At 44.3% G+C, this 72,089-nt stretch overlaps 8 non-coding genes across 8 annotated transcripts; 5 read left to right on the forward strand and 3 right to left on the reverse strand.

Annotated features, from left to right (window-relative positions):
- Positions 1–7,313: 7,313 nt before the first annotated feature.
- trnay-gua (transfer RNA tyrosine (anticodon GUA)) lies at positions 7,314–7,401 on the reverse strand. Its single transcript is given in 2 exon segments — positions 7,314–7,349; positions 7,365–7,401. It is a non-coding gene; the product is annotated as a tRNA-Tyr (tRNA).
- Positions 7,402–7,529: 128 nt separating this feature from the next.
- On the reverse strand, positions 7,530–7,617 carry trnay-gua (transfer RNA tyrosine (anticodon GUA)). Its single transcript is given in 2 exon segments — positions 7,530–7,565; positions 7,581–7,617. It is a non-coding gene; the product is annotated as a tRNA-Tyr (tRNA).
- Positions 7,618–8,499: 882 nt separating this feature from the next.
- Positions 8,500–8,587, reverse strand: trnay-gua (transfer RNA tyrosine (anticodon GUA)). The gene is given in 2 exon segments: positions 8,500–8,535; positions 8,551–8,587. It is a non-coding gene; the product is annotated as a tRNA-Tyr (tRNA).
- A 5,548-nt stretch (positions 8,588–14,135) lies between these two features.
- Positions 14,136–14,223, forward strand: trnay-gua (transfer RNA tyrosine (anticodon GUA)). The gene is given in 2 exon segments: positions 14,136–14,172; positions 14,188–14,223. It is a non-coding gene; the product is annotated as a tRNA-Tyr (tRNA).
- Positions 14,224–14,445: 222 nt separating this feature from the next.
- Positions 14,446–14,533, forward strand: trnay-gua (transfer RNA tyrosine (anticodon GUA)). Its single transcript is given in 2 exon segments — positions 14,446–14,482; positions 14,498–14,533. It is a non-coding gene; the product is annotated as a tRNA-Tyr (tRNA).
- A 4,373-nt stretch (positions 14,534–18,906) lies between these two features.
- Positions 18,907–18,988, forward strand: trnas-uga (transfer RNA serine (anticodon UGA)). Its single transcript has one exon. It is a non-coding gene; the product is annotated as a tRNA-Ser (tRNA).
- Positions 18,989–19,179: 191 nt separating this feature from the next.
- Positions 19,180–19,267, forward strand: trnay-gua (transfer RNA tyrosine (anticodon GUA)). Its single transcript is given in 2 exon segments — positions 19,180–19,216; positions 19,232–19,267. It is a non-coding gene; the product is annotated as a tRNA-Tyr (tRNA).
- An 857-nt stretch (positions 19,268–20,124) lies between these two features.
- trnay-gua (transfer RNA tyrosine (anticodon GUA)) lies at positions 20,125–20,212 on the forward strand. The gene is given in 2 exon segments: positions 20,125–20,161; positions 20,177–20,212. It is a non-coding gene; the product is annotated as a tRNA-Tyr (tRNA).
- The last annotated feature ends 51,877 nt before the right edge of the window (positions 20,213–72,089 follow it).

Raw genomic sequence — 72,089 nt, forward strand, 5'->3', positions numbered from 1 at the left:
AGAAGGGAACTGGACGTTGCGTAGAGGTGATAAAAGGGGGTGCGTGTGAAGAAGAAGGAGGAGTTAAACGACAGTGACGGACAGGTGGAGTCGTGACCCGTGATTGCAATCCGAGAAAAGAAGGTGGGAGGAGTAACTGCATCTTACTCTGAAAAGGCAGGAAGAGAAACACTCAGCAAACTTTATGTTTGAAATGAACAACTAACACTGCAGTTATCAAATCCATCCAATACATCCATCCGAAGTTGTAGTTTGAGGACATTTTTGTTTCGCCTGAAAATCAGTTCTCTCTTTGACTTCTGCTCCACATTTGGACGGCTATGTACGCAACTCACTGGACCAAAAAATGGCACCGGACTCATCGAGGTTCTTCAGTTGTTTATTTTTTAAAATTTCATTGTTACATAGTTTTCTTGTCTGTTGATTTGTTGTATGAATGAAAAATGTAACTGAATAACAGAGTGCAGGTCCTTTATTTGTATTTCAGCTCACAGGATGTTGATGTCATGAGGCAGCTCTACATCTCCCGAATGGCATTCCTGAAGGTGGGAGTGCAGGCCGCTGTCCAAACTCCAGGTATGTCACTTCGAGATGATAAAGCACACACGCCAGAGCGCAATTAGGCATATCTCACCTCAAATGAGTCGGACAAACGGGGCGCTTTCAGCACAGCAGGCCACGAGGATTGCAGCAGCGAGGGCCAGTCTCCAGATAGCGCCGTCAAAGGTTAACCAACCCGAGGCGAGATGGCCGCCATAAAAATGTCAGCTGACGAACGGATTTCAGTTAGCCGGTAATTCTGCCTGATTGCGGTCGCTTTAAACGATTTCTCATTTTACAGTTGTTTGTCGACCGATGATGATAAATTTGAGTTTTAGAATTGAACGATAGTAATGTAAATAATGTCACGTCAATAAAACGTAATTTCATCATCACGCCCTTTAAAGTATTATGATCACTGCTATCATTTCATTATGTTTTAATCGTATAAACACAAATTTAACGTTAGAAAAACTTCTGTCATGATGGTTGTTGCAGCGTAAGCGACGGGGAATCCTGATGTTGTTTTCTGCTTCTTTTTTTTTTTTTTTCGGACGACATGTTTTTCTGGCAGCGCGAAGCGAAGAGCAGTTTGGCCCCTGAAAGGTCGCGGGCGTTGACACAGCGAGACACTCCTTTCCTTTCTGTCAAAGAGCCCTCAGCACTTATAGCGCAGACGCTCCAAATGTAGAGACACAGCCCTAAATACATAAAGGCTTTAATGCCGTGCAGCGCACAAACCGTTCCTTCTGCCCAGACAACAACGCACTAATCTGGGCAGCTTGGCTCGCTGGTGAGGACCTGGGGATCTAAATGAACATGCAACTCCACGCGTTCTTGGTCCTTCTGGAAGGTCGACTGGCCCAAAACCCCCCAAAGCACAAGGCCGTTTTTTCACCCGCTCCAGCCTCTGTCCCCTGAAGACTTTTACGATAACGCCTCTGTGTCTTTTTGTGTGTTCGCCAGAAACACTGTGGGCTTTAACTCTCCAGAGTCGAAGTTAAACAAACTATTTGTCTCTGGGGATTCCACCTCACTTTTTAAAAACTTTTCTTAGCAGCCCTGAGTTTTATTTCTTCACCTGCTGGATGAATGACACTACAGAGTCGGCATGTGAAGGTCTGTTGTCGTGATGTGTTATGAAGAATATGTTGGGCACTGCTGACTGAAGCTAAAGGTGATAATTACTTAAACATAATGCTCCGTCTGTAGTTGAAAATTTAAAGATGTTATAATGTTTGAAATCAGAAAATATCTTGTTCAGTAATTGGGGGAAAAAAAAAACAGACAAAACAAACAAGCAAAAAAAAAAACAACAACATCCAAACACAGGATTGTGTTTTATCAACTGAACAACAAGACGTCTCCAGTTTTTTTTTTTTGGAGAACATTTTAAATGAAGCCGTCTTGCAGGTGAGAGGAGCTCCGGGTGATGTCTGTAATTCAACTTGGCAAAAACAGTACGAAACAAGATTATCCTGACTGAGTCCTGCAGAAATGAAACTTCAGCAGCTTAACCCAAAGTGCCATCTCGTCGGTGTAACGTAGTAATCATAACGTGAAAATGGCATTTTGCGCTTTAATCTGCTAGACTGTTTCTCGGCGCAGCTCAGTTCTTTTCATTTCAGCTCTGCTCACCCTTTTTCTTGGGAAAGGCCGTTAATTTTTTTCCATAGAGAATCTGGAATGCACAGCAAATAGTTGTGACGCAGATTTGCATGCACTCTCGGGGCATCATTGTGACGGTGTAGTGAATGCGCCGACTTTTCAGCGTCTTTGCAGTAATCCCCGCCGGCTAGCCGCCGTGGATCTGAGAACGCGGGGTTGGGTTTCGCCAGCGGGGTTCTTTTGACCGGGCTCACAGGGGATGAGTGGAGATCCTGAGCGCTACAGGGGCACTTATGAAGGACGCACATTGTTGCCAGCCCTGGGGAGAAAACTGAGCAGTCTGGCAACACAGGCGGAATTTCCTACTGTGATGTTATCTCACACAAGACATTTAGTTTCAGCCAATGAAGGAGAGGGAGAGAAAGAGGCCGGGGGTAGAGGGAAAGATGGCTGGAGGAGGGAGAGAGGTGAGGATGAGAGAGAGAAAGAGGAAATTAAAGTGCCATCGTGTGAATGCGGTACCTGTCTTCTTCTTCTGTTGTGCGCAACACGCTCATGTTGCGGCAGCATCAGACGGCCTCATGTTGAAAAGAAACGGTTAGAGGACCCGTTTATTACGTTGAGCTGAGCAGAAATTCTCACTTTTAGGAATTTGAGAGAGTGGCCAAGACTAAAATTTGTAAGGAGGCATCGCTTCAATCATTTGATCTGTTTCACTTATGAGAACAATATTGTTGTTCTGTTTTGGCAGTGATATGAAAGTCTGTGTGTGTGGTGTGAACCTCAGATCGGAGACAGAATTGAAGTCTACCGTCCAAATGGAACAAACATAATTTGTTTCTTTGTCTCATTTGAGATTTGAAACCGAAGTAAAACAAAATACGCCTTGTGGCTCGCTCAGGTTGTCCGTGACTTGACAACTTTCACCGCGTTTTGTGAAAAGCGGAGCAGCCAAAGCTCTGAGTCAACAGGGAGGGCTGCAGCAGCGTCCGCCAAGGCATCGAACACCGCCTGTCAAAGGGCGCCTTGAATGGACCTTTGAACCGGTATTAAAGAGAAAACAATGCAACACTCTGGTGACCTTTGTACGCAACGATTTCATCAGGCGAGCCCATTGGCTGAGAGCACAGTTTGAATCTCGCACACAGTTGAGTGTGTTTGTGGGTTTTTGTTCGATTTTCATTCAATCGCCGTAAAAAACAAAACAAAACAAAAACAAAAACAAACTGCAGTCATATTCGTACATTAGCAGCCGCGGGCAGCGTTAATATAACGCAACACTCAACGACTTGAGACCAACAACAATGAAACAATGAAATATTAGCAGGCATCAGCACATTTTAGAAGCAGTAAACTCCAATGAAACCACGTTTATGAGGCTGTAATTGCTTTAAAGACTTTTACTATCATCGAAAGTGTGAACTGTTTTTGTCAGCTAAGAAGTCAGGTGACCTCTAGTCCTCATGAAAATATATTCTTAATGTAACATTCATATAATTTTTTAATCTTTCCAGGCATTTGTGCAGAACAGCTCGTATTTCAGCAACTTTTTAAGCCCCACACGAGGAGATTCTGTGTCTTTGGATGCATAGAATTTAAAGATAGAGTGGAAAATCCTCATAAAAGACTTCATAAAAATTCCAGAGCAATCGAGCATTCTCTGTCTTATCTGTCTGATTGAGCCGTGACAGGACTTAATAATAAATTTGCTGGATTGCTTGGACCACTTGGCAGACGAGTAAATGTTTGACAGGGGCTGTGCAGGCAGTGCTCTCAGTGAAGCTAATGGCTGATCTGCAGACCGAGATTTAAAGATTTATAACGGTGGATAATGATTACTAGAAGGCAATTCGTCCTGAATGACTTCACACCTTCACTGCAGCTTCAAATTAGGCGAGGTGCCGTTTTTTTTTTTTTTTTTTTTTTTTTAATTATTCTTCTGAAATGGGAGAAAATCAGCATTCAACATTTCCAACTTGCAGAGAATCTAATCTTTAGCATTTTTGAGAAAACAGACAAACATTGATTCGTTGCTGAACCTCCCCCCACCCCCCCATAAGAGTTGGTGTCAATCATACTTTTCAGCATCGTTTCAACATCAAAGTTTGAAAAGAAAACTATTTCACAAAGTGTTTGCTGTGCTGCTGTTGTGAGGAGACTCCTGGAGCCAAAGCGACACAGAGTGACATGTGAGTGACAGTAACATTTTTTGTCATGTGGAGGCCGACTGCTTCTGTCGTTTAGAGGACATCGCCTTCAGTCACAGTGAAACTTGATCCTATGAGTGGCTTCGGGCCCCACTTTTTTTTTTTTATATATATATATATCTGATTTCATTTCTTCCTTGCTGTAACGTCGTCATAAAACTGATTTTTGAAAAGTTTTTCCACCCATCGCCACAATTCAACTTAGAAGTCATTACATGGAATAAAAAAAATAACGTTCTCCCGGCTCCTTCCCCGCTGCAGAAGGACACTCAGCAGTAGTACTCTGGATAATGATTACCAACCGGCAATCATTTATCACGCAGACGTTGTTAATGTTTTCTCACCGTGTTTACTACACCACTCTGTGACGACTATACAGCAAGGTGACAATCATTAGACAGAGCGCTTTGGAAAACTACAACCTTTGGATGACACAGACATAAGTGTAAAATAGGAAATTATTCACTGCGTTCACTTTAAATGAAGGGAAATGTTTCAGGATGGGAAAAGGAAACAATCCAACACGAACCTTAATGATTGCCTTATTTCATTTAGGTGATCCACTTCCTGTTTGCTGCTCATTCTGACACCTGTCCGACTCTGCTGGAATTCAAAATTGTTGCTTCAGTGCTGCACTTTCCTTCGAGCTGGCAGCTTTGGGAAAAAAGTGTACACATATATATATATATATATAGAGAGAGACTTGATTAATATCTCTTCCAGAGCCAGAGAAGCTGTTACATCTGTAAACAACACTATAAGCACTGATGTCATGCCGTAGTTAGTTAAAGTTAGTTAAAGTTCAGATCATACCAAATGCATGAATACAAAATAGTCTGTCTAAGAATAGCTTAAAGCTAAAACATACATGTACCATAATGTTTTGACTTTCTTTTGAAATATTCTCTGCAGAACCGTGCTGTTCCCGTATCTCAGGGTGTAGAGCTGAACGAGAGGGCATGAGGGATTAGCGAACTTTTACCGGCTAAATAAGAAACGAGTTTAAAAGCCGCTTTGTGAAACATCCACGTCTGACATATGACCTGTCAATCTAAGTCACAGTTGGACCTGATTAAGCTGATGAAACCAACAGACAGCCACTTGAAACTGACAAAGACACATTCCGCTTTGTTTGTCAGAGGTTGTTGTTCCAGCAGCAACAGGGTGTCAGTCATATGAAGGCAGACGTTAAAGGAAGCTCCAAAAATAATCCATCTTTGAGTATCAAAGATTCTCGCTCTTTAAAAGAAATCGTACTGTAAAACAAGTTCAGAGTTTTAATACAACTAGTTCACTTATTTCCAGTGCAGATGAACTTGAAAACACTGTGTTGCATCGATTCGATGACATTCATTCGCCGTGTTCCTTTGTCATGGATTACGTGAAGCAGCAATACAGGCCATATGTCACAATTTAATGGCTTCAAAAACATCAAACAGAAACACTGTGGGTGAGGTCAGGTTAGTTAAACTGCTTTATGTTGGATTTTAAAAAGGTTGTCAACGTGGAGGCGACCTGATAATTTGTGTTACCACGAGCAGGCCTGTTTGATTCCTGGCAAATTATTTACCTGCATGTCATTTCCATTTCCTGCCTCTTCACTCCTGTCCTATTTGAAAATGAAGGAGTTACAAAGCAAAAAAAAAAAAAAAAAAAACTAACAAAAAACAAACAAACATTTGTGTGATTTGGGATTGGTTAAATCTCTGAACTCAACTGGAGTTGATTCTTCCAAATTTCCTCATTTGGTGTTGATGTTGAAGCTGCTGTCCGAATCAGAAGATTACATAATTTTCATACCCATCAGAACGCTCAGTGACCCCCACGGATTTCTCCTCATTTCTCAGGTTTTTCCAATTATCTTTCTTGTCCTGTTAAAACGTAGAATCTGTGATCAAAGTTGGATCCAAGTCACATTTAGTTCTCTTGAATGATGCAGCTGTCCGACCTGAGAATCCACACCTTTGATTACTCGGTGCTTCTAAATTAAACTGTCAGAAAACTGTGAAAATCGCCGCCGTAATTACCACTGTGGCCTCAGCCTGAGGCCGTTAGCTGGACCGTGGAAATATAACGAACATCAGCTCGCTGAGGCATCTTAGTCCAGACGGCGGAGCTCCGCAGCGATAACGACCGATGAGTTTATTAGCTGCACAAAATACTGCTAGCAAAGCATGCATTTGAATTTATTCTCCGTTGCTTTCCCCACGTGAGTCAAATCTCTGTTTTAAAGGTGCAAAAGAAGAAATAATGATCCTAATTCAAACCAAAACAGCGGAGGGGATGTCGCGTCACGTAAGCAGCTAACTGGAAGAACTGGAAGCTTTTTTTATTTCGAATCGGCGGCTTTGATGTTATGAAATAAGCAAGCAGGTGAATTGTCTGAACGCATCTTTTACTGAGGTGAATATGGGTGATCGCTGTATTTTAGACCAACCCCGCCGCAGCATTCACTGTGATGTGAATGGATACTTGCTGCCGTGTGTTTGAGTGAAGAGGCCCCCGGTCCTTGTCGACTTAGCCATGTGACACGCGATAGGGTCCAAATCCAAAGTGGAATGGCTGCAGGCTTCAACCTGCGCTTAAGAGGGTCACCGCCGAACAAAGGGGGTTCAGTCACGGGCTGAGAGGCTGCACTCAGTGAAAGGAACGTGGGGCCAGAGTGGTGTGTGAGTGTGCGCGTGTGTGTGTGTGTGTTGCAGATTGGATTGTCAATTCAACAAACGATTCTGAGAGAAAAATGTGTCTCATGTCGCTGAGCTTGCCTCCTCATTCAGACTAACGCTGAACCTGCAGTAAAAACAGCAGAAAACAGGCGAGGATGAGAAAAGACACTTCCAGTGGAACCTCACACACGTGTTCAGCCATTCACGTTAACATCGCCTGTAGACTTGGCTTTAGCTTGAGTTTATCAGATAGATGTTTTCTGGAACAGTTATTCCCCCCACAAAAGGCTGTTCCTTCGAGCCGGAGTCGAACCAGCGACCTAAGGATGTCAGCTCTGCTGTCCTACAGTCCTCCGCTCTACCAACTGAGCTATCGAAGGGACACTTTAGCTACTTTCTGCTACAAAGCAAAAATTCAAGGCTGATGTAAAAGTCAGGTTGATCAAAGGTGGAGTCGCTGCTCCGGCTCCATTCCTCACATGGCTGGTATTTTACAGCAAAACTAGCTTCCTTCGAGCCGGAGTCGAACCAGCGACCTAAGGATGTCAGCTCTGCTGTCCTACAGTCCTCCGCTCTACCAGCTGAGCTATCGAAGGCTGTCCTCCTGCCTACGTGCTGTTGAGCAGAATTGCAAACACACACAGCTGCTGTTGTAAAGTCTCAGGTGTAGAGTTCATCGACACGGCTGATTCTGTCAGCGACTTTGCTGTTCTACATGGAAGCTGGTTTTATGTGTCAGGTGTACAAAAGCTCCACTCCTCTGAGCCGGAGTCGAACCAGCAACCTCAGGATGTCAGCTCTGCTGTCCTATAACCCCCTGCTCTACCAGCTGAGCTATCACAGGTTAGTAAAAAAGGTTGTTTATTGATGATCAGAAATAAAAAAAGTGCACAAATGTTTCTCTAGAGTTTCTGAGGTGGAAGTGAAGCTTCAGATTGATTCTGTCAGTGACTTTATGAGGGGACATGAGATGGCTTTGGTGATACAAAAGCTTCCTCCTTCGAGCCGGCGCCCTCAGGATGTCAGCTCCGCTCTACCAGCTGAGCTATTGAAGGGATATGATGGTGCTCTGTTCTGCTGATGATGGAGCTTTCTTGTTGCCGCTGACACACACAGTGAAGTGCAAATATTTGCACAAAAGCTGAAATAAAATACCTTGCAGCTACTGTTCTACCAGTCAGACTAAGACTAACAGAAAATGTTATTATCGTCAATGAAGTCGGCGCCAGTTGTGTGTTTCCATGTAAATGCTCCAACTGCAAAAGTCTCCTCGTTGGAGACGAACAGGCGAGCTAAGGATGTCAACACCGACGTGTTTGTCTCTTCCACAGAGCTGTTGAAAGCCATAAAGGTGTGTTATTGATTGAGAAGTGCACAAATGCTGCCATGAAGAAAGTGGAAATGGGGCTCAGCTTTCAGATGCAGACCTTATTTAGTTGGTTTTGGTTCAGTGTAGATACAGCGGACCAAAACATGCCTCCTTCGAGCTGGAGTCGAACCAGCGACCTAAGGATGTCAGCGGTGCTGTCCTACAGTCCTCCGCTCTACCAGCTGAGCTATCGAAGGGACGAAACCTTAATCACTTTGTCCAAAAGTAAACTGATCGGCGTTCATCCTTTCTGTGCAACGCAGAAGTGTCTCAAGGATGATAATAAAGTGATCTTTACTATTTCTTGGTTTTGTGTGCGTGTGCGTGTGTTTCCTGGGTCAGTGAATCTGCTATCTCTCTCCATTCCTTGTCTACGAACATCATGCAGTGGCTCAGCTTTTGCATGAGAAGCCTCGGACTCCCCAGACATGCCTGCTCCGAACAATATCCGTATTATGCACCAAGCCTTTTCTCTGAATCAAAACGCCCTGTTAATGCAGCTTCCCACTCAGTCTTGGCAGAGAGGCTCCTCCGGTCGAGGAATATCTCACCCTTCGAAGCGAACGTGTGGCGTGCCAAAGCGGCAGAACGCAGCCGCTGCCTCGGCTGGCACGCATCATTCAACGTCAGGCCATTTCCCACGGCAAAAAGGCTTAGAACGCTATAAAAAGACCAGAGACGAAGAAAGTCCTGTCAAGTTTTTCCACTTGGGTTTGTTCTCTTTTTCTGTCTCTGTGTTTTTTCACCTCAGTACCTATTTGTCCCCTTTTCTTTTCTCCCCCCACCTTCCCTCCCTTCTCCTCCTCCTCAGCACGTCTAACATGTCATTCTTCGTCTTTTGTACCTACAGGCCTTTTTCCCCATTGAACTCCCCACCCTCTCCACTCCTTTGGCTCTCCCTTTCCCTCTCAGGGGCCTAATTATGAGCCGGCATTAAATAAAAACATTTATATTTCTCCAAAAAAAGGCTTCTCTCTGTGCTTTCTCTGGACAATGAGGGCTTGTGATCCCCCCCCCCCCCCCATCCTGCTCCCTCTTTCTGTCTCTTTCTCCTCCGAGTGGCCATTCACTGGGGGTCTCTGTATCTCTTTGTGATTGGCTCGCTCTAGGACTCCTAGGGGGCAGTAATTGTGTCTCATTAAGTCTTACAGTAGTCGTGAGGGTAGTGTAGCGGGGTGGGAAGTGTGGGGGGGGGGTTCGCCGCACAAGGCCCTGCAATTAGAAATCCCAGAGAGCTTGAATGGGAGCCCTAATCAGGCCACAATGGCTGGGGCTCCCTGCCATTTAGGCCAAAAAGGAAGTGTTGCCATTGTCCAAACACACACACACACACACACACACACACACACACACACACACACACACCAGGAATGCATGCAGCACAGCGGGGATGGATGTACTTGTGTGGTGGCGTCATCCCAGAGGCCAATTTGGAAGGACTGTGGAGTTGCGGGGGGGCTTTTCACCGCCTCAGTCACGACACACACATTCATGTTCTCAGAAAAGTCGTACACACACACACACACACACACACTTTTCCATCCACACTGAAGCTGAAAGAGGTCTCATTAGTGATGTTCAGGACGAGCTGGGAGTTCGCTCTCTGTTTGCTCATTTGTCACTCTGTGATTCCTCCGGCTGCACACCGGAGTTTTTTCCGTTTATGTGCGGAAAACATTTTGGCGTATTTCAGCTGGGTAATCAAAATCATAAATAACCCGTGCACATCGCCTCTGTGGAAAATTCAGTAAATTTCTGTCTGTGAAATAAAAATAATGAAAAAAAAAAAAAAAAAGTGCATACAAATAGTGATATTCCAGCACCATCTGTCTCTAAAAGGGAAATGCACTGAAAAGTGAAAACTTTGCAAAGCCTTCCTGTTTCTTTTTTTTTTTTTATCTCATAATAGGAGCAGAAAGTGGGTCTCTTTTGCTTCGTTTATCTGTGTAGCGTTCCCAGGAGAAACAGTGGCTACCCCTCCTTATCTTTGTTACTGCCGAGTGCTGCAGTGGATTATGAAGTGGATTATGCAAATGCCTCACAATATATTCATATTAACAAAGGTTGAGGTTCATGTGCCCGTGCCCGGAATTTATGAATACGCAAATTAAAAAAAGAAATATGTATAAAAGCCTGATTGGCTGGAATGTGTTATCATTTAATGAAAATGAACTTGCTTCCCGGTATTGTTGCGTGTTTTGGCTCTTTTGTTAATTTGTTGAATTAGCTGCATCTGTAAAAAGGAAGCAATATCTAATTCAGCACATTGTTTCAGTTACTGTTTGGGTGTTTTAGTGTTGCTCAATAACTGATATGCCTGTAGGTATTATACATGCATAATTGTATAGTTGTTTTTTTTCTTCTTCTTCTCTACTTTTTGCTTTATTGTGTCCTGGAGGAGTGGATTGTGTTGCATTGTTGGAGGTTGTTGGATATTGATCCCAGCGGATCCGCTACAGTTCTTTCTTTCTTTCACCATTCCGACATGGACATGGAACGCACACCTCTCTTGTTTTGGGTTAGGGTTAGTATTTCTGTTGGTGCAAAATCTTGTCAAGCTGATTAATCCACAATAAAAAATGAAACTTGCACTGGGTGGCTGCAGCCCCGCTGGGGAAGAAGAAGAAGGAAAAAAAAAAAGAAGGTCATGAGTGAAATGAAGGTCACGCAACAACTAATCTGTTTTACATTCACAAACTGAATTTACAGCTCATCTTCTACATGGACCAGACCTGGAAACACAAAATGATTTACAGGTCAAACCATGTTGGAAACTGGGCCAAATGTTCTTGTACATATAAATAAGTTGCAGCTTTTCATCCTATAACAGGAATTTGCTTCACACAGACTATTCATCTGAATTTTTCACAACCAACTCTCACTTGGAACGAGGGTTTGAAAACCTTTTAGCTCTTTTGATACGAAAGCATCAATCTGCTGGATAGTGATGAATGAAACATGATAAGTGCCCACAATTTCGCGGTAGATTATACCTTGTGATGCAATTAAGAAAATTACATGTATTAAAGATATGATTCATCCTGAGGTTCTTGGCCTCAACTCACCGGTGTGTTCATGAACAGCCAACAGTGAATGTCTCTGAACAGGGCATAAAAAAAAGTCACAGACATGAGATACTGTAATAATAATAAGCTGTGAAGGCTGCTGAATACCGAGCAGATAAAGGTTACAGGTTAAAGTCACAAGTTCAGACCTGCAGACTGGGCGCGGACAGTCAACAGGAAAGGCTGTCTGCCGTTTCCTTTCCATTCCAACGCTGCATGTCGTATTGTATCTAGATATTGGCAACAGGAAACATCTTTAAACCTGCTTGAATAGATATTTAATGAGAATGACAACGTGTCTGCATTCTTGGGCGGTGAATATTTAGGCCATTTTCCCATAGACTTCAATTTGACTTTACAATCACGATAGCCACTTTAAAAAGGTTGTCATTTTGGCTGTTAGTTTTACCATTTTGTTATTTTTAAAAAGTTCTGTTGTTTGCTCAGATTGTTTGTTGTGTTCTGTTATTGTGACAAATGTTGCCGCCGCCGTCCTTCAGAGGGGCGACCAATCGGGGGAGACGCCTCATCCTCTCATCTGCTGCCAAATTTCAGGCGTCCAGTCACAGGTGACGTTTTGAGCAGGTTGCCCAAGTTTGTAATTTGGACCTGTTGTTGCTGTTGCTGTGTGTTGTTGGTTCTTTTTTCTGTTGTCTTATCAGACACACACACACACACACACTGGAGAAGTAGCTAAAAGTTCACTGTCAAGGATGCTTCAGCAGGTTATTTGGCAACTTGAGGACACACACTGACCTTCCAAATGTTCCTTCATCTGCACTCCCAGTGGTCATGTGTGTTTTGTGTTTTCTCACAGGGTCACTGTCAGTGCCAGTCCCACAGTATCGTTTTCCATGCTGGGAACGATTTGCCCTCAAATTTCATGACCTCATGCCAGATTCTGTTACAGCTCTGTGTGTTTCTGTGAGCCGGAGCTGAATGGCTGACCAGCTGAACCAGTGTGACTGGGAGCTCTGTGGGGGGAAGCGTAATGAGTTTCATCTCAGCGACGGGGGCAAGTGGTCTGTGGGCGGCGGCGGCAGCATCAGCAGGGACGGGACAAAATCTACTGTCTAATTGGTGTTATCAGCATTTTAAACACAATTAATGACAGCTCCCTCTCTTCTTCCTCTTTCCTAATCGTAGGTGATAATTATTGTTTGTGACCTAATTTACACAAATAATTAACAGATGTATGCTGACAAATAGGCCCACTTGATTCTTTGCAAATCCCCGAAGCATTGTATTGTTAATTGGGCCAAATGTAAGTGGATACTCTGACATGCCCCCCCCGTCCTCCTCCTTCTTACAGCTCCTCATTGAATACAGTTCTAAGCCTCTGAATAAACAGCTTCAACCTCAGGAGGTGTGTTCCAACTAAAGCCCAGATTGAGTTTTGCATTGTTCGCCCCGTTAAGTGAAGTCAATACAAAGTGATGAACAGTGTGTTTATTGGAGCCTTTACAACAAAAGAAAAAGTCCCACTATGACCATAAAAAAAGCTTTAAAAGTCAAAGGGTGTAAATAAATAAATGTACAATATTCAACATTTACAGAGAAACTAAAGGACTTTACGTGTGCTGCTGCTAATTTCATTTGTAACCTTCAATCAATCCACAACAACTACAGTCTGTTAAAAAGACTTCTTAAATAAAACCAACACTTAAACCTCATGCTTGTAGGATGGTGTAATATAAAAAATACAACAAGATCGAAACAATAAATGATGTCTAGCTACACATTTTTCTCCTCTCCTGAGCCAATCACCTCAGACGTCCTGTTTTTGGCGCACGGCGGCGTGAGATCTGTAACGTTTTCCGCCGAGCAGATTCCCAAGTCACAATAAAGGCATGAACCACCCTTGTGATGGTTATTTGTAAGGGGTTTCCCACCCCGCCGCAGAAAAGAGAGCTTAGCATAGAGGCAGCATGTTCTCAGGCATTGTCTCTGGACCAGGGCCACCCGTCCCCCCTCGCTGTCCCCCTGTCAGTCAAATAACACAATGCTACAACCCCACCAGCATCTCCAACCCCCAACCTATTTACCACCACCCACGCTCCGGACACAGGGAGTGGTGACATGGTGTTTTTTTTGGGGGGGGGGCCTATTAGTCAGCAGCTTGGCCGCGATTCATTCAGAGTGCAGCACAAGTCAAGTCGAGACACGGTGGCTTTGCATAAGCATGTTGCAAAACAGGGCAAAGGACACAAAGCAGCAGCACAAGCCTGCATTTTATGGTTTGTAACACTGGCATTTCATCATCACGCCACACTTAAATGTCCTTAAGTGGACAACACAAGGAGACAAAAACTATTAGTCTGCAGGGAAATTATCAGCATGAGTTGGGTTTGAGTTTAATAAATGATCTGATCTGATCTGATATTCCACCGACATGGCAACAGAGCATACGAGACAGGTGAAGCTAAAAATAAGTGCTGAAAAATCAATGATTAACCGTCTCGTATCGTGATTAAGATCAGGCGTGGGGACAAATACAGCCGAGTTAGATTTATGAACCATGAAGGCGAACCAGAAGACAAACTGATCCAACCTTATTTCATCCTCCTCACCTAGTTACTACTGAAATCAGAACACCTCACAATAAAACAGTCCCAGCTGGCTGAACAGCTGCTGACTCGGCAGCCGTCTCACTCGGTGCTGCGTCCAAACGCTGCTAACCCCTTCGATAGCTCAGCTGGTAGAGCGGAGGACTGTAGGAGAGCAGAGCTGACATCCTTAGGTCGCTGGTTCGACTCCGGCTCGAAGGAGGAGGCTTTTGTAAACGTAGCTGTTATCTGTTAAACCTAAAAAAATCCCCCTTCAGCTCATTTCCGTTGTGTCAGTGGATAATGGCTTCACGCGTGAAGTTGTTAGTCTTCAGTTCCCTGGCAGCGTTGTGCTTTTGTTTCAGGTCAGCTAAACAATCCAATTTTGTTATGCAAGTTTTCTTCTCCAAATGCAGTCATTGTCACTGCTTTCCTGGAAACAGCCCTTCGATAGCTCAGATGGCAGAGCGGAGGACTGTAGGAGAGCAGAGCTGACATCCTTAGGTCGCTGGTTCGACTCCGGCTCGAAGGACAGGAGTTTTTAAAGCTGTCCTGTTAAACTGAGGACTTGCTTTATCTCCCTTGAACGTAAAAACACCTTCAGCTTTGTACACACGTGGTTTGGTTATGTTTTGCTAAGCTAAGATTTACTCGAGTTTTATCATAGGAATTTTGCTCACCCTTCGATAGCTCAGCTGGTAGAACGGAGGACTCCAGGAGAGCATCGTGGTCCGGGCATCTTTAGCTCGCTGGCTCGAAGGGGGAGATCAGACCACATTGATCTTCAAATCTACAGAGAGAATCTGCCTAAACACAGCTTCTAGCAAAAAAGGAATGAGGAAGTTAGGTGGATCTCTCAACAACCTAAAAATGCATAGAAATATTTCAGCCTATTTTCCTGTTTTGTAATTTATCCATGGCTGCACAAAAACAACATTTTTGTATAATCCAGTACTCGCACATTATTTTATAATAAACCAAACCTGTCACAGTCAGAATCTGTGGCAGAATCTGTGGATTCCAGTCAGCCAATATGAAATCAGTATTCAGGAGCAGAAACAGAAAGGGTTAGTGAGAGCAAGAGTGAGGTACCACAACATGGCCTTGTGTGTCCCTGGGGGTTGGAGGGTGGTGTGGGGGGGCTTCTCTGGGTTTTTGGCCCTGGGTTCGTCCAATCGGAAGTGAGCCTGACTTTGTAGACTGACGTCTCTGTGTAGGCTCAGGCATGAGCGGGCGTGAACAGCGCCTGCGGCCATGCTGACCGGTAGTCAGGCAGGAGTCAATATGGCTCCAGGCTAAAGCATCTGGGCAGGCAGCGAGCTCGGCAGCGAGCTCGGCAGCGAGCTCGGCAGCCGTGCCTACATTTTGCATTACATGCTAAGAATGAAACGGGTCCTCTTTTTTTTTTTTTTTTTCCAGAGCAACTTAATAATGAGTGACACTGAACTTAAATCCCCGGATCGTTCGCTGGACATGCCACAAAAGAACCCAAGGACGCAATCCAAACACTAAGCCATAAATGATCATGGATGACAGCTAACGGCTACAACAGGAAACAGGAGCCGGGGTAGAAAGATCTGCATGAAGTTAACATTAATTTTGTGTGACTGGACTTGGCTTCAGTTGTTGACAAACTCGCCGACACAATAATTGTCCTGACAGTGACCTGGCATGCAGAACTACCGTGCTTAGAAATGTTTATTTGGCAGATCTTGTGATGGACAAGGCAGAAAATGTTTTGTCATGTTGTTACTCGACACTGAGCACCTGTTGGCGGGCGGCAGAGGGAAGATATTGATGTCTCTGCTGGGAGTTTGTGCTGCGACCTTTTTGAGGCTGCCAGCAGTGGAAGAAGTTGACATCATGTTCTCGTCACCCGGATTTGATGAGTGAAGCAGGGAAACGTCCCCATCCGTCAAAAACATATCCCACACCCGGGAGGATGTAAAACGGACCACCTGGATTTGAGGCTTTAACAAACATTACTTTGACTTTTAGCATAAATTCACTTAATTGTCATTTAAACCAGATGTATTTACTTTTTGCTGAGGTGCAAAGGGCATATGTTGACACACACATTGTCTGGATTGAGCCGGTTAAGTCTGATTTCACCAACAACAGCCTGACAAATGTTTCCTTCATCAATGATTTTTTAAATCCAAACAGCCTTATTTGTAAGTTTGCTTTCCCTACAGTGAAGAAACATCGTGAATTCAACAAAACAACCCTCCAGCTTAGCTTCTTTTCTTCAGCCCTGGCCTGGTTGGCCTGTCTTTTAATCCCCCGATAATAAATCCAGTCTGCTCTGAATCAGCAGCACGTCGAGGCTAAAATCTAGTCGGGTGAAGCTCTTTAAGTAGCACGAGCAAAACTTACAAATAGCACCGTTGAGTAAACTGAGTGAGAAAATGTTCACGTTAATGTGCTGAATGTGGTGTTTAGGACACCTTTTTGAAGAAAATGCAGAAAATTAGACAGTGATTTAGAACAAAGATATAAAAAAAAAAGGAGCTGACGGCCGGTTTGTTACCAAAGGTGAATATGGGGGGCAGATATGGAGCCGCTGTGGCTGCTCCTCATTCACATCACTGGTTGGTTGTTGCGGTGGAATGCTAATGACGGTGAATCACAGCTCTCCGGTCGATGTGCTGGAGGGAGCGAGGAAGTGAGGAGACCACCCAGATCTCCTCCCCTGTCTCCCTCTGAAACGCTTAGCGGCGTAATTATATGGGAGTGACTGGTGAAGAGCACTCTGTGCAAATATGGATTAAGTCCCAGACAGACGATTGTGTCTGCGTGTCATGGAGCGTGCATTTCCAAAACAACACAATCACACTTTCCTTTAATCACCAGATGTTACACAAAAGTGCAGGGGGTGAAGTTTGCACGGGTGCTCCGCGTAATCGGGGGCAAAAACTTTGGCCACGATGAGGGCGGAAGAGGGAGCAGCGACTTGACATGACGTGAAACTAAATCCATCGGTGGCTCATCTTCACTCTCACATTTTTCTTGACTCAGTCTAACGAAACCACTCCCTCAGATTTCACTGGATTTCACTGATGTTCCACATCGTTCAGGGAAATATTGTAAGGCTCCGTTGATTATTTAATAACCATGCTCCACCATTTAGACACCAACGCCATCAGCTATTAAATGTTTTTTAATCCCAGCCTGTGCAGGCTCAACTCAAAGGTTTTCACAGTCCAGCAGTCTTTTTTAACAGGTAGTGAAAGACGTTCATAGAAACTGGAAGAAACACAACAACATTTACACCAGCTGTCAACAAGTGGCTGCGTGTGCTGCTATGAACTCATACATTCACAAATCTGTTCACAACACAAGTGTGTCACTGCTTTTATCTGAGGATGTCCAGCGCCTTAGATTCCAATCAAAGACCATCTACTCATTTATTGGAGAGTAAATCACTACAGGTGCATCTGGGTTTATTCTAAGAAGTCATAAGAACTTCAGATGCTACAATTTGTAGGTAAGGAACTTCATGAATGTAATATTTCAGATTTTGAAAAGATTTGCACCTCGCTGCTGGAGATGCGTCTTCCTCCCTCTCCCTTCCCTCCCGTGAAATCTTATATCTGTATTTGGTTGATCGAGTAAACATCTGCATCTGCAGCAGCACAGATCCCACAACCCGCTGTGGCCGTTCCTCTGTTTCCCTGAGAGGCTCCAGTGTTTTGGGTTTACAGAAAACACGACCGAAAACAAACACCGCATTCAGAAGTATAGACAATACCGGGGTGGCCAGGCGAGTGTGCTGCACATTCCTCTCCCATTGGAGCTAATATTCTGGGAGACTCTGCGCATAATGTAATTAAAGGGGAAATTACGGTTTCCCATGCACAGAGGGGAGTTGGTGACTGAATGCAGGGAAGGGCTCTATTGGTATGAAACTCACTCTGTTACTGTGGGAGTAGCGCTAAATGCATTTCCCAGAATTCCAAGGCTCAGGTTCGACACATTTCACCTCCGAGGGATTCGGCTAACCAGCCTGGCTGCTTCCCCGTTAAACAGACTCCATCTCTGCTGCAAAGATATTAATTTATGAATTTTCCAGCGACAAAACCTCTCAGAGTCAGAGCTCAGGGGCTGCAGAAGGGCGAGCTCAGCTGTAAAACAGATGTGGAGAGGGCCGTTTTTTTGCAGTAATGAATGAAGTTTCCAATATGCAAGCAGCTTCTGAGGGAGTTCAACGGTGATACGTGATATGGCTGGACGAAAGCGACACCAGTTTTTTGGAATGCAAGAAATTCACCGTTGGGACAAAAATATGCGACCGATCGGCCGTCAACGTTAAATGTTGTCATGTATAAATGCCGCGTTGAATTTAGATCAAATTTTTGGCTTGGATCTAACGGAATTTTCCAACGTTTGTCAGACACACACAAACACACCAGAATCGATTCCCTGAACTTTGCATTATTGGAACTTGCTTTCTGTCCCTTAAGTCTCCATAATGGGAGCGTTGGAAAAGTGGATCTGCTCAGTAGATTGGGGGAGAAACAGCAGTGTAGCTTTTAGCTAACAAGCCTCAGCGCTTCAAATATTAAACTCCCAAATTCTTCCACAATGTAACCGCATATTTCCGTTGAGATGTAATAGGGCTCACAATCAGTGTGCGAGGAACAAAATCTTTGTGACATTCTCGGAAAATGCCACATTAGAGGTTGTTTTGGAGCGGGAAGTTGTTAGATTTGTGTTTATCAGCCATCTGTCCTGACACAGCGTCCTTCACCAGCACACACAGATCCTCCTTCCTGCTCAGCAGTTGTTCTGGATGAGAACATCAAATCAAAGTGTTCCCGTCAACTGTTAAGTTGCTTTTTTTTTTTCTCCACCGCTCCATTTGTCTCTCTGGAGCCTTTACGGAGGCCGCCAGTCACCAGAGGAGCTGTGATGGCCGAGTGGTTAAGGCGTTGGACTTGAAATCCAATAGGGTTTCCCTGCGCAGGTTCAAATCCTGCTCACAGCGAGAATCTTTAAGCATCCTTCACATTCCTTAAATTTTAAACACTTTGCCCCTAAATCTGAACCCACCAGGACTGGGCATTGTACGGCCTGCGGGCCGGATCCGGCTTTCATGATCAATGAAAAACTGAACTCATTTAGATTTGTCTCATAAGGAAAACCACAATCCAATTATGATGCTGACACACTCTCATCCCTTCGATAGCTCAGCTGGTAGAGCGGAGGACTGTAGGAGAGTGAGGCTGACATCCTTAGGTCGCTGGTTCGACTCCGGCTCGAAGGATTGCTTTTTCACAAAATAGTCGTTTGAACAAACTTCAGTTCAGTTCTTCAGGACCTGAGTAATACCTGGTCAACATAAATATACTGATGCTGGGTTTTCCTAAAAGATATCCGTAGTCAGGTTTACATCTGAAACACTTTGAAATGTTTCCTCACTCTGAAGGAAGAGTGGAGTTCGTGTCAGCTGAACATCCGAAAACCACAAACAGGTATCGATCTCCCTCCTGACAGCATTTATGAACATGAACAATTCCCGACACGATTTAAGCACCTGAACCTGGACTGGCTTTCAATAAGACCCACCCCCATCACTTGAGTCGGTGAACAGACTTCGTTCCACAGGAAGTCATACCGGCTCCACTCCAGCTAGAAGGAGGAGGCTTTTGCGGTCGCTGCAAACCCCGACCTAAATTGTTTCTTGATTGAATGGACAGCTGTGGTGTGTCGGCTCAACCTCTCACTTTCTCTTTCAGTTCAACACGACTTGACGTAGTCCAGGTAGACAAAAGGTGAACAGGGTGGCTCTGTGGCAGTCAGCCTGCTCTCTGTCTGGTTTACCTTTATGGGTTAAATCTTTCCTCGATGACTCTGATCTGTTCGCTTTTCTTCTTCTTCTTTCTTCTCAACGTGTGCGAAAGTGAAAATTGTGACGCTGTCGAGTGAATATGAGCTTTTCCCCCAAATGCTGCGGCCTCGCACTGGACACGCTGCCGTCTGTTTATGTGATCATCCAACTCTCCCACAACCTCCAGGCAGATTGTGATCCCCATCCCAGATTCAATATGGAATCTGCTTTAGCATGTACTTTATAGATGGAGTTTAAATGTGACTCAGCACAGGACTGCCTTTTCCTGCCCCCCTTCGATAGCTCAGCTGGTAGAGCGGAGGACTGTAGGAGAGCAAAGCTGACATCCTTAGGTTGCTGGTTCAACTCCGGCTCGAAGGAGGAAACTTTAGTGGATGTGTTAAACACAAAACATCCCCCTTCATATCATTCCAGTGGATGATGGTTTAGATGTTAGTCTTCTGTTTCCGGCAGCGTTGTGTTTTTTGTTTCAGGTCAGATAAGCTTTAATCCAATTTTAATCCAAGAATAAATGATTTATTTTGCTCTTTCGAGCAGCGCAGATCCTTCGATAGCTCAGCTGGTAGAGTGGAGGACTGCAGGAGAGCAGAGCTGACATCCTTAGGTTGCTGGTTTGACGCCAGAACAAAGGAGCAGATATTCAAATCTTTCCCGAGAGAAGTGTGAAATACGTTGCTGCCTCTGTGTTATCAGTGAGTCCTACTCAGCACTCATAATGTTGTGATGTTGACGAAGCCTTTCCCCAGACAGACACAGAAGCACCTGCCAAACTAAAAACTATTCGATCCTGCTGTGATACAAACACGCACAGCTTTACCATAACCTTAAGTCAAACCTTATAAAACATGAAATACAGACAGTTGATGTCAACAACAATTTTTACAAAAATATTGCAGCATTGGAAAAGTTTCATACTTTGTTATTCAAATTGTCACCATCTTGGTATGAACTTGCATGATGCAACAGAAATGGGACTGCTCCTGGGATTAATATGTTCAAAGGTGTGACATAAATTAATATTTGCTCCACACACACACACACACACACACAAAACCTTTCTCCAGGCGGTGTTCTGACGCTAACAGAACGTGCCCGTCCGTCTCTCCGCATCGGTCCCTGCTTGCCTCCCTGGCTGCCTGCCTGACTGTATCTGCGTGTCTGTCTGTCACAGGTTGTCATTAATTTGTGGGATAAATGGATGTTTGCAAGTACTGAGTCAACGCCTTACACGCTCTCACAATAGAAACCTGTCAGCAGTGGAAATGTTCTACATTGCATTTGAGATGTTTAACTGACACTTATCCTGAGTGATGAGAAAAAGAAAATCAGCTCGCTCGTCAGTGAAATGAAACAAAATACTAGCTGAAACTAAAAAAAATAAATAGGCGTGGGGATTTTTTTTCTTAAACGAAGAAATAGTTTGACTGTATTTCCTGCATGAAAGTCCACACCAACAGGATTTGTGTGTGTTCAGGCTGATTCATCTGTGAGTGTGCCCCTCCCCACTCACCCCCCCCTCTGGGCTGTGTTGAGCCCGAGCTGATGGGAAGTGTCTGGGCAGGTTAATATCTCCGAGTGCCACCGTCAGCCAGCTGTCTGCTGCTGTCCTGCTGCCAAAACCATGACTCGCTCGCCCTGGCATTTAGCTACCTGGCAAGACAAACCAAACCAAACACTGCTGTCGGGGTGGAAACTGCATTCCTGCGACGTGGACTCGGTTCCAAAATATAGAATTTTGAGTTTTAATGACTCCTGACCAACTTCCATGACCATTTCAATGTCATTCATTCATGATAAACTTTGAAAGGCAAGCAGGTCGGTGCCAAAATGATGCAGGCGCTCTCGGTGTTTGGACCAATAACAGCTGTCGCTCATATCAGCAAATAAATCCTCCATTTGGTCGTATTTACTTTACTTAAATTCGTTTCTGTGGTTTTAGTGCGGTGGCTCTGAGAGGTCAAAGGTCTGCAGTTTAAGAAAACACACGGCGATATAGAATTTGTCTAAAGGTCTTTCTAGGTTAGACTAACACACAAACACACACACACACACACAAAAAGAACAAGTATCTTCTCGGGGTATTGTGCTTACAATATTTCCCAACCATGACTAAGTTTTCACGAATTACACTTCCTCCTCAAACACCCCCACTCTGACACATGCAAGGAGTGGCCAATATAACAAAGCAAAATAAGAAAATAATAATATTAGAAAACAATTCATAATATTTCATCTGTAATTACTGATGTGTAACGCACAATCTGATGGTGCGTGCTTTAGGATAAAAAGGCTAGGCTAGAAAAACATCCATGCTTGTGGCTAAAAGTCACTCCATGACCACCCGTTTAAAGAAATTACTCCAAAACCGCACTGCTCACAGACTGCCGCTGTGTTTATGTCAATAATAAGTCATGTGGTCTTGTGTAGCATCATTAATGAATTAGGTGGTCTGGGTTACAGTGTGTGTGTCTGTGTGTGTGTGCGTGTCTGTGCACTTCAGCTGTGACTGGAAAGAATTGAAGGGAGAATAAGTAGAGATGTAATAAGAGCAGCCTGACGAGAGGCACAAAAACAGGAGATGAGAAGGTGAATTTGTACAAAAAGGTGGCGGGAGAGAAAGGAGCAGTGGGTGAGGAGGGGGAGATGAAGGCAGGAGGAGAAGTGGGCAACAATGAAAGGTCACAGAGAGCCAATCAGAAATCTGCAGCCTCCCATTTCCCGCATCGCTCCACGTGTCTGATGTGAAGTCCCACCGAGAAGCCGCTGACCTTGAACAAAGAGGGGAGACGGGTGACACACGGGAGGGAGTTAAAAAAGACCGAGGTGGGAAAGGTGTACGCAGGAAGAGAAGAAAGGAACGGGAAAAGGTGCGAGAAGGTTACAAAGTGGTTTTCCAACAAGTGCTGCTATTTTGCTCACAAATTTGCTAATAAGAGGGCGAAGAGGATGAAAATGTGAAGTTTTCATATGGAGGGTTGAGGCAGAACACAGGAGGGAAGGGATGAAAGATGGAGACAGACGAACAGGGCTGGGAGAGGAGTGCTGATCTTTTCTGTCATTTGTTACAATAAACTGTAAAATGTCTGCAAATAGATTTGCCTTGGCAGGTGGAGGGAGGCAGAGCGGGAAGGTGGTTCAGAAAAAAAAAAAAAAAGTGAAAGCAATTCTCCGCTGAAACAAAAATATAAATGTTATTATCTGCCTGGCTGCCAAATTACCTCAGCGTGCTGGCAGATTCCCACCTCATTTAAATGCCACCTTTCTTTCAGGTCAGCGACTTTCTGCAGAAATGTTTGGCAAAACAAAACATTTAATTGGAGATCAGCACAGATTGTCAAACAAACGGCGACTCAGATATAAAAGAGCAGAAAGCCATAATGATGAGGTTTTCCATCTCTGTTTAACATGTTCGGTGAGAGCGATACTCCACTAACTCATGCAGAATAACAGTAAATTCATCCATAACTATGCAGAAATACCTGAAATGTTTCTGTTGAAGTTAAAAAGATAATTTAATCCAAACTGCGCTTACAAAACCAAGTAAAGCCAAATGTGAAACGTGCCAGCAGTTCAGACTGTTTCTTTGTGTTTTCTTAGCTGCATAGCAACAAAGATTATTATAGCAAACAGTGCTGACATGCCATCAGTACGGACGACTCTCCAGGCCTCTCTCGCATTGATGCGGGAATATTACAATCCCATCAAAATATACTTGGAAGTTTAGTGCTGTGATTTTCATTAAAGGAGCTGCTAATGTTAGCATGAACAGCTAACTTCAGCACAAGATTAAGTTTCAGATGCAATAAGCTGAAATCCGAATCAAATCGAACAAGTTGGCCTTGGACGCACAAAACAGCAAGGATCAGTGCCATCGTGTCACACACAGCTGCAGAGGAAGGACGGTGAGCAAAGAGACGCTTTGCAAAGTGGTAGGACGGATCCGTCATGTCTCATCACACAGTTTGTGCTTCTGAAAAACAACAACAGCAACAACAAAATGCTCTGGAGTCTCCGTTAAGCGGTTTGAACAGCATTTGTGTGTTTTAAAAAGTTATTTTGGAGCTTTAGCTCGCTCTGCGGGGGAAAGTGTAGCCGTCGTGGTTTTGGTTTTACCGCACTGTGCTGCAGTGACACAGAGCTTACAAAGACTCACAATCATGGATTCATGTGTGTGTTGTTGGCAGGTCGGTTGTGCCACTGCAGAGGAGGCCGACGCCTCGGGGTGTTGCAGCGCGACGATTCTCGCTCTGTACACTAACCCTAACATTCACCGGGTCACGTTCACAGAACTCATTTTGTTGGAAACCAGCACATTTAGCGCCAAAACCCTTCCGAGTCTGGACTCATTTTTAACGCTCCAAACGCAAATAACACACTCAGCCGCTTCACTCTTCACTCACACTGAGTGCTTCCTCCTACCTGCTAAAGTTGCCCAAGAATGCATGTTTTAAAATGTGTCAGCAAAGCATTTATTCATTTTCTCTCTTTCTTTCTTTTTTTTTTTTTACAAATGCTGCTTCTTTTGTAAACTGTTACATGTATTTGTCTGCAGGCTGGAGGGATTCTTCTTTCAAGAGGTGGCTGCTAAATTGAATTGTGGTGTCTTCCCCTCTGAAGGCTACCTCGGCTCTCAGACCGAATAAATCCAAACACATCGTGAGTCGAGTTTGAATGAGGCTGTTGTTACAGTTATCTCTGATTTCATGAAGTAATCAATAATCGGACACACACACACACACACACACACACACAGATGGACGTTTTGTGTCTTTGTGATGACACACAAAGGCAGCATGTGCTTGTATCTGTTGGTGTGTATTGTGCTGTCTAACGGATGGCCCCTTTGTTTACGGCTCGTTAGCGCTGAAAAGAGTCGTACTAGAAGCAGCTTGGAGGGGGGGAACAACAAATTGGGGATTATTCGTCCATTTACTGATTAGAGAAGTGAGGTACAGTTTCAGCGGCCGACTATAGACTGATGAGATTACCTCAGGGGAGGGACTGCAAACTACACAATCAACTCTGACCACACACACACATCTAGTTAAAGCACATTTAGAGCTAAAGGTCGGACAGATTTGACAGATTTGACACGTTTGGGTGTTTTTTCCAACAAGACAGTTCATGTTATGGGATGAAGGTCAGTCCCAACCCTGCTCCATTTTTTAGATTTAGACTTCAACCTAAAGAAAAAAACTTTGAGGAGAAAATAGATTGTGGAATAAGAATGTGAATCACCTCACAGTAAACACAGAAGAGTGCTCCCATCTTAACATGAGTCAAGGTGGACATGATGTATTTTTACTCCGTGATTTAGGACCCTGAAACGGATAAGAGGCAGAAGATGAACGAATGATTTAGGACTCACTCTTTGTAAGATAAATTTAACTGCCTCATGTGTCAGTTTCTCTCGTCTGTCTTTGCTCAGAGTTTGAAAAGAACTCAAAGTGTAACTGGAGGGCTAAATAAGCAGAACTTATCCTGTTCGCAGCGATAAATCACAGAGAGTTCGGCTCAAATACAGCCACACATTGTCCTGCAGTGCAAACATACACTCACAGGCTGCTTCGCTGCTGTTAATGCTCAGGTCTCAAGACTTGTCCCGTCCTGTCTGTGGATTGTGGCGAGGCTTAAGGAGTCGGTGAGAGCAACCCCACCCCCGTCAGACAGCTGAGGCTGTGAATGTGAAACATCTCAGTCTGCCCTCTCTCTCATTACTTCCTGGGCCCGGTCCACATGCGGCTCCCCGTCTTTCTCTGTTTTCCGCGGCGAGGCCTGCGAGGGGGGCACGCTGTGTGCTGGTCCGCTGGCTGCTGTGTGTTTGGTCCTGTCAGAGCCAGAGAGAGAAACGAGCTCTGTGCTGCTGAGCTGTGCTGCCATGTCATGTCTGTGGGGAAGCGACCCGGAGCTGCAGCATCTTTAAAAGGATTTAGTGCAGCTGAGCGTGAAATCCCGATCTCACATGGAGGATATCCTTATTTAAACAGATGTTAAAACCACAGCCACCTGAAAGCCTGGCCGCACCATCACCTGAGAGCTTATCTCTCTGCCGCTACATATTTGAATGTAATTGACTGTCAAGTAGACGCACAGGCCGCTCAGCCTGCAGCGTCTGTAGGATACGTGCACCAACTGAAAACGCACAGCTGTCCGTTCGGATGCATGAGCGCAGGCGGATCAGCTTGGCGGCGTGTAGGCTCGGTGCTGGGGGGGGGGGGGACCCGCCGACCCGCCGAGAGCTCTGCTGCTGCTGCTATAATTCATCACTTCAGGATACACTCCTACACACACAGCTCTCTGTGGGGATAATGTTCATACATGCATCCACGTTACACACTGATTATTTTCAGGCATCATACGACGTTAACACACTCCTAATGGGGAGAGATACTGACGCTGCACTTATTCCCCATGCTAATCCCAGAGTCAGGCAAGATATGAAAAAGGACGATCGTCCTTTGTGTCATTTTTGTGTCCTTTGTTATCGCTTCTCAATCCAGAGCTGAGGCTGCTTTGATTGTCCATAGATTTAATTGGAACATTTGGGAAATAAGAGTCCTACCTAAGAGTTCATCAGAGGGTGAAGAGATCAGTGGGGGAAAACTTTCTAATTAATTTTGGTTTATATAGTTGGTGTGTGTGTGTGTGTGTGTTTTCTGTGGGTACAAAAGAGAGCAAAGTTAATACAGAGTTCACATTAGCTTTCAAAACTATACTTTGACATGTACAGCTGCTGCCACTGAAATCTGTTCACATCACCAAGGAATATCAGAAATTCTAATTCATCCTAGCAGCACCGACATGATCTGTTTTCCTCTAAATGAAGTTTATGCCATAAACTCATCAGGAGAATGTCACTCAAGGGAGACAGAGGGACGTTTTCCCATAGACTTCAATGACAGCTTTTAACAGGGTTAGGGTTAGGGTTACCATTTTTACATCCAGTCTGTGGGGTGTCTTCCTGACTCCTCCCACCGGAGGGATGAATGGAGTGCTCAGAAGATGGAGGTTTCCTGCACCTTGTTAGATGTCCCTCTCTTCTCTGCCTTCATGGGGGAAAAAGGTCTGAAGCAGACACGTTCTTATAATCTGCCACGTGGGGGACGAATTCGGACAGACCGGTTCACATGCTGGTGGCACCAAACAGTCCAAGTGCTTCTTCTCTGTTCAGGGAGAATGTAGTCTGGGATTTAGTACATCCAGGAGGGGCCACACAAACAAGACAAGCCCTCCCTCGTCCTGGTCCACAGATATCACAGTTTAGTGCAGCAGGCTCAGTGAAGTTTAGTTTTCTCAGAGAAGACCTGAAGTTGATCTGTTTATACCTAAAAGCATATAATAATAATAAAAAAAAAGATTCACAAATCTGACACTAATGGGTTCGTCCCCTCCTCCCTCGTGTCTTCCGCACTCTTCCTCTCACAGCTGAGTGAAGGTTAAACACATGCACACTTATCAGAGTTTTGACAGCAGGAGCAATCTTTTCCATTTTCGTTATCTCCACGGTCAATCGGAATTTCAACTTCGATGGTGCTACCGCTTCGCCGATGCAATTTAGAACCCCCCCCTTCAGGTTAAAGCACAAACCGTACATCACTGTAGATGTGAATCAGGCTGCTCTCTCCATACTCCATCCTGATGCACAGAAACACTGCTGAATGCCTGCACAGATTCCCAAAGAAAAAGGAAAAAATAGAATAAAATAAATTGCATTTTATCTCTAATCAGCTTGTTTGGTTTGACTTTAAACTCTTAATGAGCAGTTTTATCTGAGCACCACCTATATTCAGCACTATCTATCACACATCGGCCATGAGAGGAGGAAGAAGAAGCACAGGAGACTTATGTAACACGTATTTATCTGCCGCTCTCAATTCTTTGCCGTAATCGAATGAAAATGACGAAGCCGTTTTGGGTTAATTAGGGACTTGACCCCAACGGGAGCGGGCTAGCTGGTTTATCTCCGGCTCCAACGAGCGCGTGGCTAACAGCCATTTAAAACACCACTTATTTACATTTAGAGTGAATCTTATGGCCCCCGCAACCCTTGACAGGAACTTTACGAGTCACACTTAAAAAGAAACAAATGTGTCTAAGTGCCGGCTTTTTAAAAAGTAATTAACCCATTTGTTCGAATGTCACGGTTCGTGATTTTTTTTATTTCCTTTTTCTAATTTTTTTTTTTTTTTTTACACTGAGTGAAGGTTTGATTAGACATGGCGTCGGTTTGTTATCCACTTAAGAATATCTGTCCATTTCATCTCACTGCCATGTCCAGAGGCAAATTCTCATTTCTGCTGCTAGATTGGTGGGCGTGAAATCAGAAAGTTAACGTCAAACTGCCACGAGAGAGAGAGAGATGTGTTAAACTTGGCTGTTCCTATTTAGAAATGAGTTAAATCAGCTCCTGGTATCTCGCCGGCTCGTTAATCAAATTGTCCCTGCTTGACACTTAATTTTGTTGTCGACAGTTCGGGCCTGTCTGTCTTGTGTGGAGACGCTCATGCTAACACACGTGCATTAAACCGCATGATCTCATGTCACTCCGTCTTTGTTTCGAGTACGGGACGTCACGCTGAACGCGAGCCGGGCGGTTCTTGTGTTCTTCCCTCTGAACAACTGACTACAAACACACATAAAATATTAACATCATTTTTAATCACACCAAATTTGGAGGATGAGAAGATTCACGGCGGAGGGAGACCTACCCGAGTTTCTTAGTCTGCGATATTTAAGGGCTCCAACATGGACCATAAATCTGTAACGTAATAATCTATATTACCACTAACCATAAACCGGGGCTGTCTTCAGGGTTGGATCCCCCCACGAGCAGCTGAGTCAGAGATGATGCAGCGCACATCATCAGGTGGCTTTTTGGATCAGCAGCTGAGTCTTTCTGGGAGGTTTATTGATCAGTTGTGATCATCCTGTGTTTACTCAGTCAGACACACAAACACAGAGACAGAAAGGGAGCGAAGTCGAGGTTTCCCATCTGACCACTAACGTGAAGCTGTACGGTGTTTTCCAACCCATGATGTACGCCGCTGGCGTCTTGTTGGCAGCACGGGACAGATCGCATCGCTTTGCTGGCAGTGCTGCCGGAGCGACGATGAAAATATCATACAACATGTTGGAAAAATGATCGGGGTGCGCAGTGTGAATCCGGAGCGGGACGAAAAAATGAACAAGCACAAGATGATAATCTCACATTACGCATGCAAGCACTCGAAGATATTTTCACTTGTGACAATTCTCGCTGAACCCCGCTGTGACATCTGCAGCGCTGCTGTAAGCCCTGAGCTTGAAGTGCACTACACTTCCTCTCATCTTCCACATCCTCACAAAGAACATTCTGTCCACATGTGCACTTCCAGCACAGAATACACACAAACCCCCTTCAACCTGTTACAGACGCTGTCCTTCTCCACCTGCTCTCTGCAGCACAGCTGTGCAGCACTGACGCAATCGGAGGCCTCGAGGAAGGGCTTAAATGTTTGCGAGCACAACTCTCCCACTCCGCTCCCGACACAAGCGAGCCATTGTGGGTACGCTGAGTGCTGGTAACAGCTGGGCCACGTAGCGGTTATCTTGGACCCCGACCCCCGTGGCGATGACAGGATCAGCTTTAGCCAAAGGCCACGTTATCCCCGGTCAGCACTTGATAACACGTCAGATGAGGGTGAAGACAGAACAAAGTGGCGAGCTGGCACAGAAGGACGTTTTCCCCGGCGACAACTCACTGTGGCCTCATCCTAAACTTTTACCCCGTGTGTTAATTAACATGTGGAGTGTTGACAGCAGTAAATGCTGTTTCATACAAAGTTCGAACGTCAACGCATTGTTTATTAGTTACATTGGCAAAGTCAAATGAGACATTGTTTTACGTTCAGCATGAGAGCTGTAAATTTTACAAAATGCCTCTATTAAGACCAGAATGAGAAATATAAACTTCCTCTTTCCCAGCATTTTTTTCTTTTCTAAAAGAGACTTTGATTTGAAAGTTCTCTGATCGCTGCCGGACCTTCGTTTAAAAACATCACACCATGAAAACGGTTTGGATCTGATTGAGGTGTGCGTCCTTCGTCGGTTGTGTGTATTTATGAGAGGATTATGGTTGGACCTCTGCTTACTGCCACCTTTGACCCACATTTATCCCCACATGTTATTGGTTCATGAGCGATGCTCAGCCGCTCCTTTGATAGCTGCACTGCACGCTTGTCAAGCTTTGACAGAACGTTTGTTTTGAAGTAACCGGATATGGCTGTTTCGTTTTTGTTGGTATCTACTGCTGTAGGTCTGTCATGTTTGGAGCCTTTCCTTCTTGACCACCAACAAAGGACCGGATGATTTTGTGTCTTTGCTGACAAACCAATTCATACAATTTTCTTTTATACTCTATCAGTTTAGCTTTTTGCAGAATTGAATTCAATTCAGTGAAATCATTTTATGATATATTGAAGCGTTGACTGCATCCGTGTCATTTTTATCATTCATGAAGGCAAAAAGATGTGTTTTGTTGTTTGTCCTTTACATTTACTCACACACACACACACACACACACACACACACACACACCGGTGTGGGTCTGTCGTTGTGGGGACTTCTGAAACCTTCACCAAGCGTCAGGACTGAAGAACAAACCCTTCTAAGCCCGTCCTCTTAAGTCCTGAGGTCTCACACCTCAGTACTTTCTATACTGAGGTGTACACACACACGCACACACACACACACACACACACACACACACACACACACACACACACACACACACACACAATGAAAAGCAGTGTCACAAACCTAAACTAATTTTCCAACAGGTCCATGGCAGATATCCGCTTTCAGATAGCAAGACGGCGGAGGGGGGCATGAAAAAATTCCTGCTTCCATCCCACTTGTATTAATCATAACGTTCACAACATGATGCAACACTTGCAGCTCGGAGTTGTAAGTCAAATGTAACACCTGCCTGGGTTGGGCTGAAACATTTTTCCAGTGTGAGATTTTTCTGTCAAATGTTTGACACGAAACGGTCATTTTCTGATTACGCGACTGAGGCGAGGTGTTAACTAAGCAGCTTAAGGATAAATATCAAGTATCCTGACAAATACGTTACCTGTGTGACTCATTCATAAGAAAAATAAAACAAACAAAAAAATAAGACGACATGGACTTTCAAAATGCAAATTATAAATACGGAGCGCGCGAGAGAGGAGGAGATGTTTGTGCCTGCGAGGGCTCGACTGAGCTTTGGCTCTGAGTCAAATAAAACCTCGAGCCAGCTGATGTTAACATGAGCGGCAAACAGATCAGGCTCAGGAATAAATGCCGTCACATCTCCCTGTTCCTCAGCGAGGGAAGAAAATCCTGCAGGGAGTCCACTTCCACCTTTAACGGGGTGCACAGATCTGTGAATGGGTTAGGGTTTGGGTGTAATACGTACAGGAGCCCTTCCAGGAGCTCAGCCTTTTTAAATGCAGTGTCTTTGTACAAAACAGAAAACATAACAGCCATTGTTGAATTTTTGTGGGCAGCCAAAAGCTACAACTCGTTCTGATGTTCTGCCTTCCACACAAAATATCAAAGACACAAAGATCTGATGCTGAGATGATGAAACGTGCTCAGCAGATAATAATGTACATGAAAGTGTACATACTGAGAAACATTTCAGCTTCTTGCCAACGTCATTTCTTTGTATTTGTATTTGTAACAACAACAGCAAACCTCGACGTCATGCCTTAGGTGATGAGCGACATTACTAGCAGACGACAACAGGTTGATTTTTCATTTTGCTGGATTGAGTTTTTCTTGAACTGACTCCAAACCAAAAAGGCTGTTGCTGTCATTTCGGAGACTTCCTGTGAGCCAGACCTGCCCGACTCTGGATTTCTCATTTACATCAACAAATACAGAAGCTTTCATGGACTGTCTTCGGGATAAAGTGCCTTTGTGATATACACTGCCTTGTACAAATTTGATGGGGAGGAAATCCAGTCCGGTGATTATTTACACAACATGTCAGGCAGTATTAATACATGTAAATCCTATTTTGTCAACAGCAGCAGCGGCAGCAGCAACATTCGAGGTGAATGCAGCAGGTATGGAAAAAAGACAGCAACATGCACAGAGTGAAGGTGCATGGAGTAGGTATGTATAATGAATGAACAGCCGAGCCACTGGAGGAGGATGAGGAGAAGTGGATGTTTTGGGGTTTTTTTTTTGTGTGTGTTTGACATATCGCATGCTAGTGTGTCATGCATATTTTATCGGGCATGTCTGCTTGGGCTGCAGCTTGCCTAGGGAGCCAGGCAGATGTTGCATGTGCTCCATTTCTCTGTGTGTGTGTGAGTGTCAGTGGTACAAATAAAGCATCAAAACTGTGTCTGTGTGTATTCCTGACTGAGTTTCAGGACTGATTTAAAGTCGGTCTGCAGAGGTGGATGGAATGCAGCATGTTACCCAAACAGGAAGTTGCAGTTTTCACACGTGGCGTTTCACTTCACTGCAAGTTGATTTGAACGCTTCATGCTTCCAGAAAACATCACGGACGAAGAGCAGCTGCCGTTCAATGCCTTTATTAATGAAATGCAGATTTTAATTGCACAGCAGCTATAAAAAAAATTGTGCCCTGCTTTATGGTCTATCTTTCTCTAAAATGTTCCATAATAAAACAACAACAACAACAACAACAACAACAATGAGGTATCAAAGAAGACTGAGACTATAAAAATATTTACTGAGGTAATAAAACAAGTGAGCAGTAGGGGCATTTTCCCATAGCATTCAATATAATCTCATAGTAATCTACTCAAAGTTTGCTAACAGTGAGAGAGTCTGCTCGTGAAATGAATGTTGTGTCACCTGAAAATTCCTCCGAGGATCGTCTCTTTCCTACTTTCTGTTTTTCTGAATTCTGATTCAGTAGTGTGGTCTAAAGCCGACCCGGGCAGAGTAATAAGAATCATCCACAGCCACGACACAGATTTCTCTTTGAGTGGAGCTGTGATGTGTAGGGAGGAATTACGGGATGTGTTTCTGCAGACTCCCCCATAGGTCCCTACCTTGTTCTTCAAACGCTCCACACCCTTCTTCTCTTTCTGCTCCTCATGCATGATGCATGGACCCGCTTTGTTTGATGCCATTTTCGGTTCACAGAGCCCATTTGTTTAGCATCAGTGTTCATCAAAACTACATTCATCCTGCACTTCTGCATTACCGGTATTGTTAGACTCCTTCTGAGACTCAGAGCGCCGGAGTTGACTCCGTCTCGCTTTGATGATCTTCTTCTTCCTGCGTAAATATGCTTTAACGACAGAGACCTGTGATGTTTAAATGAAATCGCATTAAAGGCAGTCGCACAGAAAGTTTTCCGTCAGCTGAGCTCACTGCGTGCAGGGTCCCGTCACCCACCCGTACTGGTCTCTGGCTGTAATATATTTTAATGACACAGCACTCACTGCCTTTGAAAGGCGAGCGCATTAATTAATGGCTGTACGTCACCTCTGTGTGCTTTTCAACACGCTGCTCAGTTCGACTGTTTGCATTGGAGAAGTGCCAGTTGCTTTTGGCTGTTTGGAGGTCACTGGGAATTGTTATTCCAGACTTTTTAGAGACACCCCTCCCCACCAATCCCCACCACCATCTCGGAGTCTGAGTCAGGCCAAGAACGGAGCCCTGGGGTACTCTGCGTTTCCTCCAAATAGACGCAGCCAACTCTGCAACACATCAGTCATATCAAGCTTAAAAAAAAAAAAAAAACTGCACCAGCGAGCCGATATGTTTAGTGGCGACGCAGGATTAGAATTTGTAGCGTGGTGACTGACGTACGGATGATGAATGGATCTCTGGGCTTTAACACAGTCCGCACTTCACATCTTGTCCTAAACTAGTAGATGGTGATGACATGTTTATTACTCAGCCACAAATATTGTCTTTTTTGAACCCAAACCGGGACTTTTCTAGTCCCCGACCTTCACTTAAGTTGTGATGAGCAGCAAACTCATGTATCACTGCCACGCACAGATAAGGAAATATGTTTCCTCCAGACAGTTTGATTTTTTTTCATTCAGCACCAAAAGATTCTGTCAAGTGCTGCGATTTTTCATTTTTTATGAATCTGAAGTTGTGTTTATATCTAATCACAGTCAGAGTTCACCGAGGTCATGGTCACACGAACCTGCTGAAAGGGGAGAAAGCCAAGCTGGGAGTCTCTGAATACTGATAGTCATGAGAAATAGAAACCCTGTTCCTGGACGGCCCCATTTAATTCCTGTTAGAGTCGCTCTGGCTGCACAGGATGTCGAAATCTGAAAGCTTTCCCAACACATAGCTGGACCCATGAGCATCAGAAAGGAAGCATGAATCATGACGGCACTTTAAGACTTGTCACCTTTTCTTTTCCTCAAAACTATGAAAGATTTTGATATTTGGGAAATTCAACATGCATTACGTGACCTGCTAACCCAATCTCACACTGGTTGATGTGCAGGTGGCCAAAATCTAATCCATAGACTTTGTGTCTCTGGATGAGTATCACCCTGCCGTGGCATCAGCTGTTGGTGTGTGATTTTGTATTTTGCCGCTTCCTGTTTGCACCTTATTTATCTTTTTAATGAGTAGAAGCCATATTTGAAGGAGAAGGTGGCACTGAGGAGGAAGGAGGGCTTGATGTGGTCGTTGTACTCTATCCTGATTGGCTAGTACAGCCAGCTAATCACAGTGTAGCCCCGCCCCCTAACCCGCCCTCTGCTATTTTCCTCTACACTGGACCATCGTTTAAAAAATGAACGTCATGTTTTTTTGAAGAATACTTCAAATTAGAGACTGAGACCAGAAACACATGAGGAAAATATTGGGATATAGGGCCATTTTCCCATAGACTTCAATGCAAAGTCAAAGATGCCACCACGCTTGAAACAAGCAAATCAGACTTGATGAATCTTTTCTAAATTCACAGCAGCCACTACGATGCTCCAAAGAAAATATTCAACTTTTAGGCCGAATATGATTCTCGTGAGTCGCACATTTTAAATCCCTGAATCCACGAGCACGACCTCAAACTTACCACACGGCCGTCCTCACCAAACATATTTGTGCTCGCATGCTTCATTAAATTCTGATGTTAAAACAAACCGAGTGAGGCTGGCCGGAGTTGTGGTACCAAAGAAAACAAATATTGATGACGCGGTCTGCAATCATTACAAAGACGTGTTGGTTTTTTTGGCGGCTTTGCCAGCTGACTGAAGGATTTGATTACTCCATCATGGTGCCTGGCCACTGATTTTAATCTGGCTTATGGTGATAATGTCTGTCTTCAATTATCCTCAAAAGAAAGAGGAGGGTAAGTATTTTTTTTTTTTTTGTGTTTGGTAAACGTGATCAGTTTCAGTGACGTCAGTGTCCTCGTCTTCATCGGCATTCCTCGGCCAGCCTGTTCTGGAAAAAATGAGCCATTTTGTTGCGTTTCCTCTCTCTGGTCCTGACCTCCTGTGTGTGACTGATGTTTTTATTGGTGTCCTACTGACTCTGGAGTGATGGGCCTATTACAGAGGTCACAGAGGTCCATTACGCTACAACCCCCCCCCCCCCCATCACCTCCTCCCATTCTTTCTCTGCGTTACAGCTCAGGCTGTTTTTTTGTTTTTTGTTTTCTCTCTGAAGCATACAGTCTTTCCTTGTTCCATTACCTCGGAGTGTAACACAGATTAACTCCTTTCAGAAAATACTGGTGAGAAATAAGTCACGTCTGCCCGTCTCCATCTTTGCTACAAATTTAACATTTGTTCCACCTCATATTCACACTCACATGATCCCTGTGCGCAAGTCCCAGATGATATGCATGCCGGCGAACGTCCAGCCTCGGATGGCCCGCGGGGTTGGGATTGCCGGGGGCTGAGGGTTTCAGAAATGTTGCAGTAATTGAATTAAGCAGCTCAGACAGTAGTGTTGCTGTAAGAGGGGAACTTAAGGCTTATTATTATCTGCAGTTCTGAGTTATTTACAGTCTGAGCTTTTTTTTTTTTTTTATACATGCTGGCACCTCTCGTATTAGCTGCAGTCAATATCTCAACAATCTGGCGTCACTGATAGCACGCAAGTTGGTCCATAAAATAAGGAGTAGTGAATCCTTCTTGATGGGACTGTGACAGCAGAACTTCAGGGACGAAGCATTAAGTCGTAATCTGAGAGCAGTAACGACGATCGCGCCGAGCTGAAGCTCTTGTGAGGGGTTCTACTGAATTATTGACGACCTGCACACTTCCCATATTTTCAGACTTGCCAAAGATGCCAAACGATGAGGGGGGTAAAAAAACATATTCATCTATTCCCTAAGTGCTTCAAAGCACCCCAAAGTGTAACCTAGACGATCCGAGCCAAATACAAACACTTGAAAAGAATCCGATGATGCAGAAGCCAAGTGGTGCCGAGCGGCGTCTGTAACAGGAGGCGGCGAGGGGAGTTTTGAGGAGCCATGCTGGGCTGTTGGCGGTGCTGACATTCGAGCCGCGACACAGCTCACCAGGATGCGATTTAGAGCGTGTACTTCCACCTTCCAAATGATGGCACTTCTGAGAGGTGAAAATAGATCCTTCTGCCTTCTCGCAGAGTTCACAGACACTTTATTTCTGCGACTGAATCATGAAAAAGGTCTTTTTGGCTTTTGGAGCGATGAGGCCGATTAAGCTTAGTTTCATCTCTGTAACAAACCTTCCTCAGCTCATTAAAACAAAAGTTAGGAGTTTTAATAATGCTTGTTCTCTTAAAAAACAAACAACAACAAAACTATTTAGTGGAATTTTTGGGACATTTCTGACTTTGCACAGTCAAAGCATTTTTCATTCCAAACGCATCATGATATGAACTCAGTCTGACCCAGTTGAGGCAAGAGGGGCAATAAAATTGCCTAAATCAGTCATGTAGCCCGTCGGAGATCAAATCTCTTTCATAAATTGAAGTTGTCCACTTTCACGTCCCGTCATGCCCCATTTTTGGACAGCGGGGGAGCCGAGCTGGTTTTAATAGCATTCAGCTTGGAGTTTAGCTCACAGAGCAGCTGACGGGGTTGTGTCGGCTGAATCCTGATCCGGTCCTGACCATGAGATCCGACCCCTGTGGTGGAACGTACACACATGCGTCTCAAAGGAATACACCAATAAGGGAATTCCTGATTACGCCGTGTGCCCAGAGGCCACCGGCTGTTGTGGGGAATCCTGGTTCTCATTGATTATGTTGTACGATGACCTCAATCTGGGGGCCTCAGGGAGGAATGCATCCAAACTATCGAAAGAAAACAAACTACGGCTCTAGCTATGAACTGAGACGGATTCTGGGGAAACTCAGCAACACTTAAATTTCACTGCCGTGTCGACACAGACCTGAATGTAGCGAAGCAGTATTTAGTTTTAAGGACAAATAAATTGACACATTAAGCAACTACCACAGTGTTAGGTTACCACTGCTGCCATTACTTGACTATTGGGGCCACCGCGGCCCCTTTTCCATTGGACAAAAACCTACCAACACTCACTGACATCTGGCTTTTGTGTTTGGTGTGAAAGCCGACAATCAGCATTCAGTTCCAGGTCAAATTAGTCCATATTTATCAGCTCCAGCACCGACTGGCAGGCTGAATTTTTCCCGTGCAGCTAAACCATATTTACGCAGTGCAGTGAATGGTCATGCCAAAAAAAGAAAAGGAAAACTGCATTTACTTGGTCCTTTGTGTAAGAAGGCCACAACTATCAGTAAAACACAAATAGGTTAGTGTTATTTAACAAAAAAGATTGAGTCTCACTTTAACTTCAAAATAAAATCCTGTACAACGCAGAATAAGAAAAAAAAAAAAAAGGTGAATGAAATAAAGAAAATGGTTTCTGACTTACTAAAACAGCGATAAAATAACGGATGCATCTGTTTAGTGTGAAATGAAGTGAATCATTGGCCGAGCCCTTAATTGAGCCAGCAGCACCTGAATTGTCGTCTCGAAGGTGAAGCTTAAAAACTTTAACGCTTCATTCATCTGCTTTTTTCTTTGAGTCTCTGAGAACCTGAGAGGATTTAGAATTCCACGCGGGAGACATTTTCAGGCAGCTCAGTTTGTCCTTATTTGCGTTTCAGAGGACGCGTTTATGTGAAAGGCCTTTTCTTCCTCCGCCTCGGCGCCACCAGTTACAGCAGCGCCTGCCCCGGCTTTGTTATTTATCTGTTTATGTCGCTGCTGGAGTTAAATGGCTTAGTGACAAATTAGGAGTGTAACGATAATGACCGCGATGGTTAACAACGCTCACTTCTCATCGAACACAGGAGGGAATTTCCAACGCTCATTCTTATCCCGACGTATTTCACACTATCTCAGTGTGAATGACAATTACTGCCCCGATAAGAATGGGAGCTCTGAACTTTGTTTTCTTTTTCTTCTTCTTCTCTCCTTGGAGCCTAATGTGGCAATCCAGCAACAGAGCGGGTCGCAAGTGAAGCAACACAATAAAGAAGGGAGCTTTTTGTGTGTGTGTGTGTGTGTGTGTGTCGGAGCGAGGGGGGGGCAGGCCGAGTTTGGAAAAACAGAGGTCAAGAATCAAAATGGGAATGACATTTGCCATCAGCGGAGTCCTGCTTTATGCCAGCCATTGATGCGCCTTTTCACAGAGTGAGCCTGCAAAGGGGGTGGTGGTGGCGGCGGGGGGGGGGATACCCATCTGAATTGCAAATGGGCAGTGCACTGGCCCTTTTCACAAGTGGACAGGCGGGCCGGGGCACGGTTCCCACACACACCCCATCCGTCATTCCGCTCAACCCCCGAAAAACACCCAGCCCCTCCTCCCACGGCCCCCCACCCCCACACCTCGGCTTGCCCGAATGGCTGCATTTGTAGCTGCCATGGAGGCGGTCCGGCTTTCTCCCAGGCGGACTCCCCAGAGCAGGCGCACACAGCGGGGGCTTTGTTCCTGCAGCGAGGCCTGGGGAGGGTCCGGGTCAAGGGGAGGAGCCGACAGCTTTGACAGGCTGTAAGTAAAAAGGTGTAGCCAGAGCCCCCCCCCCGAAACACTGAACTGTGTTTGTTTGTTTGTTTGTTTGTTTGTTTCTCCTCAGCACTTTTGCATCAGTGCGACCTGTTTAAGCTTTGAATCTAAAAAAAAAACAAAAAAACAAAAACCCAACAACACAAACTGGAAATTTGCTCCTAAAATTCTGCATAAATTGGAGTGCCACATTTGATGCAGACATCCTGTATCGTAATGAGAAGACCTCTGTGACCGAGCTTCGACTTTCCACTCTGACATATTTACAGTAATATTTATTAGTGTGTATTGTCAGCCGTTAGAGAACCATAACAGCGACGAAGCCACTTTCTGGCTTCGCTCCACTCACACAGCTGTTTCCACTCATGCTACCCTGGACCGGGCGACAAGCCTTCTTTTCAAATGGTTTTTCATAAATGAGCTCAACTTTGATTTTGAACCAAAACAATAATAGAAAATAACGCGAGCAACCTTGTCGGTGTCCTGGACAAATACGTGGAAAATGAGAAATTGGTAAAGATGGCTTAAATTTGCACCCCAGAAAGGAAATTGGCAACAGGCTTGGATGAAAGTACTGGCGCCTTAACGTGACACATGGGATGTCACGGTGACGTTTGTGAGCTAAAGGAAACAGGACTGCTGCTGTTAAAGCGTCCTGAGGAGATCTAATGAGCCGCCTTGAGTGAAAACATCTGTGAGAGTCAGGAGCAGTAATCAACCTTCAGTCCCTCAAATTCATTCACTTAGCTGTAAACGTTTTTCTTTCTTTTTTTTAAATTTACTTAGTGATGGTAAATATGACGTAAACTGCTTTAAAATCTTAAGACTTGACGATTTTCTCCTCAGGGGTCAGATTTTGATTTTAAATCCTTAATCTAGTGATCACATTATAAACCCAACGTTTTTTTTTTTTTTGTTTTTTTTTAAACTTCATAAAGGCTTTGGCCTCAAGTAACCTGTAACCAGCCTGAGCAGAGGTCCAATCATGTGGGGGCGGGGGCAGGAACTCGGAGTCTTCATCCCGGCCCACCGTTTCTCCATCGCTTGTTGTCAAAGTAAGAAAACTTGAAACTGAAGAGGACGCTTAAATACTTCCTTGGGGTTTATGAAGGAATTAATTGCGGTAAAATATCAACTCCTTATTCTGTTATGACAGATTAGCGTTTCTCTCATGTTTCGCTAAAGTCTAACATCTGCTGCAGAAATGAATGTTTCAGAAACACGGCGAGTCACACGACACTAGAAAAATAAGGAAAAATACCTTTTAAGCGTATTTATAAGGGGGCTGCTCAATTTAGAACCTCAAATTTTCTGCAGCCTTTATGCCTGCAGGCCAACCAAAGATACTTGGAAAGCTGCTGTGGGATTTCAGCGTGGGGTTGAAAAATATCAGCAACACTAACCGGCCATGAATCGACTTCATCCCTTGTGAACCAGCATCGGAAAACAAAATCAATTTATATCAAATCCAATATCAAACAACAAATATTTTACCATCTCACTTTTTTTCCACAGTAACAAACCATTCATGTGATGAAAGCTTGTTCACCACCAGGGTGTAAGAGTCCACTTTAAAAACAACCATAAATTGTAAACGCCCCCAGCCGCCCCTCCCCAAAGTGCCCCTTTTGTCCAAGCTGTTGATATGGAGGGTTTTATTGCTGACCTTGACATTGTGAGCGGAGGGTTGTTGTGGATGTGAGTTCTCAGGGTTCGCCTTAAACGAACCCCCCCATCCCGTCCCATGCCATGCCATCCCCCTGCTTTGTAGCAGTCTGCGTTAGCTGCGTTTAGAGGAAGTCTGAACCAGCGAGCACAGATTGAGACATCCATGTGTCCCGTCTCAAGGAAAGCTGAACGCTTTTCCACATGCTGGTCCGTCCATAGAACGCACGAGGGGGATTTAAAATGTCCAAACTATTTTAAACGATGACGTAAGAGCAGTTTAAAAGGATTGAAAAAGGAATCAAAATGGCAGTTTCAGTTCAGTTATTTCTAAAATCAGTTCTGTTTTGATAAAAGAAATTGTTTGTTTTTCTTTTTTTTTTTTTTGACAGATGGCAAGCTGTTTTGAAAGAACACTGAATTTCTTTTTCATTATTTCTTCTTCAAGACTTAAGCGCAGAGAATCCAACAGGAGGGTGTCAGTAAAACTGAATCCATTATAAATTGAACACACGTTAAGAATTTCACCCCCCAAAAAAAGGAGGGAAGAGTTAAAGCTGCTGAAAGACGGACACCAACCTGAAATTTTCCAATTATGCCCCAGAATCTTCTAAACACCCCCCAACACACACACCCAGGCCAAACAACAACAACAAAAAAAAAATAAGTGCAGTGCAAATAGTTCATATCTCATCTTCAATTGCAAAGATGCAACAAATATGGCCGCCACCTTGGGATTATGATGTAGATAAAAGAAAACACTTTAAGAGTTGAGGTGAGGAGGTATTTATTTGTTTTCCTTTTACCCCCCCGGACTGGGAACCTGATGGGTTTTATATTGGCCTGTGTGAGAGGCGAGGCAGCTCAGGGGCCCTTTGTTGGCGCTGCCCCGTCTCTCTGTCTCCGCCTTTATGTTTGGATGCCTTTGAGACGGGACGTGAAGGTATGTAGCTGGGAGAGGGCAACCTCAGGGATGAATGGCTTCACATTTTCAGTTTTTTTTTTTAAGTATAGGGTTGTTTTTAACTCAGTAAGTCCTTCAGCAGCGTGGATTCATTATTGAGGCGTCCTGTTGGTGTGTGGATTGGGAATTGGGACCGAGACGCATGAGAAACTGCAGCTATATTGTCAGGTAGATGAATGAATCTTAAACACTGTCTCTGACAGCTAATGAGCGGACTGTGGCTAAATCATCAATCTGTGGATGTCTTCAGACATCACAAACAGTTTGACTCCGAGCATCTTCTTTCTACTAACAAAGGACTGATTAACGGAAACAATCAAAATCAGCTAATCTGAGGTTTAACAAATACACAAATAACCCATCGTTCCCGCACCGCAGCACAATAACCATACGAAAGCTAAGAACTATACACATTAACATACCAAAAGAGAATAAACCTGAGATCTATTTACAGCACAAAAAGATTTAAATCAGCTCAGCTACAAATGATAGTAAAAAGGAGTAATGGGATGGAAATGTGGCAGGAAACATGTTTTTGTGTTTTTTTTTTCAGCGACAAGGTGAAAAAGGGAATTTCAGTACTTGACAAAACTGAGCTTTGGTGTTTCCATTCAGACTCTGTGGCGCTCTCTCCTCTCTCGCTCTCTCTCCGAGCCTCCATGAGACAACTATTAACGAGCGGGCTGATTTCAAAGGCCCTCTGGGTCGGAGGGAGACGGCATGTCCGGGCATCTGTGGAGGAAAAATAAAGTTCCATATTGCTCTCCCGCTCTCTCTGTCTCCCCTCTCTCTCCCTTTGAGGGCTGACAGAAGTTCTGACAGTGGCAGTAAATTCACTTTGCAGACCTGCTGGGAGGCAGGGGAGCGCAGCGATGGGAAGGCCTTTCTGCACTTCAAGGACCCCAAGCGTCTGTCGGATAGCCTGTCAGAAATACTAAGGTTGATAATAAATTTGCTTTTGCACAGCTTTTGCCTGTGAAAGGAGCGCAGAGGCACTGGGATGGAGGCGAATCTGTGAGGCTGGCCTAACTTTTTATAGAGGAGCAACTGTTCAAACAGCGCAGGCAGGCTGGAGAGTGACATTTATCGGCACAGATATAGAGTGCCTTTTCTGCGTCTCATGGGGTTTTATTCACACTGAAAGACCTGGAAATTTATCTCTTAATATTTCCCCAAACACAGTCTACTTTGAGGTACAACTGAACAATTACCTGTAACCTGATGTGTACCAGAGTTTGGTCACATCCGACCGGGGAAGGAAAAACGTGTACCCGGTAATTTAAATGCCAAAACTCCGGCAGAGGTGGTTTGTTTGGTTTTTTTGGTTTTTCTTCGTCACCAAATTTGAGAAACAGCCGCCAGCAGAGTGATGAAACCAGAAGCTGGTGATTACAATAGTGGACAGAGAGGCTGCGATCAAAGCCGAACTCTACCACGATGAGCCGCGACGCTCAAAGCTACAGTGACGTCATCTTCTGGATGTTGCTGGGAAACCAAGAAATGACTGAATGACTTAAAAAAAATCTAGTTTTTGATGTGGATATCTCGGGGGAACTTCCTCATTCAGTACAGCTGGCGTGATTAGGATGTAAGAGGTCACGGTGACCTCATAAAACACGGCTTTGTCTTCATGAATTTAGTGTCTCGACCTTCTCCAGGAAATCGCTTCAAACTTGGCAGAAATGTTCATTTTGGACTGATTAGATTTGGGTGGTCAAAGGACAAGTTCAGTGTGACCTCAAGAAACACTTTTAAGCCGCAACTCCAGACTCCACCGAGCAATTACAGCAATATTCCACACAAACGGTTAATATATTTTGACTCGCAGATGGAGGAAGAGGTGTGATCACAGCTTGGAATTGGCTCGGATGGATTCCGTTAATTATATTAGACAGCTCCTCCATGAAGATGGTTTTCTAAACGTCTACAGAGGTTCAGCTTGGCAGCAGTGAGAAGGGGGGGAGGGGCGAGCGTAAGAAAATAAAACCACGGAGAGAGAGCTGGTCCCGAGGAGCAGGCACGTCGATTGCAGGGATCAAGCTGGTGAACTTGTAGTCGTAGGGCGGTCTTTCTGCACACTTCCCCAGCCTCGGGGCCTGTTTGCTCAGGAGTGTGAATCTACTTCCAAACTCTATGAACTGTCAACTTGTGTCAGCGTCATCAAGACGGTTACTGCGCCTGTAAATAAAACGGATTCACGACGCAGAAGCAAGTGTCGCTATGAGCTTTATTTTCTATTTTATTCATTTTTTTTTTCTCTTCCCCCTCCTCAAGTATGAAAGTGTTAACGTTCAATAGGATTTTTTATACAAATACACTTCTGAGGCAGGTTATCCGGAGTACAATTTCAAGACATCTGCTCACATCCTTGCAAGAACTGCCTCCTGTTCCCGCTCTTCTGTGCTTCCTGTGATCCGCCTCTCACAGTGTAAAGGAAGGTGATACGTGTCCCTCTGCAATTCCCCTCATCTGAAGCTGTTATTTCTTTTCTTATCACGCTAATGCAACGAGATCTGTGAGAAATCAGCTCTCCTGGTATCTGCCCCTCTCCCTTTTCCCCTTCACTCCTTCGCCCACTCGCCGTCCCCCGGCTCCCCCAGCGCTCCCCCTCCCCTCTCCGTTTGCTTTGAGCCGCTCTGTGCATTAAGACTGGAATGTCAGTAATGTATGAATATATTTGGTCCCCTTGTTTTCCAACGCGCCCCCACCCTGCGGTTCAGGCAGGCCTGGAGTGTCCAGGACCTCCTCGTGAGGCTCCCACAAGGGATACCTGGTGTTTGAAGCCATCTGCCTGGGTATGGAGAAACTCTTCCAGTCTCAGGGGGGCGGGCGGTGGAGGCAGGGAGGGGGGCGGAGAAACACTGAGGGTGATGGAAAGTCAAAAAGAGGGTGGGAGATAGTGAAGAAGACATTTGAATTTTAGAATTCGAAGTGAGCTGATTTTTTTCGTTTGGTCGGATGGAGAGCTAAATAAATATCTGAAACTGAAGTGTGCAACAATACTTAATTTTTTATGTACAGGAGACTTTGTGCTGTAATTACAGTAGGGGAGGGAAGACGATCTGGTGATGGTGTGTATTTTATCACCTCTGAGGAGGATGGATAGCTTGACACACAGGACACCTATACGGCAGAGCGCTGTTCTACTTAATACTGCTGTTTAATTCATGGACGTTCCTCAACCGTGATTGTTATTTGGCCCATCTCTGTCTTTTAAATAGCCTTCTGCAGCATGCCCGAACCTTGACCTTTTCTTGACCACAGCAGCTTTATTATTCTTACCATAAAGGTATAAACCTGGGTCGCCTGAATACGACAAACCACCGATAGAAAGGTTCCAATAAAAAACAGGCCTTTTTGCATTTGTCTTAACTTGGCGCAGTAAAGTGCTGTATCTCAGTGTTTTAGTTTAATCACCTCCATCTTCCAGAATGGAGCAGGGCTGAGTCTTATTCAAGGACTTGCGGTCATGTTTGTTTTCCGAGCTGAGTTATTTTTTGGACTAAGTGGAAATTAAAAGTGGATTTTGTCTGGAAATGTGAATGAAATCTAAAATCCCACTGAGGTGTGAAATCTGGAGCTGGTGAACCACGTTCTGCTTCAGATTCCACAAAAAAAGAGTAAAAAGCTCAAGTTAGAATGACCCAACCTGCTGATATGAATGAGGAGTTACGGCTTTTGCCAGGTTTTGTGCCATAATATCTCCCTTTTGGCAGACGGACTCCTGCCACATATCTCCAACGCAAAAATTAGAAATGGCTAAAACTCCTGTGCAGGAAGAAATCAGCCCGACCGTGAAACATCAGCAAAGCAGTTTTCTATGGACGGACACATGTTCCGACACCTTTTTAACGTAATCTGAAATGTCTTTACTTGAAGTGGTTTGGGAGGCTTCGAGGTAATCAAATGGCTCCACATATTAAGATAAGAACGCAGCGATCCATGTTCAGTCTCACGCCGTCGTTCTGGCATTTTCCTCGTCGATATCTCTGAACATACAATACTGACGTTGTGCGTCTTTAAACCCCTCCGCAGCCTGTAGAATTCAAATGAAAGGCCAGGTTTGAATCAGGCTCATTTCAAGTGGTTGCAACACTTTTTTGTTCAGCGGTATGACACAGCCAACACTGTAACGCAACACATCATCACTCTTGGGTGAAACGTATCTTGCTTTCTTTCTTTTTTTTTTTTAAATTCATTTTATACTGCATCGATGTGTTTATATAGTCACACAGATGTGTTATTTCTTTTGCGTTTTTGCGGTTTTCTTTGCTGAATAATGGGGTTTGGACAAATGAAATATGATTTTTCTTTCCTTTTTTGAAGAATCATTTCATACTTAAACTCACCCATATGCCGCGCCATCTGTGCTGTTCTGTTTTCTATTGGACCAGCGCACAAACTGGCAACCTTACAGCTTGAATCCCAAATAATGGACTCTTTTTGTGTTTTGTTTTTTTCCTTTGCACAGAAAAATCAACCCATTTCAGGTTCACATATGTCTTTTTCTGCGCCACCTTTAGACCTAAATGGCGACAGTTTCTCTTGGCTGCACATGCTAAAGCTAAGCATGCTAGCAGGAGGGCAGCGCGCAGCCAGAGCGTAACGGCTTTCTGCTGAGGGGCCAATTTGCCACGGAGGGTCCTGGAGGAAAGTGTCTGTGCTTATGTTGGCTCAAAGAGACGCTCTAGTTTGACAGACTCGGCCATTTCCAGACCAGTCGACCAACAAACTCCGAACACCCAGGGAGAAGGCAAACGGAGGGGAAAAATGATTAGAGAGCAACCAAAGGTGGGTTTTTTTTTTTGTTTTTCTTTTACTTCTGCTGTTTGAAGGAGGAATGATTCACTCAGCAGCTGCTGGTTTTGACGCAGGGCGGCAAAGCAAACAAACAGTGGAGACACTTGTGTCATTACTTGGCATTAAGAGTGAATCTGTCAGTGTCAAAAGATTAAAAAAAGATTTTATGATCTGTGATCAAATACGATGCAGTTTAATGCCGATCTGTTGGACTTAATTCATCCTTCAGTGAACAGTGATGCTGCTGTGTTCCTTTAACATTTCATTTTGTTATCCCCTGACCTTCTGGGGGCCATGATATCATAAAATGTGACACTTTTGTGTTTGTAAATGAGAAGTTCATCATCCATTAATATGTTTTTTCAAAGAATAAGCACAAACATTGAATAAAGTGTCTCACTGGAGATTATCACAGTTTTGAAAGTGTCTCTGGATAAACATTGGCTAAATGAACATATGGACAAAATCATTTGTCCGTATGTTCTGCTAGTCAAAGATCACTGAGGGGGTTTATTCCTTCATAATAAATATATTCATGAGTAATCATGTGCATAATAGTGTTTGACTATTGTGCATGTTTGAAATAACAATTAGTTGCCTTATGATTTTTATTTAAACATAATCCTAATCTGCTGTCGAATTTGTGTTTCAGGGGTTTGCGGTCCTTTTTTTTAAATAAATTAATAATAATAATAATTAAAAAAAACTTGACAGATGAAATGTGTGTTGATTGATGCTTTTCTTTGCTTGGCTTTGGTGAGTGTTGAGTGTTTGAGTGTTTTTGAAAAATGTTGCATTAAAAAAAAAATAAAAAATGTCCTATTGTCCTATTGTCCTATTGGTCACGGCTCAAGTGATCTCAGCTATTTTTATTCATTGAAACATGCAGAGTGCTGTAAATTCCCCCGAGTCATACGACATGTGAATGTGACGTGAAACCCGCAGCCATGAGAGTCTGATCTGAATGTCAAAGCCATGACGACCTTTTTGAAATCTCAGGGCATTTGATTTTACCTTCTTCTAATTTACTTAGTTTTCACAGCGAGAACTGTTTTCTTATTTTCAGGTGGGAAGGGGAAATTCAAACAGAAGGAAACGTGGATAACTGCTTGTTTAGAGAGGAACTCCAGCACTTTTGCACTGGTTGGTTGTTGGTCGAGACGGTTTCTCCAGCCTGAGCAGAGGAGACGTTATCAGGGTTATCTCAGCCTGGAGTTTGGGAGACGTCTGTTTATTGGGCATGAAGGGTTTAACAAATATTTATATGGAGAGTTGTGGGAAATGTCGGATCCAGCTTTTTCAGAGTTTGACCTATAGAGCAACAAAACAGGCCTACTTTCATAACTTACTGGATGTATAATAATAAATGACTTTTTATTATTATTATTTTAAGTGGCCATATCAGTTTTTTAAATATCATCTTCTCAAGTTTGGTCCCAGTAGGGGAACTTAGTTCTTTCACTGTATGTAACTGTTTTCAGGATTTCGTAAAAATAGAAAATGATTGATATCAGAGTGGCACCTGCTCTTTAGATTCCCTTTTTTGTGGCAAATAAAACAGTTCTTCAGGAGCCTCATGAAATGACAGGAAAAGATGAGATCTATACCATATCATCTGAAACCTGCAAAGTAAGATGATGGGTGAGAGTCAGATGGATTTGGAGGGCACGGCTGATGGTGGTGACTGTTGTGACATCACAGAATTACCTGAATAAAGTCCTGATAGTTCATGTTCAGGCTCGGCGTGTGAATACAGTTTCACAGTATCAATACCGAATCAAGGTTTTTATGCTGACAGAAAAACATGCAGCGCTACCTTTTAGGCTACGTGAGGCGTTTCAAATGTGAAGTCTGCAGACCATTTAAAACTAAAACTGAAAAGAAGCGTCCTCTACGGTGGTCCGAGTCTTTGAAACCTCGTCTGATGTTATCTGATGTGCATGGCAGTGCAATCAAAACTTCCTGCATATACCTGCAGCGCCCGACCTGGCGGCCTCGGCCCGTATCTGCGGTTTGGCAGCAGGTCTGACAGTGACTCATGCTCTCGTTATAGAAACGGAGCGTGTTTTTGATTCTACAAACATCTGCTGTTGCTTTGCTGTGGGCTGCACCCTGTGGAGTGGATGAGTGAGTGAAGGCTGTCACCGTTCAAGTGACACTCGAAAGACGCCTGAAAGTTTCAACGTGCTGTTAATCTTTATTTAATTTTTTGTCTTTCTTCGCTGACACGAGCTGACATCAAGAATCATGAGCTCGTCTTAGTTTAACTCTGAGTGAAGGATGTCACCGGGCCTGACGGTACAACAGTAATTGAAACATACAGATTATACCTCGTAATTCTCTCGTCATAAGAAATTGAGCTGTTTTTTAAAAAAGCAGCAGAACTAATAATATTTAGATCACACATTTGGCTGCAGATGACACAAAGTGTCAAAGCTGTGACTTCTGCAGGTTATGAAGGTCTAAAATGATTTTTCTAAAAGTGACACTCTGAATCTGTAATTCAAAGCCTGAAGCTTTAATGTTGGATAATAGTTTTGTGTTTTGTTTTTGTCACACTAATAACGTTGCATTAAATTAAGGAATCTTTATTTTTGTGTCTGCATTCGGCAGCTTTTAATGGAACGTACTACTCAGGCATTGCCAATTAAATGTGCACATGAAGTCGATGCCTTGTAGCTGCGGCTCCTACCTGAGTCGACTCGGTTCACCGTGGCTGGAACGGAAACCTTCGGCAGAATTATTTACAGCGCCTGTTTGATGACATGTTTATGTGGTGCAGAGAATCTGCTGGGAGGCACAGCCGCGCTCACTTTCCTTATGGAGATGTCAGGGAGAAAACACACACACACACACACACACACACACACAGCGGCTGTCAGAAGCATCCTGCAAATCCTGTGTGTGCAGTACGTGTGTGTGTGTGTGTGTGTGTGAGCCATGTCTGTCTGTTTTGAAGCATATCTGTCATACATGCTGTACAGTAATTGTGCTGCTGTGTGCATTCATTCCTGCAGGCATATGTATTTTTTTGTGTTGTGTGTGTCTTTTTGTGTCTCAGTGTGACTTGTGTTGTTCAGTGCCTGTCCAAGTTGTGGTCAATTCACAGCTGTCTCAAATTTCAGAACTCTGTTGTCTAAGTTGTCAAAAATGTCTCTCCAGGATTTTTCCTTTCATCCCCTTCAGAGTCTACAAACCATTGTTATAAATTTTATACTGACACCAGGAAATAACACCAGTTTCCGATTGCCTTCATTACTTCGAGCTCAACGGGGAAAAGTTTTACCAGCGAGCGGATCCCCTGTGCACAGGATTCTTACGTCTTACTTTAAATTCTTCCTTAACTATTTTTATAATCACTCTCACACTGTGGCGTTTAACTTTGTGAATTTCTACCATAAACATTAACAAATGCTTGTTTGAAATCATTTTGTTTTATCTGATCCGTCTTTCTTAGGGGGGGTCAGGAAATAAAGAATTAGAAGATAAATATATTATTAACTCGTAAAGTTGTTGTGTTGACCATGTTGGCAAGCAGCTGTCTGAGTGCACACCCGGACACAGCAACACATCTGGAGTCATTAATGACCGCTTGACGAGTCCAATATTCAAATTTTTAGATTGCAAAATGAAAAACGAGCCGAAGGAGGCTGAAACACACAGAGATCTGAAGGAATGTTGGACAGTTTGAGCCAACAGGCCAGTTTTCTTCCTCGTTTGGTCTTTGGTATGTTCTTTTCTGTATTTTTTTATAATGTGTTACATGTGGACTATTCAGCCGTGTGTGAGAGAGCAGCCTGACCCCTTTCTCTGGGGGGGCTGCTGAATAAGGATGGAGAGGAGGTGGGGGGTTGGCTGAGAGTGGAGGTGGATGGAGACGTGCGGATGGCGGGCTGGGCAGGATGTCAGGGAGGTCCACTTGGCCATGAAATTAAAAAGAGAATGCAACGTGATACAAGGAAAATAAACAGAGAGAAGGGCCTCCCTGGTTTGGTTTAAACAGCCGGGGTGATTATTGAATCTCGCTGATTGTTTCCTGGCTCCCCATCTTAAACAGAAGACTACCAGAAAACTCAGACACTGAACTGACACTCAGAAAATCACTTATTTGTTCCAGAGTTTAATATCTGTAAACGTGACACTTGGAAAAAGCTGTGGTTAAATTCTATTTTCTTAATCTCAGTCTCTCCGTGTGCACGCACGATACTCAACCGCCATGATTGATGCCGGGAGTGCTGATGATAAACAAATTTGTAATTGACCAGAACAGGGCAATGCCGTTCGCCATATTGGGTATTTCCTGTTCAGCTCATTCGTTGACCTCTGACTTCCCGGCAGTCATTCCCATGCTCCCTGTGTGGCGCACGGCAGCCAACGCACTGAGGTGGATCATGTCTTCGGACGAGCTGCGCCGGATTTAGTCTGACGCTGACAGAACTGATGAGAAATGAAGTGGATCTCGTGTGACGGGAGCAGCAGGCAGCGGAAGGTCGACCCATGAACAGAGCGGCAGGAGAAACACACACCGACAAGATAACACAGCAAAAAGGTCAGAGGTCGCCGCAGGTAGGATCACGGTGAGACACAGGTAAACTGTCTGACGCCCAGCTGGCAAGCAAACACGTCTCCTGATTCTACTGCAGGAAGTCGAGAGACGGAAAGATCAGACAATAGTCCTCAAATGAAAACACTTCATTTGAAAGAAGTTAAAAAGTAAAATCTGGGTGTGAGGCTGAGCTTGGCCTGTGTCGGGCCGCAGGTGGAGGAGAGCCAAAAAGAGCAAAAAGCACTGAAGACATTTGGTCGTAATCAGCAGAACAGAGAGTCTTCCTGGCTGAAACTTGCACTAATGACAAAACTTTGTGAGCTTCTACACACAAACATGTACCTAATGGTATTTTTAATGCAGAGGCCTGTGCACCATTCCCAGGTGACAACTGCATGAGCGCAACCAATAAATTCCTGTCAGATGCTTTGCAGCCTGTGCACACAGCGGATTATTACAGCACAATGCCAGGTGTCCAGAGACTTTATGGAGCATCCGAAGCTGCAAAATCAAACAGCTGCCACTTCCAGAATCCACAGCAGAATAAATCAGCAGGAAGAAAACCAACCCCACAGTGCAGTAAATGTGAAACGCCTAAATTACTCACAGGTTACATTTACAGTTGGAAGTGCGATTTAAATGTAATTATTATGAACTGCATGGTGGAGCTGGACTTGACCAAGATATTTTCCCATCATGCATCAGCTCCCCCGTCTTTGTTAAAAACAGCATTTATACAACTGGAGCCCTCTTCCATCTCCGGGCCGGCAGTAGGTGAGGAACAGGTGGTGGCTGGTTAATTCTAGACGGTGGAGGAAAAGGTTCGGAACTTGAATCCAAAATGAGCCAGGCACCGAGCAAAAAGCGTTTACGAACTCTAGTGGAAAAAAAATAAATAAAAAAATGGAATCCAGCAAAATGGAAAATTGACTGTAGCACCGTACTCTGCCCAAACTGGCAGCGTCAGTATACATTTATTTGTATCTGGCAAACATGAGTCACTCCAGTTTTTGGACATTTCCAGCTCTAATTTATGTGCTAACTTGCATATGCAGCTCCCAGAGAGTCGCGGATCTGACGGCTCAGCTCAGCTGTGACCGTCGGTGGGGGGCTGGAAGAATCCAATTCAGCAATGCTGGCAGAGTCGGCAGCTATAGAAGAGATGTCTGGAAGCTGTAAAGTCAAAATGAGGAGACATGGGAATGTGTTTTCCTGTTCCTTATGTGTTTCAGACCGGAACAGAACGCTTAGCGGTGTAACGTGGTGTAGGATGAGTTTGTAGCTTCACAGAAGAGTGACAGAGCTGACAGGTGGATGGGAGGATTATCTGGTCTTTGTTTTTCTTCTGTTTTCAAAGACTTCAGCAATTAAAAAAAAAAAAAAATCTACTCAAACTTCCGATCCCGGACGGTCCTGGAGTCAATGTCTTGACTGTCGGATGAATTTGTAATGAAATGTGTTCCCGAAACATGCCCAACAAATATTCCATTTCTCCTCCTCTCTTCTCACAGACCGAGCCGAGAATCTCATTTTGTCAGCTTTAGTTGTGGTGAGGCATCATTTTAGAGATAATGAATTTATTTTGCATGTACAATTTTTAATAACTTAACGCAGCAGTGACCGTCAACTATACAAAGCATAATTTAAAAGTCTTGAGCTGTGCACACTTGAGTAAAAGCATATTTAAGTGAGTTTCAGCTGGCAGAAGGAAAAGCTCATACATATAAAGGTGGAAACTTAATGTCACAGCGTGCTTACATTTGTTCACACATGCGTGCGTGAGAAGGCTCCGCGGGGCCCTTTCCTGAAACAATGGCGTACAGTCGTGGGGGCTGATGGCTGGCATATGTGGCCCAAGTCCCCCCCCCTGCTTGCACCATGACACAAGAATTCACACTCGGCTTGCACCGAGCTTTGCCACCGACAGCTGCACTTTTAACAAGAGCTCCGAGATTCAATTACTGGCTCGTTTCTGCTCCGAAACTTCATCAGCTGGGCCGCGCAGGAAATTGCATCTCGTAGTGTAAAGGTGGTAACTGGATTGGACTCTGAGGGAATATGTGCATACATTGTTCCTGTGTGAGGTTTTATTATGTTGTGAATTGTTGGCAGATTGCATAATGGCAAGTTGGATGCGTTTCCAAGCTCCGCTGGGTTTCTACGGTTCCTACAGGAAGGAGGGGGGCTTCTGTCGAGGTGGAGTGTTTCTAGATTCAACTTTTGAGTTTTCCAACGCGCTGTGAGGGGAGGTTTCCATCACGACAGTTTTCAGGAGAGTTTAAATTATCCTTTCATTCTTTTCAGCTTCCCTTTTTGCCAGCCTGGTTGTAACTCAGGCTAAAGTAGTCCAGCTCCCACTCCCGTCACTCTTTTCCCCGCTAACGTAATAATTGTCTGACAGCTTGAATATTCGCACCACCGCAGCTTTGGCAGCCGACTGAGACGCTGAATCATAGTGAAAATCCAGCAATAACATTTTCATGGAAATTAAGTTGTTAGACTCTCTCTCACTTGATCCTGAATAGATGACTGTAAAAATATTTTTTCTTCAGCTGGCATTTCACTTTCATACAAAATTGTTCCAGTGACATGGGAATAAGGCCTTTGTTTTATTTACTTAGAACTCTGGAAGATGGAAGATTTGGCTTGTTCTCTTCTGCCCTTCTGGGGGAAGTTCAAGTCTGAATCCTGTCATCGAGCTTCAGGGCAAGTCTCCAGACTCGGAGAGAAATTCCAGAATGTTAACAAGGTTTTCTGGATGACTGCGGCCAAACGTTTTCAACGCAGAGGTGTTTTAATTCTGTATTCATGAATCGAAGATGTGGGCGGGTCCATTCCCAGGTCTGAACTCCAGACCACCCTGCTTCTCTGACTACAAAATACCCCTGTGGGTGAATGCTTTTAACACTGTCTGTCCTGTCTGAGTGTCTCCTGAAGCAATACCCCAGACCATTTAGGGAGAGAACACTTTCCTGAATGATTTTTTATTTATTTATTTACTTTGGCTTTTACCTGAAGCACAATGCATGATGGGATTATATTGCTTGGTGACAATTAGTTGTACGCTACATTTCAGGATACACCGTGAGTCCAATAAACAATTCCATCAAGATAGCAAAAACGACTGTGCCTAAAATAAAATGTAAATGGAAAAGTGTGCTGCTTTTTCCCGAGGAAGCGCAGCGAGCTGGGAGCGTCTGCCTTTCAGGCAACAAGCTGCTGTGTGAGTGAATGAAACTCTTTGGGCACATCGGTCAGTTTTCCGTGAGAGGGAAGTGCATCGAATTATTCCTTTATCACTCTCACCTCACACACAGTGTGGCCTTTCCACCGCCTGGATAAGTAGAGAAGTGGATGTTTTATTCATTCTTAACCGCTTCTACAATGCGTATTTTGTTTGGTCGGTTGAAAAATTAGAAATGCAACTGAATTTCAAGAAATAAACGGTTATGAACCGATAATGAATAGTTTAGTTTAAAAACCTTTTTAAAGGCAGAACCGCAAGTCACTTTCAGACTTTTGAGGTTTTAAACTATTTCACCACTCAAAATGAGCCATTACAAGAAAAACTGTTACCGTGTTTGAATGGTAAAAGTCTGACAGGGAACATGGACTTTCTCTGCAGACATGTCTGTAATAATCATCAGTGACCGCTGCCGGGAAGACATGAGCTCGGTGCTGACAGCCGCCTCGGCTGCTTTTGCTTCCAGCGCACACATCATGGTGTCAACACGCAGACTCGTCGGAGGAAAACCCTTCCCAGAACCATCCGGGGAAACAGAAGTGCCTTCACCCTCTTTCCAGACCAAAATAAATAACCAAAGAGCCTCGGCGAAGCACATTCCTTTCCCTGAAAGTGGCCTTAACGCTCCCCTGGACGCCAGGCTGCTGCGTCTGCAGCGGAGCATTTTCTGCCATTTGGGAACCATTGAGTGGTGTGATTGAGTGTTGGATGGGCTAATTGTGATTACTGAGGTTAGACCTTCCTCTGGGATCAGGGCGCTTCCCAGCCATCAATCATCGTCCATCAGCACCACCTCCCACCGCCCCCGCCATCATCATCACGCTGACTCCTTCCACTTCCTGACTTCTCTCGTTTGTTAGAGCGTCGTCATGAGACAACATTGCTGTAATGGAGGGATTTCTTTTAGAAAAGAAAGCAGTCAGTGCTGGATTTACCCAACAGGGAACTCTCAGACATTTGGGACAATCCGTGTCCCAAAGAGATGGTCCTATAAAATCTAAACTATACAAATATAAGAATATAAGATATAAACACAGAAATTCCCGTGTAAAGATTTATTTTTATTAAAGAAAATATACCTATTTCATTCTAATTTGACAGCTCGCCCTTCCTGTGTTGATGGCAGCTATCAGAGTCTGCAGAATTAATTTATATGAAATATATTTTTTCTTTCTGGTGGAGCAGAAAAAGCTTCTTGTTGCACAGCTCTTTGTCTCTCCTCTCTGCAGCTTTCCCTGCTGACAGCTCACTATATGTAATAAATTGCAGGAACCGGTGTTGTTGTTTAAGGGGCTGGTCTGTGCACGCCTCGGGACCAAGCATGAATGCTATGTTTTTGTGAATGACTGATGTATTTTGGAGGGTTTGAGAATTGGGGAACACTTAAAGAATTGTTTCAGGGAATTGCTGCATGAAATTGGTGCCGAAGACATGAACATGTTCGTGGGTCGGGAACGCTTTCACACAAAATCCTGTTGCAAAGACTAATGTCCAAGAAACTTTAAAATAAAAGGAACAAACAGACAGATTTTAAAGACCTTCGTTCAACCTTTTCCATAGAAATTAGGCTACTTTTAAAAGGTTTGCTTTCCTACTTTGTTTCTTCATATTGATTATATGTTGTGTCCATGAAAGCCCTTGCTGAGGGCTGGTCTTCTGTCAGATCGAAGGCGTAGAGGAGTCAAGGTCAGCGTGTCTCCGTGCGTTTGTGCCGGTGAATGAATTAACCACACAGCATCAGCTCGGATTAGTGTCGGCCCCAGTGAAGAGGAGGAAACCAGCAAAGGGACTGATGCCACGGCGCTGGTTCTCCGTTCTGATGGACGTGGAAACTGTTGTAACATCTGTGCACATGAATCTCAGCAGCGTTTATAGAAAATGGAGAGCTTTTACCCATAAATCTGTCGCTTTCACTCTCGCTAAACTCTACAACTCAGATTCTGAGCGGACTGTGGTAAATATGGTCAGTTTGAAATAATATAATCAGGCTTCAGGCATCGTTTGGCACAACGTGAAGTGAAACTGTAACTGTAACTGTAGCACAGACATTTTTTCCTTTTTTACAGTTTTGTCGTAAAGAGTAGCACGTTTGGTTGGACCAATCAGATTCCAGATGAGGATGTATGACTGAAGAATAAATCCTGAAATTTAAAATTTTTCTTCAAGTAAACAGCTATGTAGCTAATGCAAAACGCACAGCTATACCCTTTTTTAAAGCTTTAAATAGCACCTTATTCTTGAAATTTACAAGCAAGAGGATCAGCCAAACGCTTGGAATATAAATTTCATTCCATATTGAACTATCTGCGATAAATTTATACGTTCGTGGACAATGAATGTACAGATTAACGGGTACTTTTAAGACAAAGTGCGCTCTTGTGCGACACCTCACCGGCAATTAGCCCGACTGACCGCCTCTGTACAGCCTGGAGGTTGTTCCAAGGTTAAAAAAAAAAAGAAAAAAGAAAACAAAATTCAATATATCGACTCCTTCCTCGCTCTGACCAATAAATGTCAGAGCAGCTATGGGAGCCATGAAAGAGACGGAGGGGAGAACAGTCGAAGCCTGTTAATTTAGAAAGCACCGGGGTTAATTTACAGAGTGCAATATCTGTGTTCCTTACACATCCAAAGTAAACAGCCTGTGAATTTTTTATTGAAGCATTACCTCAGGTTTTTTTTTTTTTTTACCCCCTTTCATTTTGCACTGCAAGCTTTTTTTTCAGCACGGCGGCTGTGGCTTAAGGCACGGTGAAAAAAAAAAAAAAAAACCAACAACATACGAGGCCTTTTCTATTAAAATTACAACAGATTCTCTATTATTGGCTGGAAATTAATTGGGCGCTATGGACTGGAGGAGGAATAATGGAGCTTTGACTGGCTTAACTGAACACATGAGGTGCAGGTCGGGCCAATGATGAGTCCCTTGGAGCGCCACCACGAATGAAATTATGGGCTCTCAGTGAGAGAAAGAGAAAGTATGTGAGAGAGAAAGAGAGAGATACTGGATGAACATGTGCTTTATGAAAATGACTGTATAATAGGAGACAATCCTTAATTACACACAAAGTAATTGTGTTTGCAGATAAAAGTGTCACTTGTCTTAAATTAAGTACTTTCAGCTTCTGCTGCGGCGGCGTCTTGGATTAGAGCCGCCGCGAAGGTTTCTGTTTGCTTTACATCGAAGTGGAGTCAGTTGAAACATGTTGAAACAGCGTTTTCCAGTTCTAAACCAAACTCAAGATTTTGATCCAGACTGGTGAACTTCATCTGACCCGTAAATGAGAAAATCATCATCGCAGACTGTGTTGGGTGTGAGGCCGGAGCTTTGTTTAGTTCTGTGTTTACAGAAACGGTTAAATTTAGACTTCGGTTTGGTGCTTGTGGTTGGGCTCCAGTCATGATTGTGTTGTGAAATGTTTCTTGTTGGCGTCTCACATGTTTCAGGGGAATGAGACCGTCAGTGTGGTGAGATTGATGATGATGATGATGAAACAAGGCTCTTCATGCACATCGATCCTCATCTTTTACGCCACTTCAGTGTTTCTTGTAAGACGGCGACTCGGACGGTTAAGTAAAATTGACAGGCCTAACCACGGCGTCCACTCAGGTCCGCCCAGGATAAAGACATGTAATTAGCAGTTGCCCCCGGCAGCATGAGGTCGGCTGTCAGGGCCACCTGGGAAATCTCACAGGCTGGAAACGGCAGCGAAGGTCGCTCATCTTAATTTAGACTTTGAAAACAGAAGCGCGGGAAACATTTTACTCCAAATTAAAAATTGCTGTAAAATTTGATCACCAGCAACAACGACGACCATCCACGCGCACAGCAGCAATTGTGCGCATATTCACAAACTCTGGAATGTGGTAAAGACAATTTTGGGGCGTACAGACAGATCGGTGTCTGCGTAGCGTGATGCGGGACACAGTTCACGCAGCCCGCTGCAGGCGGCTGTCATTGATGGAGTGGAGGCCACCGCCCTGACGGACACCAACCGGCCCAGATGGTGTGTGACCTGACAAATAGGGGCCAATGAAGGTCAGGAGGGCAGCTGCATTGTAGCCGCTCAGTGTGGGTGGTACAAGTATGATGTCGCTCCTTTGCATATCGACATTTCAGGAGAAGATGTTAAAAAAAAAATATCCTCCTGACTGACGGATGTAGTCTGGGAGGGGCGGCTAAATCTACGCTGCACATCTCAGAGCACGCTAAGCAGTATTTACTTAACACAGCAGGCTATATTCAGACTTTTCATCCCCCTCTCCTTATGAATGAACGATCAGAGTACACTGATAATGAAAATAATATCGCAGCATAAAACACAAAGGCTGAGAACACAAACCCTTTCCACATTTTTGTGTCATGCATCTTCAAAGTTGGTCACTTTGTGACACATTTAGGGTCTTTAATGTTGTTGTCTGTCACTGCAAAGGATGTGTGACAGCTAAGGCTTTCTGCACGAACCGTCATCTACACTAGATTTGTTTGAAGGGCTCGACTGAAATAAAAAAAAACAGAAACAATCAGCAGCTGGATTTAGATGTTCATTAGAGTTTATATGAGTCTATAAACAAAAGTGAAAACTCAGAGCAGCTCCCAAAGACTAACTGAATATTACACATACGTTCAAATTACGTATTCACCGGGTTAACTTTGTACTTAATTAATAAAATGATCAGCTCATGTATGAGAGCATTAGACTAACATAATCAAATATTGACATAAAGTGACACTTAACAGAACTGTAAAGAAGACCTGAGCCACTCCGCAGATAAGCTGCAGTGCTCTCACCATCGCACCATCCGACCTATTTGAAACGCTTCAGGTTTTAGCAACGTGCGCATAATTAAATGTTCGCAACCCAAACCGAAGAAACGGTCGAGCAGCTTGTTGACCTCACGCTGAATGGCAGTTTCTAAACACATCCAGAGGAGTAACCCCGCTCCTCCTCCCTGATGCTGCTCTCCTTGTTGACCTTCCACCATTTCTCACAGTTAATCCAAATAATCCACGCTGTATTATCTGGCGGCCACTGTGCATTAGCTTAGGCTAAAAGTTTTCAGACGTGACTGCGGCCTTTCATCATCCTCTTCATATAGTTTGCATTAGATGCTTTTAGAGGCGGCTTTTTGGCTTCGGACACCTGCATTTCTTTTCCATTTACGCTCTGTCTTAAGCACGTCCTGCTCTCTTCTGCTCTCTTGACGCCCATTTACGTGCACTTGTGCAAACAGACGCTATCGGCCGTGCAAAATGTTTTGTCTTGGCTCCATTAGCTGCTGCCCACGGCTGCCTCAGGATGCAGCAGGTCAGAGGCTGAAGAGTGCCGGATCAGCCCGGAGAAACTGGGCCAAACGATAACAGACTGGATTCAGCGTGCCGGTCCAGTCGCTGCTGTTAAAGCCCAGTTCATTATGATGGGAGGCAGCTGTTACAGAGCTGTCAGAGCTAGTTGGTTAACCGGTTTAAAAAAACATTTTAAGGGATTAAATGGGCCCTTAAAACAACAAAAACAGGCAGGTTTCCTTAATTTCTAGATAAAATCATCACAAACCAAAACAAAACTACACAAAGTTACTCCCGTCTTTCTGTTGTAATCAGCTCAGCAGTGAAACATGACTCTCGTATCTGCCGCATTTTTTTTTGTGTTGCTGAAAAACTTCCACTCAAACCGCCACACCAGTAATAAATAAATGCATTAGTGTCACACTAAACTCCACGTGACCACATTAGCGACGAGAGTTCAGTCTCGGCGAGTCAAGTTTTGTAAACTTTGGGCACTTGGAGAATCACAAAGTCCACAAATGCACCTCCAGCTCCATCAATCTCCCGTGAAGCGGTTTGTTAGACTAACAGGCGTTTTGGATGGAAATATTTTCCCAGCTGTTTATGCTCTTCCTCCTTTTTGTCAGTGACTGCACAAGTAGGGGATTAATCTAATAAAGAAACAATTAACAATCTTCTTTGTCAGCAGTAAAACAGCTGGCTCGACCCCGGGCTGGGCGGCCAGTGGCCTCTGCTGTGGTATTTATTAGTCATTTGCCGAGGACGGATTAACTCGGAAACTGCGTTTGACATGTACTGTAAACTCTGGGCCCCCTTATTAGGTCAGCACGTTTCCTGCTGCAGAGACGGATGAAGCTGAGTTTGGCGGTGGCTGTACGGCCGATGAGGGGAAGCGGAGGGGTCAAGTGGCCCAATAGCAGGTGGTCACCAGCCTTGTGAATGAGAAATAATGGGCCGCATCTGTTCTACTGAGAGCTTATTGTTGAAGTGTTTTCTTACTGTGAAAGCCTCCAGTGTGGAAAAGGCTGCACTGGGAGCCAAAGTCCAGACTCTGCTGCCTCTCCTGCATTCAAAAACCACTTTCGTTTCACGTCACTGAATCTGCGACGTCCCGACCAGCTTTACGTTCTGCAGGACAAGATCTTTCCATGGAAAGACCAAAAACAACCAGCCTGGTTGGTCCTGAGCAGGAACTGATTTTACATCTTTGGGCATTAGGTTGGATGGAAAAAGTTGGAAATGATGGCAGACCTGCTCTGATCACTGATCACGAGGCCAAAGTGTATTCATCTGAAATGAAGAGAATCATCATGCTTCGCTTCATCATTCATTTTACAGCTTCCTATGATAATGTCTAACTTTACAAAGATGATATGTGATGAAATATGAGATGAATGCATTTCTATAGTAACCCCAGCTTCTCTTTGTCACCATATTTACTAACAGAAAAGGACTACGAGTGTTTGGCTGTAGCATCGATAGCAGTAGAAAGGTCCAGAGCAGCATGCTGATCTGGTTGGGCTTGAAATATTCATCTGCATGTTCTTCCATTGCAGTGCTGTTTGAATTCTGTGGAAGTGCTCAATTTTGCTGCTGCTTCTTTTTTTTTTTTTTTTCTGCACATGCATCATCCGCCCCGGGCTGCGAGGTTATCAGGTCTGTGAGCCTACCAGACTTTTGGCTCAGAGCCATCCGCTGAGACAAAGTCGTTTCGAGCTAGCCCGTGGTTCGCGGCGAAACGTTCCCCAGGTGGAACTGGAATAAATTCTCTCTGTTTTTGTTGGACCTACCTGCACCTGAGCTCCAGTCTGTGTTTATTTTGAGAATTCTTGCTACTGTGAATCCTCAGAAGATGCACAATTCAACGAGGTAAAGACAACCACAAACTGTTAACCACGCACCTACACACGGACTCACACACACACAAGACAAAGATGTCTGATTTACGCCTCTCACGCTGGCCATAACGTTGATGTTTGCAATTAGCTGCCCGACATTTGTTTTTGCGTCCACATTCCAAAGTTGACAAGTCGCTTCCCTGGAAACTGAAAATGTGACAGCCATATGTGCGTGTGTTTGCCCTGCGCCTGTTTCCCACGCCACCTTTGCTTTCGCGGTTGCCTGCGAGGTTTATAATCCATCTATGTGCGCACCTTTTTTTCACACACACGTGGTCAACAGCTTGAGTCATCCCCAGAAGGATGCAAACCGTGAAACACGTCGACGCGACGCGCCGGGCTGCAGCCGAGGTCGAGTGGCACCTTCCCGCTCCCTCTCTGACTCTGCAACATGCACCGAAATGTGACACACAGCTGCAAACCAGACTCTAACTTTAGCTTTCTGCACACAGGCTGAATAATACTGACATTTCAACAACCCCCCTCCTCCTTTTTTCTTTTTTTCTCTTGTAATTGAAACTGCAGTTTCAGAATAAATAGAACAATAGCTTCACGGCTCAGTTTTTTTCTTTTTTTTGTTGTTGTGTTTTTTGCCTTGTTAGGAACAAATTCTTGGTGGCTAATTTAACCAGACTTGATTTTGAAATCTTTCCACATTTTGTGACCTAGATTTGGGAGAATTTAACAAGCTGTGATGGCTGTGCGAGTTAACCAAAGTGTGCAGATTCATATAAAGATCCTGCTCAATTCCAAGTGCTCCAATGTGTACTACGCCAGCCTTTGTCATGGATAAAAAAGGGAGCCATGAGTTGCATGTAAAAAATTATAATTAATTTGCAAAGCAAAATATGCAACTCTAATATTTTATAATTAGGAATCATAATGTTCCGTAAGATACAATGAAAGTACCACCTGTTATTGGTAAGAACCACATAAGAGCGCTTTTGGAAACTTCCAATAAAGACCTCACACATTTGTTTTTCGAAATCAGGGTTAGGCTTCAAGAAGTGCTGCTTAAATATTTCTTGAAATATTTTGTCAAAAAGCAAGATGTCGTGAGAGGAGAATTGTGTTTTCTTAATAATGACATTATCTGATTTTAGATGTTTTGTTAGCAATCTTAATCTCTGGATGCCATTTATTGTCAGTAAAATTACAAACCTACAACAGTTTGGGAATAAAATGCTAACCCTAACCCTTAGCTAATATTAGTTTATATCATTGAGTTATGCTGCACTCGGACATCACCGAACCCGAACCCTAACCCTAACCCTAACATTTACCTATAACCCTAACCCTAACCCTAACCCTCAACCCTAACCCTAACCTTTAACCCTAACCTTAACCTATAACCCTAACCCTCAACCCTAACCCTAACCCTCAACCCTAACCCTAACCCTCAACCCTAACCCTCAACCCTAACCCTTAACCCTAACCCTCAACCCTAACCCTTTGCCATCCGACGTTGTCGAAACCTGCAGGATGCCTTCAGTGAATGAAATCCAGGCCACGCTGGTGACGAGGGATTCTTTCAAAAATATGTTTTGTGGGATTGATCGTGTCGGTTTCTTTCCATTTACACCCACGTGGGACACCGACAGACACCGGCTGACGTGCAGTGATTATCGTGGGGGGGTTCACTGCGCTGCGTGAAGACCTTGACGATTCCCCGTGAAACATCCTTTGAGTCAGACTTCTTCCACGGGATGGTGTCAGCGTCTGTACGGCGCACACTTCTGCCACGTTCGTTCAGCTCGCAGAAGCAAGCAAGGCGGCGGCGTTTCGACGTCAATCACACAGGTGCGTGTTGTGTTTACCCAAGTCCCACAGTTAGAGGTGTCAGTCTCCGCGTACACGCCGCATCTGTGGCAGCTTTGTCTGCTGACAGGAGGCGCTGCGACGAAACAGCGAGGAGATTGGCATCCATCTCGGCCCCCCAGGCGCTCCGCTTGATGCTGTACACATCGCTGGATGATTTAAATTCCTCGCCCCACAACAGCTGTCTTGCATGATCTTCCTCCAAAGCTGGTTCTGTCTTCTGATTGGAAAACTGACTGTTTTTGTTTTGGGGGGGTAAAGGAAGGGTGTGCGAGGATACTGCACCGAGAAACGTACATCTGGAATGGACTTTCTTTGGTCAAACGTAGCTGAACGAAACGAGGCGATTTCGCAGGTTTTTACTGAAATGAAGGAAAACGTTTCAAATCTCCTGATTGTTTTCTTCTCTCTCTCTCACACACACACACACACACCAATCTGAAAGCTGAGAAGCTGATCCCCTTTGCAACCATCAGACCTGCCTACAAAGTCAGATCAAGCAGATGGTAAGTGCTCGGCATAAAGGGCATGAAACTAAATCTGTGGGGCACCTGCGTGGCAGTGGCCTGGCTTCCACTGAAAACCAACACCGCCTCTACAAATGTGACCAGGAAACCAGAGCACTAATAGCCCCCCGACAATGGACAAACTGGGAGAGATCAGCCTCCTTCGCTGTTGGACTCAGCATGAATGAGGTCATTATGGATTTTGCTGTGCACTTGGAAGGATAACATCTGTATGACCACGGACTGAAGGAGCTGCATGAATATTTAAAGGTTGCTGTGTCCCGCATTGTAACTTTGGGCTTTTGCCTGCTGCGGTCTGAGCTGGCATTTTTCTGTGTAATTTGGAGAGAGAAATGATGGACGGCGTGACGGCACAGACCAGCAGAAGGGATACTGCTGTGCCAGAACACTCGAGTTTCTGCCTTCACCACAAAAGCTGCAACTGAAGTGTGAGCTGGCTATATTCTTCTTTCAGCAGGTTTCACCAAACACCTGTATGCAGCATTAATCCCGAGTAATTACAGCAATTACAGACAATCTGCAGACCCCCCACATGCCTATCCCAATCTGAAATATCAGGGTTTGGGGCCAGGGCCAGCTCAAGCTGTTTGCAAATAATTGTGCTGTCTGTGTAGGAAGGCTGATCCAATCACCTCCTTTTCCAAAAAGACAGAATATGATGTAAAAGGTTTAAGGCCTAACCCTAACCCTAACCCTAACCCTACACGCTGCACAATGTTGACTGATGGAGAACCATTTTCTTCTTCTACAGCTGGTCCTGGTGTTTACAACAGGTCAGCGTTCACTCCTGGATCTGTGGATCTGTGGAACTAACCTGAGAATCAGGCAGTGAAATGAGGAACAAGACCACTGAGTTCACCCTGAGGAGGCTGATTATGATGCTTCTGCGCTGGCATTCCAGGCTGGGAGGAAACGGCAGGTTAAAAAACAAACAGAAGACGAACTGTCTGGACCGAGGACGTCTCCATCCCAATGAGCTGGAGGATCCCGGGTTGTTTAGCCTGCTGTGATGGCAACCAGGCTCCGGGCAAGCCAGCACACATCAGCAGCAGAATACACACACGACGACTCCGCTGTTTACTTTGCAATTAACGGAGAAAAAGGATAAAAAGTTTGTGGCTGGGATAAATGTATCTGTGTAATCTTAGTACCTGCAGCAACACGTCTACTTTTAACCCAGCCACAGACATTTTCATCTTTTTTAAGCGTGTTGGATAAACATCCACTCATGGCAGAAGCATGGCTAAAGAAAACACACAAGCCTGCTCACAAATTTTCGTTTCACCTTGCGGCAAATCATTTAAGAATGAACAAATTTTTCTGTTTACCATACAACCATTCTAAATTCATTTGACATCTTTATTGAGAGTCGGTTAGAGAAACCGCAAAAACCAACAGATAAGTAGTATAACATTTGCATTCCTAGTATATAATTTTAAGAAAATTCCCCTATCCTTTAAATTCTAACTAATAAAACCTGAATTTAGAGATTTCATAGATGTACAGCTGTACAGATGGTAAAGCCCCCAAAGGCAAATTAATTTGTGATACAAGTTGCTCTATAATTCAAACTACTTTGACTATATTTTGGTGTAAACATATTGATGATTTATTCATCAGCAGCCGTTTTAAAATGGATTTTACTACTTGCATTTCAGCCTTAACCTGACAGTCTATCTGTGCATCCATCATGCACATCTGTCTGATCCTCTACTCTCCTTTTTAACAGCCCATAATTAATTCATTTATGTTTTACACACACAGGCAAGGAAGGCAGCTCTTCAATTTATGCGTCCGCGTTCCTCGGCCACTCCCAGCCATTCACGGCGAGCCCCTTCACAGAGGAGACGCTCGGGCTTTAGTCCTTATTCTGTCCACAGATTTGCAAAAGACACAGTCCCATATGCCTCATTGTGTGCTGGATTAGAACTGCCTCCATTCAGCCAGAACCTTGAGAGTAACCCCTTGGCTGCCTCTCCACCATTGGAAGCAAACCAGTTAGAATCAATTGGCGGTATTCTCTGGGGTGATTAGCATACATGCTCCACTCGTGGGGCTTTGACAGTTATTGAAGCTGTCCGGTTTGAGTGCCGTCTGCACGGCGGCGTCATCACCTCGCTAACTATCGGTGATAATAATGAGGACTAATGAGCTGGTTTCCAATGGGGGAAACGGAAGAATGGGCGCCCAATCTATATGTCAGAAACATGTTTTACTGATCTGGTTTGGAATTCTTGACAGCAAATGAATATTTAGGCTCAGCTGGTTGTATGAAAGCCTGCAGAAAGAGTCGAGACTCGATCAGCCTCATTCCAGAATCAAACATCCTCAGCCAGAAGGAACCGAGGAATTTACCTCCTCGAAATGAGGCGTGTCACAGTTTACACCTAGCCTGTAGAATCAGCTGATGATAATCATCATTTTTTCAATTCTGTTTCCTTTTTCTGACGGTTCTGGTGCTTGTTTTGTATAAATTCCTTGGTTGAAAATAAAAACAACTGCCTCATGCCTCATCCTGACTCAATCTGTACATCCTTTACTGGGAGAAAGAAGCCAGAGAAAAAGATTCAGACAGACGGAGGTTTCGCAAATTATAAACGGGGGCAAGCTGAATAAACCGGAAATATCAGTAAAGAGCGGGAGCACACACTTTGTCGCCAACTGCCAGCTACAAACTGACAATCAGCATGAACAAAATAACTGTGTGAGAAATCTCTTCATCAGATTTTATGTAGAACAGACTCCTGATCGGAGTTCAGGTGTGACTGAGACTCTCTCTGATGATTCTAATGATGAGATCCTGATGTTTCACCTGTCAGCCTAATCTAATAACACTGAGCCTGATCCAGTGAGCATTGAAGCCTCCAGCCTGGATTTCCCACATTTTTCTTTTTAATTAATGAATCAATTCAATTCACAACACTGAGGGTCCATAATAGTTATTTATATACGCAGCTGTATTAATTAAATACCATAATGGACGACACTTTCCTCTAAGCCATTTGTTTTCCAAAAGAGTTTGGAAATGAAACCACTTCTTTCCTCCAGCCACGGATGAATGTCATTAAATGCTAAACAGCCAAAGGGTAGTAACTGAAAAACCATTAACACCAATGCCCGGCTAATTAAAAGACAATATTGCCTCCACTGAATACAAAATGTGTCAATAACACACTAATCATCTAAATAAAGAGCCCTGAGCTCATTGCATGGATATCAAATTTACTGGGATCTGTGTTGGCTGATAATGTGGATCCAGCGGCCTCTGGCATAAATGCAGGCATAACGAATGACGGGAGTCCTCCGGAGGATAGTCCAATGGATGTTTTCCAGCCGATCTTCATTAGCCGCCATCCAGCTGAAACATCTGTCACTGGAGTGCTTGGCACCGTCCCATGGCAATTAGTGAGCCGCTCGCAACAGGTTCTGCTGGAAGATAAACAGGACACGAGCAGAGCCCAAGGCGTGCACACACACACACACACACACAGCAGCTCCAGCTGACAGAGCGACACTGTTGTCGTGTACAGACACACACGCGCACGCACACCGGCTCATCTGCATGCTCGCAGTGAGCGTTGTAATCTTGGCGCACACAAAACTGAGCTGGATGCAGACAACGCTGTAAAAATGACACCCTGTTCAGTCGGTGCCATTATCTGATGCTCATACATATAAGCTGTAAATATAACAAACACTGTCTTTAACACACACAGCAGCAGTGTCTCACAGGACTTTACACTGCTGATCCCCACAAAGTTAAAGTATAGCTACGTATATAACAACACATCAGCTCTGTTAGAATAAACATGTAAGGAGATTAATCGAAGACGCAACGACTGGAGCATAAAGAGCCAAAAAAACTCGGAGTCACTTCACCAAGGTGAGAAATAAAAGTGAACTGTTGGTGCACGTGTACGCCGGCAAACTTCAACTGTGACTTCTCATCCAAAGCTGCAGTCGTCACCAAAATGGAGCCAAAGTAAATAACAGAAATTAAATTTAACGATTGAGCTCCTTGTGTGCCGCTCGTTACTAAGACACTCAGATTTGAGATGACTGGGCAAACGTCCACCTATACAGGCTTCACACAACTGAGGTTATTTCCACCTTTTAGCTGAGGTTTTGCACGTTTTTTTTTATTTTATTTTATTATTATTATTATTATTATGGATTCCTGTCTGAGAGTTCTCCCACCAGCAGCACCACCGCGTCCACCTCTTTGTCAGTTTTGCCGCCACTGCTGCCTCCCTCACAAAGAAGCAGTGGAGCGAGACCGGAGGGTAGCTGAAGGCCGGAAATTCCCAGCAAGCAAAACCACACACACACACACACTTAAAACCCTCCTTAACAATCCAATGTGGAGTGCTGCATACCTGAGCTGAAAGTAAAATGGATGTCAGGATCAACCAGGAAGGCTTAAGCTGTGAGTGTTCCTCTAATGGATGTCAGCGTCAGGTCAGAAACACGTTGGCTTCGGGGAAACCTCAGTGTGTGTGTGTGTGTTTAGGTGAAAATGAGAGCCAGTGAGTGACTAAACTAAAACTATCCAAAATCCTGTACGAGGAAATATTTCCTATTTTTTTTTTTTTTTTTAAAAACATTGTGTCAAATTCGCCAACTTGTCTTCGTCAACTTACCGGCTGAGCAGAGCCAACAACAGCTGCCACGGATTGAGCGCTCAAAGTGAAATAATTAAATATTTTATTGTGTCATGAAAAGTGTTTTCCTACAATTTATTCATAACTGGGGCCTAAATTACCTTAAGTACGCCTGCACCTGTGTGAGCTTTCTACAACACAAAAAAAAGTTTGCAGCTTAAAGAATCAATCGACAGTCACTCACAGATGGCCGTGTGTGTGTGTGTGTGTGTGTGTGTTATCTATTTCAGATTCTGATGTGTAAGACACGTTACAGACAAACTGCAGGGATGACAGATTTATCTGGATTTCCAGCCACTTCACGCAATGATTTTCTGGCCTTGTTCTGTGAGACCGGCACATTTGAGACAGTTTACGCTCTCTGAATGGTCGCTGTTGAACGTGAGGACGGGGCTGCTGCCTGGCCGGAGTCTTGGACGTTATCACCCCCCAGGACATCCTGGAAGGTTGCAGGACTGAACTGATTTAATTATTAACGTGTATTATTTATCGTTAGCTGTTATTATCACTCCCAAAGAGCAGCTGGACAGATAAAGTACTGTTATCTCATTTGCAGGAGTTCTTTACATCAAATATTTGAGCTATAACTGAGCTCTCGCCATTTCTCTCTGATTCTGTTTTCTAAAAGATCTTTCAGATCTCAATAATGAACATGTTGACTCTGTGGGGGATTTTTTCCACACTTGTAATCAAACGGGACCTGCTTCTGTCTTCCTGTTGTCTTTGTCTCAAATCGACATGAACGTTGACTGCTAATAACCTTTCCCTCCCCCTCTGTTGTGAATTCAGCAGGGAAATGAAGACCGGCAGGTCAGCTGTGTCTCTGCTCTATAGGAACCCGATGCCCCCCACACAAGCACAGGAAGCCTTCATCTCAAATAAACAAAGTGTGGAATGATGGGAGATCCTTATCGAGATACGCGCAGTCGTACACAAGGAAAAGACAAACGCAAACAAAACAAAAAAAGAAAAAGCCACACAGTTTAGCGAAGGCAGGCATGCAGGCGCACGCCCTGACCTCCTCCGAGCTAAACAAGCGGCTGTGGAATCTGCTAGACAAATCTGGGCTCTTCACAAAGCTGAGATCAGTTGGAACCATTATTTTTTTTGCGATCTGCCCGACAAATCAGAGACGAAGAAAAACCACAGGACGCTGCTGAAAAGCAAATTAAGATAGGCAGCAGCCGCGGAGACGTATGGCATTTGGCAGGTGCTGGTTGCTGGTGCGAGGAGTCGACAGTATAGACGGTGACCTGCGGAGGGGAAAAAAATAAAAGAAAACAAAAACGTGAACGGAGGCTGAGAAGAGAGACATTTTTCCTGCACGCAGTAACATCGTCGCTCGGTGTTGTGCCAGATAATGAGCAGCTAGTCTGGATCTTTGTATAATTGAGGACAGTAGTTTGTTATTGCATGACTGTGATTATGCATAACACAGAGGCTCACTCCTCCAGAGTTTAGTCTATTCCTCCTTTCCAGCGTTGCGGCAGGCAGACACCCAGATCCCGCTGATTAACTGGGACACAGGAAGCCGCCATGTAAACAAAGAGGAAGACAAGCAGGCCGCTGTTCGGCCACTATGGCTCTTTTCACGTGCCGCATTGTGCTTTGTGTGCTATTGTTCGACCTGAAACGTGTATCAGATGCTGCTGTTAAGAGTTTGGGCCTCGTCACGACTCCCTGATAAGAGCGTTTCCTGAATTATTGCCCCGCCCCCACTTTGTCTGAGGTTTACGCCGGAAAAACAGTTGTTGTTTAAAGAAATATCAGGTTGAAACAGGAAAGAAAGGGTTTATCTGATGACCATAAGGTTATAAAAAACTAAGTCAGATTGTTTTGAAGTCTATGGGAAAATGGCCCTAACACTTAACTAATGTTTTTTTTTTTTAAGTCTCAATTTGTAGTTTCAAGTCTTTTTTTTTTTTATATTTCAAAATGATGACGCAGTTAGGGAACGTGTGGCTAATGTGTGATTGACGGGCATCACCACATCCCTCACTCCTCCTCAGCTCCACCTTCACCTCCAAATAAGTTTTTTTTTTTTTTTTAGGCAAATTAGAAACGGGAGGCTTTGACATGGCCGCTCCCATTACTCCTGCCAAACCTCCTCCTCTGTTATCAACCACCTGGCCCGTCTGAATGTCCTGATGCACCTTCGTATAAAATGATGTCATAGAAAGGCATCGATTACACACAAACACTGCGTTTTGATGGATTTCCTTCAGGTGAAAATTCCAGGAGTCAGGGAGAGGATGAATGCATCCATATATGTTGCCCCCCCGCTCCATTTTCTTCTTTCAGTGTGCGATCCTGAAAGTGTCTTAATGCCAACGAATCCGCTCGTCCACTCGAGAACCTGCCATTTTTATTTTGGTCTACTTGAAGCCGCCCGGAAGATTTATGTGAGGAATCCAGTGGGTTGTTTGATTCAGGAAGCGAAGGGGATCAGTGTGGGAATTAGAGGCTATCACACACTAACACACACACACACACACACATGCAGAGCTGCGAGGAAACACAACACGCATATTCACATGAACAGGAAACACTAAACCACAAATACCTACGCAACGACAGATATATATTTACACGGACGCACAAACATAGCAGAGGAAAGCCCTGTACACAAGAGGAGCATTCACGCACACAGGAAACGCTTGACCACAAATCACTGGATGCACATACACACACACACGCACACACATACACATACATACACAGGGGGCAAATCTTATGAGACCCCTCATGAAGACAAGTGTTCTATCAACAAGTCCAACTCCGGTATCGTTTCCTTCCTGAGGTTCACCACAAACATTACATGCCTTCTGGCTGATTCACGACATGGCAACGTTGTGAGCAGGGTTGCCAGGCTGGTGGGAGGTGGTGGCCGGACTACCCGACGCAGCACACAATAAAGCTTGAGACAAGCGAAACGCACAAAGACGCGACATGCCATCACATGACGCTGAAACGTTGAAAAGGCTCCAGCGTACACGAACCCCCCCCGCCCCCCGCCCTCACACACACACACACGTGGCTGCAGGGAAAACCCAGAGAGCAGGATGAAGAGATTAGTTTATCATCCACGGTGCTGACAGGTCCTGCTGATGTGTGACCACAAACCAAACAGCCATCAATCTTCTTGCTGGAGGAGAAGCGGGATGGTGAAGAGTTTAACATGTGAAGGTCCAAACACTCAGGAGCGTTTAGCGCCAGTTAGCGCGAGGACACACACTCTGCTGTGGAAGGCCATAAGTGGCTTTATTCATCAGATAAGACGGCAGCTGTGGGCTTCTTCTCCCCTGTTGTACGTTTGAATTAATGCTGCTCTTTAACTATGGAGTGGGTGTGTGTTTGTGTGTGTGTTGGTGTACACGGTTTAGGTAAACTGAATGCAGCCCACTGATGTTTACTTGCCAGGTTACGGATGTCTAAACAACAACAGAACAGAAAAGTATCATGACAGAACACATCGAAAATTTCAACCTGTATTTTTTAAGGGCTAGCACAAGGATGCTAAGTCCTACTAGCAAAAGTACTTATGTTGAAGTCTTTGTGAAAATGTCCTGAGAAAATGTCTCAGTCTCAAGTCTTCAGCACAACATGAAGTTAGTTCCTGTACCACTCTCCTCTATTGTCAAACTATCTATCGCAAAATATTCCCAATTTTTGGAACTCAAAGTGACATCGCCCAACATGAGCAGGCTAAAAACAATGTTTAGTCTGCTCCATTTCGCTTTTAATTTTTACTGTAGCACCTGCTAACATTCTTGCAGCCCAAGTTCTGACTTTCTTTTTCTTTCTTTTCAGT

The sequence above is a fragment of the Echeneis naucrates genome, chromosome 17, assembly GCF_900963305.1.
Source record: "Echeneis naucrates chromosome 17, fEcheNa1.1, whole genome shotgun sequence".
NCBI classification, from domain to species: Eukaryota; Metazoa; Chordata; class Actinopteri; order Carangiformes; family Echeneidae; genus Echeneis; species Echeneis naucrates.